Genomic DNA, 60,948 nt, shown 5'->3' on the forward strand with positions numbered 1-60,948 from the left:
TAAGCTCTCGTTTTCTCTTTGCACAAACAAACTAGAGATGGGCATTCCATTCGCGAACGGTTCAAATGAGTGAGCAATAGTTCTTTGTTGAAGAACGGTATTTTTCTAATAAAAGTGCGACATAACCTCATTCGTGTGACCTTTTTCTTTGTTTTTTTGCTCTCTGAACCTAAGCTTTCGTGTCGACTTTGCAGAAACATAAGGTTCTTTCAAAATGAACGGTTTTGCCCATCACTACATTAAACCTTATAATGGTCCTGTCATGTTTTGGCCTGTTTGGCAAGCTGTCTCTGCAGAGCAGAAGTGCTACAGTGGCTGAACGATTTTTTTTTTTCAAATGAACGGTTCTGCCCATAACTAAAACAAACCAACAATGAAAGGAACGAACGAACGGCTCTGGAGAACTAGTTCTTTCAATAGAACTCTGCATCACTGAACGGTTCTTTGAAGTGAACTGTTTTGCCCATCTCTAATTGGCTGTGCCGGAACGAAAACAGCACGGAAACGGAACGGAAGGGTTCCGATAAAAAAAAGAACACTGACGGCGCACTGAAAGCATTTTCACTGAACCGTCAAGGAACTGAATTGTGTGAATAGTCCTTATACGGGTATATCTCCGGAAATGGTTTATTTACACTTGATTCAAACCCTAGATTGGTCAAAGCGGTTGAGACATAATTGAAAAATTTGTCTTTGTCTTTGTCAAGAGAGAGAAATGCGTTTTTCGGCCACTTCACTAATACGATTATTTCTCCGGAATAGGATCAATTACCCAGTAGTAACTTTCGAGCGTATCTAAAGGGTGTAGCCGGGTTTTCATATAAAAACTGCCCCCAAACAAAAAAAATGATATACGCTGTTTAAAAGGGTTTATATTGGAGATGATTTTCCCAAAATTTTAACCATTTAACTACCATATTGGTGGAGTTAGAGTGGTTCTTCTGAATTTCATTTTATTTAAATTTTTCAAAAACCTCTTTAGCAAAAAAATTTTAAAAAATCAGGAATATTTTGGGAATTATGAGAAACCTTTCTGATTTTTTTCAGAATTTTGCAAAATGTATTTCATGTGAAAAAAAAAAGTTCAACATTTTAGATTTTTTTTAATCGCACTTACCATTTTGGTACCACTCTAGATTTTACATCAAAAATAAATTATTTATGAGTAAATTACGCTGTATTTTTGAGATACTAAATGTAAAATGACTTATCACTAAGTTACATTTAAACCGTATATTAAAACCTAAATATTTGTCAATTCATTAGTTCTGATTCATGTTCCTCTCACTGGTCCTTCCTAATGAAAATTCTTTCTCAAGTTGTAGGTGGAAACGCATGGTATTTAGTTCTAAAGGCATGTGATATATGATTTTAGAACTTAATACCATGCGTCTCCATCGTATGATGACAATTTGATGGGGACACATGGTTTTCCGAATGATTTAATATTATACCCGTCCACATTGTTAAAAAATCTGACAAAATTACAGCGTAATGTGTTCATAAATGATTTATTTTAAAAAAAAAATCTAGAGTGGTACCAACATAGTGTGTGCGATTGAAAAAAATCGAAAATTTTGAGCATTTTTTTTCAAATGAAAAAACCATTTAGAAAAATTCCGAAAAAAATCAGAATTGTTTCCCGCAATTCCCAAAATATTCCTTATTTTTCTCAATTTTTTTGGTAGAGATTTTTGAAAAATTGAAATAAAATGAAAATCAGAAGAACCACCCTAACTTCACCAATATGGCAGTTAAATGGTTAAAATTTTGTGATATGTTTAACCGGAAGTTTGCTACTTGCATAGCTTTTTTAAGTCATCGCATACACACATAGACATTTTCCAATCCTGTCGAGCTGAGTCAAATGGTATACCGAGGTCCCCAAGGCTCCGATAAAAAGTTGTCCTTCCAAAAAAGTAAGGCAAAAATCGATGATGGATCGCATACGTTCAATAAATTAAATTTAATTACACTAGTTAATTGCTTTTGTAAACTAGACAATCTGGAAACTCAATTAAAAGTTTGATTGTGAAGCAAAGCTTACGGAACTGCACTTGTTTCAAGAAGCATTGTCCTTTGTTCTGCGAGGGGTTTATTTCCGCAATTCTGTGGTAAATGTAGGAAAAATATGAATATTTATACGCTGCACGTGTGGCAGCCAAAGAAAAAGTCGCGTATTTCAGCGCTTTCCGACACTATGCACTTGCGATGTAACTGTAGTTAGCCGCACCAGTAATTTATGGTTGTGATAATTTGCTTATGACCATCGTTGAAAGTCAAATGAAATATAGTTTCTCTTAGGTCAGTGATTCTCAACTGAAGAAAACGATTGTGTACTGCCACGGAGATGAATTGACCGAAAAAGTATATTTCAGGAAGCACTTTTTGAACTTAACTTGTACGTCTGTTGTCTGTGCTTATACCTACGGATTTTTTTTGGGGGAGTCTTCCATAGTTACATGTGCATTCAAAAACTCATGTTTCTTCATTCCAGCTCAAGTGGTAATTTTTCTCTATCTTGTCTTAACAAGTCATATTTTCTTCTGCACGTAGCGTACGTTCACTTCGTATCGTTTCCGCCGATCTTTATGCATATACTTTCGGGAGAAAACTATAAATCTGCCTTCTCGCAAGGTGTTTGTGTACGTGTGAAAGTGTGTTTCCGAATGTGCAGTACGTCTGAAATAGGGAAACAACTAGCGAATTTATGGTTGACTGGCAACGGCAAATAGGGCCATAAATTATTACTCTATTCACCGTGTGTCTGCTTTTCTCGTCCAATCTATGCTCGGTTGCTGTCAAACTTATTGGTTTCGTTCCGCGAGCATTTCATATCTGCTGTTTGTGAATTTATGTTTCCAATGATACTCGGAAAAGTGTCATGTCTCCTTTGTCGAATTCTCGCTCCCACAGAAGTTAATGTGGCTCAATCTCGTTAAATTGTGTCGTAGAAAATCACCAAACATTATGTTCGGTTTACGCGTAAATTGTCTTGTCATGACGTCATCAGAAGTGGAGAAAACAAAACTGATCCGTTTCTATAGTTCTTACTAGGATCATTGTGTCCAACCCAGTGCACCATTTTACACCTGCCTCGCGGTAGATAAATGTAATCAAACCTACCGGTCAGAAAATCCAATTTAACCACTTGACACATTCGAAACCTTCTCATAGCTGTTGATTCTCTGCAATAGAGTGAACGTTAATTAAAATAAATACCGTATCTCTTCATCAAACAGCCCCCATTTTCAGCAGACTCATTACGGCAAATTTTGTCACGTCAACCAGCAATTCACAATTGCCCACAGTCACCAATCAGACAACGCATTTCGGACGGCTAGGACACTCTCGAAACAACAGTCCGAGATACAAGCGGGCCGCCACTATGCCGGCTGGTTGGTTGGTTGGTTGGCTGTCTGACGCGTGACGCCATTGTCCGGAACAGTGACGCGTTTGGCGTGGTCGACTTTTCAAAATTGAATAATGACACTTCCCGAAGGCAGCTCCCCGTTTCGAATTTTGCCGCACTACATAACTGCTCGCTCCGATAGACGGTCGATTACCGGACTGTGCCTCGAAGCCAGAGCAAGGCCGTCGTTCGATTCGAACTGGGGCTAACAGATGACAATGCCACAGTCACAAGTTATCCTGGTTTTGGGGCTATCCTAGTAGCACATTATATCAACTACCGACCGGCAAAATACACACAACGGAAAATCGTTGCAATTTGTGAGCGCCATTTTGTTCTCCGCCACTCGATTATCGTGAATTGCGGTTTTCGACCAGCACCGAGTGTATGTGGATTTCCGTGTGTGAGGTGTATTACCCACTAAGTGGATTATATCGTCATGTTTGACGAGAGCTGCAACTGATCCGCAGTCATCGACATGACTTCCGGTTGAACATTTCCGGAATTGAGGTTAGTTGGCTGTTGCCGGACTCGTTATGAAGCGACTCAGCTCAGTGCTTTGTGTAGACAAAAAAAATTGGGATCGACGAGTAATACTCGAATGGATTAATTTATTTCGATTTCTGTTCCAAGGATAGTTTTTCTGTACATTATTTATAATAACTAGTAAATCCTTTGTTATTCCTTTTATAGATTAAACATTACTTCAATTTCTAGTATAGAAGTTTTTTTTTTTTTTTATTCAATAATATAATTATTTTTAAGGCACACTGCTTTAGCTCTAAGGTGCCAAGGACTTTTTCTAATTTTATTAACGACTAATTTAAAACTAGGATAGTATGATTGGATAATGTTGTATTGGGGTCGCAGTGGTCGACTTTGGCAGATCCAACCTTCAGCTGGCGATCGGCACCGGCCGGTGGATGGAATATATCATGAGTCTTCCAGATGACGTTGGCCGCATCCCTCGGTCCGTGTGGGTCCGCGGGAAACACCCCCAGGCTACGAATACCCGGCGGGTGGCCCGCATGACTAGAGCGACCTTCCGTGGGCGATGATGGTGATGTAAATATAACGAAAAATATAGAGAAGTAAATATTGCGGAAAACGAAGTAAAATGGGGATATGGGAACGAAATGACTAAGAACGACAGAGATCTAATTAGTTGACATCGAGATGGAGAAGAGACGGGGAGGGGGGAAGCGAGAAGGTTAGTGACAGCAAAAAGATCTTGTTAGTTCCGATGAAGATGGTGGACAGAAGAGGACTCGGGGTAATCGGCGGAAGTTAGTGTCGAACCTGCAGGTGAAAATAATTCTTAGCCACAGTTGAAATAACGTCGATAAATAGGAGGAACTTTCTAAGCAAGATGTAACAGATTACACTTGTATATTAATGTGTTTGAGGAACTGGTATATCAGAAGCATATATGAACTATCCCGACTCGCCAACACATCCCGAACCGGAACCTCAGTCGGTCTACCTCGGGCCCTGAGGGATTCCAATAGCTCCGATCTGGCGTCGCGATACTCTACGCACGACCACACGACATGCTCGATGTCCTGATAACCGTCGCCACAGGTGCAGAGCCCGTTCTCCACGATCCCGATACGCCGGAGATGTACGTTAAATGTATAGTGATTTGACATGAGTCGTGACATAACGCGAATGAAATCACGACTCATGTTCATCCCCTTGAACCAAGGTTTCGTCGATACCTTAGGGATAATGGAGTGTAGCCATCGTCCCAGTTCGTCATTCGTCCATGAAGTTTGCCAACTTTCGAGAGTTTTCTGACGAGAAATACTGAAAAATTCATTGAAGCAGATTGGTCTTTCATAAATGTCACCTTGTAATGCGCCCACCTTAGCCAATGAGTCTGCCTTTTCATTGCCCGGAATGGAACAATGTGAAGGGACCCAGACTAACGATATTAAATAAGACCGTTCAGATAAAGTTCGCAAGTGTTCCCGTATTTTCCCCAGGAAATATGGGGGATACTTTCCTGGCTTCACTGCGCGGAGAGCTTCTATTGAACTTAGACTGTCCGTGACAATGAAGTAATGGTCTTTGGGCAAGGTTTCAATGATCTCGAGGGTGTACTGAATAGCAGCTAATTCTGCGACGTAAACTGAAGCCGGATCACTGAGTTTGTAAGAAGCGGTGATGTTTTGATTGAAGATGCCGAAGCCTGTGGACCTGTCGATGTTTGATCCATCAGTGTAAAACACCTTTTCACAGTTGACTGTTCTAAATTTATTATAAAATATATTAGGGGCCACTCGAGGGCGTACGTGTTCCGGAATTCCACGAATCTCTTCTCTCATGGATGTGTCGAAAAACACAGTAGAATCAGAAGTATCCAAGAAATGAGCACGGTTGGAAGCAAACGAAGAAGGATTAATATTCTGAGCCATGTAATCAAAATACAAGGACATAAAACGGGTTTGAGAATTAAGCTCAACTAACCTTTCGAAGTTTTCAATCACCAGAGGATTCAAAATGTCGCATCGAATGAGCAAGCGATATGAGAGATCCCAGAACCGGTTTTTCAACGGTAAGACGCCCGCCAACACTTCAAGACTCATCGTATGAGTTGATTGCATGCAACCCAAGGCAATACGCAAACAACGATACTGAATTCTTTCCAGCTTAATGAAATGGGTGTTCGCGGCGGATCGGAAGCAGAAGCATCCATATTCCATAACGGACAATATCGTTGTTTGGTACAGCCTGATCAGGTCTCCTGGGTGGGCACCCCACCAAGTTCCGGTTATTGTACGAAGAAAATTGATTCTCTGCTGGCATTTTTGTTTCAGATACCTAATGTGACATCCCCAGGTGCCTTTGGAGTCGAACCAGACCCCGAGATATTTGAATGTGAAGACCTGAGCTATGTTTTCACCCCCTAGTTGAAGCTGTAGTTGTGCTGGTTCTCGCTTCCTTGAAAATACAACCAGCTCAGTTTTCTCCGTAGAGAACTCGATACCCATTTGAAGAGCCCATGTGGATAAGCTGGCAAGAGTATCTTGTAACGGCCCTTGCAGATCGCCAGCTTTGGGTCCTATAATGGACACAACGCTGTCGTCGGCAAGTTGTCTCAGCGTGCAAGATGTGTTGATACATTTATCGATGTCGTTTACGTAAAAATTGTATAAAAGGGGGCTTAAGCATGAGCCCTGAGGAAGACCCATGTAACTGAATCGTATTGTCGACAAATCACCATGCGCGAAATACATGTATTTCTCTGACAATAGATTGTACAAAAAGTTATTCAAAATTGGTGAAAGACCATGCTGATGCAACTTCTCAGATAGGATATTTATAGAAACTGAGTCAAAAGCCCCCTTGATGTCTAGGAAAACTGACGCCATTTGTTCCTTACGAGCAAATGCCATTTGAATTTCGGTTGAGAGCAACGCAAGACAATCGTTCGTTCCTTTGCCCCTGCGGAAACCAAATTGTGTATCTGAAAGTAAGCCATTAGTCTCGACCCAATTGTCTAGACGAAACAGAATCATTTTTTCGAACAATTTCCGGATACAGGAAAGCATAGCAATCGGCCGATACGAATTGTGATCGGAGGCTGGTTTTCCTGGTTTTTGAATGGATATCACTTTCACTTGTCTCCAGTCATGTGGAACAATGTTGTCCTCAAGGAACTTATTGAATAAACTCAGCAAGCGCCTTTTGGCGGGGTCAGGCAGATTTTTCAACAAGTTGAATTTTATTCTGTCTAATCCCGGGGCTTTATTGTTACATGACAAGAGCGCAAGTGAGAGCTCTACCATCGAAAACGGTGTTTCGATTGTATTTGGTGTCGCGGCGCGGGTGATCTTCTGTTCCGGAACAGAGTCTGGACATACTTTTTTAGCGAAATCGAATATCCAGCGGTTAGAATATTCTTCGCTTTCATTCGTTGTGTTATGATTGCGCATTCGTCGGGCTGTGTTCCAAAGAGTGCTCATAGATGTTTCTTTTGTTAGGCCGTCTACGAACCGACGCCAGTAACCGCGTTTCTTAGCTCTAATCAAGTTCTTAGTTTTAACGTCTAACGCCGCGTAATTCCGGTAATTATCAGGTGTTCCATTTTTTCTAAATACTTTATACGCGGAGGCTCTCTCCGCGTTTAAATTTGTGCACTCTTTGTCCCACCACGGGTTGGGAGGACGGATGTTAGTTTTCGCGCCGGGTACACGTTTCGTCTGAGCTTGAGTCGCGGTGTCGAGAATCAAGCCAGCCAAAAACGTGTACTCTTCCTCCGGAGGAAGTTGTTGAGTTCTTTCAAGTTTCTCAGATATCACGGTCGCATAGTTATTCCAATCAATATTTCGTGTGAGGTCATACGAAACATTGATTGTCTTCGATGGTTTTGAGCCGCTGGTGATTGATATTACGATCGGTAGATGGTCGCTACCGTGGGGATCAGGAATTACCTCCCACGTGCAATCCAACCGTAGCGATGTCGAGCAAAGGGATAAATCCAGCGCACTTGGTCTTGCTGGTGGTGCAGGAATCCGTGTCATTTCTCCCGTATTCAAGATTGTCATATTGAAGTTGTCGCAAATATCATGGATCATAGCTGATCTGTTATCGTCGTGAAGACAACCCCATCCCGTACCGTGTGAGTTAAAGTCTCCTAAAACCAACGTCGGTGCGGGAAGGAGCTCTATGATATTACTGAGCCGCCGATGCCCAACCAAGGCTCTAGGGGGAATGTAGATGGAAGCAATACAAAGGTCCTTACCTTTGATTGTAACATGACATGCGACAACTTCAATACCTGGTATCGAGGGGAGGTTAATTCGATAAAAAGAATAGCACTTTTTGATCCCTAAAAGTACTCCTCCATAGGGATCATCTCGATCCAGGCGAATAATGTTAAAATCGTGGAAGTTTAAGGATATTTCAGAAGTTAGCCAAGTTTCGCACAATGCAAATGCGTCACATTTCAGATTATTTACTAGAAATTTAAAAGAATCTATTTTTGGGATGATACTTCTGCAATTCCACTGTAAAACAGTGATTAGATCCGTGACCTCGGTGGATGATTTAGCCATCGAAGGATACAATCGCTGAGAGAAGGGGCCAATTTGCAGTCAACTGCTTCAAATATGTTTTTACTGTTGGCATGAAAGCAATTAAAATGCTTCTAAGAGGGTCTGAAATATTGAAAGTTGTAAATATCCAGTCCACAACATCAGAGAACTTGATAAGTCCAGCACCTAGTTGGTTCTCTGGTAGATTTTCAGGGACGCTTGGGGATTTTATAGTCCCGGGAAGTCGTGGGAATTCCATCTCGGAATTGAGTTTTCCGAGACCAGGAGCTTTTTGCTTCGGTGTTGTGTCCCGATTCCCGTTAGCTGTAACTTTTCGAAGCCCTTCGGAAGACACCTTCGAACCCTTACTAGGTAGCTTATGAGAGGATTTATTTATTCTTTTCCTACAGCTATGAGGGACCGCCGATGATGGACCTTCCAAAGGGTCGTCAGAATCGCTCTCGTCAGTTGACAAGCAGGCATATGGGTTCGTTGTCAGTTTAGGAGGGGTGGCACTCTTAAGCATCTCGGCAAAGGAACGCTTGGAGTGTTCCTTCAGGGAACGCTTCATCCGATCTCCTCGCAGCTTATACGCAGGACATGCCATTAGGTCATGCGGACCCTCCTTGCAGTAGAGACACTTTTCAGCATTCTTACCGCAAGAGCCATCCGCATGAGCCTCCCCACAGTTAGCACACCGGGGCTTATTGCAGCAATGAGAAGCTGTATGCCCCAATTGTTTGCAATTAGTACAGTTCATTACTCGGGGTACGAATAGGCGAACAGGCAAACGAACCCGGTCCAAGAGGATGTAGTTGGGCAAAGCAGAACCGGCGAAGGTCACTCGATAAGAGTCTGATTGGGGATAGGACTTTGTTCCATCCCCGGCGATCGATACTGAATGCAATCGCTTGCAATCCAGTATCTTGACATTCTTAAGTGAGGGGTCTTTAAAACAACCCGCCCCGTACTTAAGAACGTCCTCGCAAGTCAAACTCGAATCGGTGACCACACCGTCGATTTCTACTTCGCGAGCTGGCACGTAGACGCGGTACTCCCGCGTAAAATGATCATTTTGAACGAGCTCATTAGCCTGCTTTGAGCTGGTGAGCAGAACCCTGAGCTTATCTGGGCGTATTTTATCAATACTTTTTATAGTATTGTATCGCGAGGACAGATCCCGCGATATTTTCAAAACATTCAATTTTTTTTCTTTAGCTTTGGTCCGGAAATAAACCGAGTAAGGCCCGGCCGAGAGTGCAAGCCCATCGGGATAACTCTTTATGCGAGACTTACTGCTGCCAACAGAAGTCTCCATCTGATCATCGAGAACGGAGGGGTCGGGATTCGAATTTGACATGTCGCGGAGCTACCTCCGCGCAGAAATAAATGATTCGGGGGGGGGGGGGGGAATGAACGGTCGAATGAAGAAGAAAAAAAAATATACAAAATAATAGTACTTAACTTTTAATCCAACGGGGGCCACCAAGGCCAAGCCCTCGTCGATCGGCGTATTGCCGCTTCGAGGGTGTGCAAAAAACCTCCGAGAGGAAAAAGCACACTCACTTATAATCCGCACAGTATAATCACAATGGCCACTGAAATCTGGCCTTGATCGATCAAACAATCACCGGCTAACGGTACTGTTTCGATCGTCCGCTCACAACAATGCACTGCTTCAGTGTATAATGTACAAAAAACCTCTCACAGAAAAAAGCACTATTGTCTATTACACAATAGCGATATAATCTAGTTTTGATCGTCCGGTCACGTTATCACACACGGCACTGGTTTTTTCGCAGTAAACACAAAGCACGTCCGTTCGCTCGGAAGGTTGAAACGGCAAATGAGTAGTATAGAAGTTGTTGCTTGTCAAATAAACATTAAAGAAAAGGACATTTGCATTGCTTCGGTATATATTCCTCCAAGAGCTCAAGTTGGACAACGACAGCTCAATGAAATGGTCGAAGCTCTCCCTGCCCCACGATTGATTCTGGGAGATTTATGTGGGGCTCCGTTTACAGTGATAGCAGATCATCCTTAATGGTATATAATATTTGCGACAATTTCAACATGACAGTATTGAATATGGGTAGCATGACTCGGATTTCACGACCTGCTGCACGTCCCAGTGCATTAGATTTATCTCTTTGCTCGACTTCAATTCGACTAGATTGCACCTGGAAAGTATTTCCTGATTTACACGGTAGCGATCATTTACCAATCATCATCTCAATTAGCAGTAACAAAGGCATTGCTAATTCAGTTAATATTCCATATGATTTGACAAAAAATATTGACTGGATTAAATTCCAAAGTAATATGTCAAGTATCTTAAATTCAATGAAAGAGCTCCCCCCGATTTGAAGAATATGACTTCCTCGTTTGTCCAATTCTGGAGGCCGCAGAACAAGCCCAAACCAAACGATTTCTTGGTCCATCGTCTAACAGAAGGCCTCCAAACCCTTTGTGGGACAAGGAGTGCTCAGATGCTTAACAAACGAAACAAAATGCTTTCAAGACGTTTTTAAAACGAGGAGGTAAAACTCCTCAGAATTTGGAAAAAATCTTGACTTTAGAAACCAAGTACAAGAGCATACTTCGGGCCAAGAAATGTTACTATTGGAGACATTTTGTCGAAGGTTTGTCAAGAGAAACCTCAATGAGCACTCTTTGGAATACGGCCAGACGAATGAGGAATCGTAACGTAGGAACTGAGAGTGAGGAATACTCGAACCGATGGATATTTGATTTTGCGAGAAAAGTTTGTCCAGATTCTGTTCCTACGCAGAGCATTATTTGGGAGTCTTCACAAAATAATGGTTCCATTGATAGCCCCTTTTCAATGATGGAATTTTCCATAGCACTCATGTCTTGTAACAACAACGCTCATGGGTTGGACAGAATTAAATTCAACGTGGTGAAGAATCTGCCCGACCTCGCAAAAAGACGTTTGATTGGAAGCTGGTTTCCCCTGGCTTTTGATTGGCGATAACTTTCATTTGCCTCGAGTCAGGTGGAACAATATTTTACTCAAGAAACTTATTGAACAATTCCATTCAATAAGTTTCTTGAGTAAAATATTGTTCCACCTGACTCGAGGCAAATGAAAGTTATCGCCAATCAAAAGCCAGGGGAAACCAGCTTCCAATCACAACTCATATAGACCCATTGCAATGTTGTCCTGCATCAGAAAATTGTTCGAAAAATATATTCTTCGACATCTCGACACTTGGGTTTGTTGTCAGATACTCAGTTTGGTTTCCGTAGAAATAAAGGGACGAATGATTGCCTTGAACTACTTTCGTCTGACATCCAAATTGCCTTCGCTCAAAAACAACAAATGGCATCAGTATTTCTAGACATTAAAAGAGCATTTGATTCAGTTTCCATTGATGTTCTTTCAGACAAGCACCACCAACATGGACTTCCAGCGGTTATAAATAATTATTTGCACAACCTTTTGTCAGAGAAATGCATGTATTTTTCACATGGCGATTCGGCAACATTCAAAATTAGCTACATGGGTCTCTCGCAAGGCTCATGCCTCAGTCCGCTCCTGTATAATTTTTACGTGAATGACATTGACAGCTGTCTAGTAACCTCATGTACCCATGGCGTGCTTTCAGTTACTGGACCCAAAGCTATTGATCTGCAAAAACCATTGCAAGATACCATAGATAACTTGTTCGTTAGGGCTGATCATCTGGGTATCGAATTTTCTGCGGAGAAAACATAGCTGATCGTCTTTTCAAGAAAGCATGATCCCGCGCAGCTTCAGCTTCATATGATGTGAAGAATGATCCAACAGGTTTTGACTTTCAAATACCTCGGGGTGTGGTTTGATTTTAAATGCATGTGTCCTCCCACTAGGTATCTGATAACAAAATACCAACAATGTCGAACTCAAATTGAATGTCGAACTCAAATTGAAGACCTCAGCATTTCAAATGCTGTTTACTTCTTATGGGTACCCGGCCATTCTGGTATTACTGGAAATGAATGGGCTGATGAGTTGGCTAGAGCTGGTGCAACGAATGATTTCGTTGGTCCTGAACCAGCTTTACCACTTTCAACTAGTTGGATAAAGCACAAGATTCGTTCTTGGGCTGCATCCAAACATGCCAGCTACTGGCGCAGCTTGCAAACTTGCGCTCAGACAAAAGCATTTCTACCAGATTTAAATCTGAAAATATCAAAGTGTCTACTGCATTTCTTCAAGCAACATTGCAGTATTCTGGTCAGAGCTCTGACTGGACATTGCAAACTCAATTATCACATGGCTACTATTCAACGTGCTGAGTATTATTCGTGTGATTTGTGTGAATGCGATTATGGTACTTCATATCATCTGATATGTAACTGTCCCGCATTGACGCAGCTACGTATCCGGGTTTTTGGTTCTCCATACATGGTTGAGTCTGTGTATGCGGAGCTAAAATTGAAGGATATTCTCTCGTTTCTCACCCAATGTGGTAAGGAGCTATAGTCAGAAGGGTTCATCGTTCTTCCTGGAGTGAATGAATCCCTTCTGTATTCACCTTAAATAGGGTTTAGCAGATTGTTTGACATCCCTTAGGGGGTGCCGAATTTACTTCTGCTCGTACATACTGCGAATCGTTCTGCATTCTTCCGGGAGTTCAGAATGGTGTCGCTTTTGTAAGATCTCTAAATCCTCTCGGGGGTTGGAGGTTTTATTAACAGCAGACTGTTCGGGACCTCGTAGAGGTTCAGAATTTACTTCTGCTTCCACTAAATGTGATCCTCAGCAGATTGTTCGGCATCCCTTAGGGGTGCAGAATTTACTTCTGCTTTTATGTGTTTTTGTGTCGTCAATTTTTCCCATCCTCCTAGTCCAACCCTTACCATTTCCTTTCAATCCTTCCCTCTTATATATCGGGAAAATGATGCTAAACACAAATTGATGGCAAGGCACAAATCTCCAAATATCAAGGGGAACGTGCCATTTGAGCCAATTTGTTCTGATTCCTGATTCCTGATTCCTCCCACTAGGTATCTGATAACAAAATACCAACAAAGAGTAAATTTTCTTCGAACAATAACAGGATCTTGGTGGGGTGCTCATCCGGAAGATCTAATAAAATTGTATCAGACAACGATACTTTCAGTGTTGGAATATGGATGCGTTTGCTTTCGTTCCGCTGGAAACTCTCATATTATCAAACATGAGCGAATTCAGTATCGTTGTTTGCGAATTGCTTTAGGCTGCATGCATTCGACACAAACAATGAGCCTTGAAGTTCTGGCAGGAGTTCTCCCATTGAAAGGTCGTTTTTGAGAGCTTTCATCGCGACTGCTAATAAGATGTGAGGTACTGAATTCCCTTGGTTATTAACAACTTCGAAAGGCTAGTTGAGCTTCAATCTCAAACAAGATTCATGACAGTATATTTTAACCATATGTCACAGGAAATCGACCCTTCAAGATATATTCCTATCCGTGTCAGCCTCCTAAATGTCTCTGACTCAACTTTATTTTTCGAGACACATCCATGCAGCGCGAAGTGCGTGGAATCCCGGAACACCTACGCTCGATGGAAATCCCAAAAATATTTACAAGTAAGCTCAGGCAAATTGACTCTGAGAAAATATTTTTCACGGACGGATCACGAATTGAAGAGACTACTGGCTTCATTTAGGCTTCAAGAACCTGCATCTGTTTATATAGCAGAGTTAGCAGCAGTTCATTATAGTTTGAGTGTAATCGTCACATTATCTCCAAACCATTATTTTCTCTTCACAGATAGTCTGAGTGCAATTGAAGCCATTCGCTTAAACGCTGTTGGCAAAAAATGAACCGTTTTTCTTGGGTCCCGGCTCATTGCTCCATTCCAGGCAATGAAAGAGCCGATATTTTAGCCAAATGTGGTGCTATTGCGGGTAAACTTTATGACAGACCGATTACTTTCATCGAATTCTATAGCGCGTCTCGCCAAAGAACACTTGCCAGCTGGCAAGCTTCTTGGTATAAAGATGATCTGGGTCGGTGGATGCACTCAATTATTCCTAAAATATCGACAAAGGCATGGTGCAGGGGACTGGATGTGAGTAGGGACTTCATTCGTATGATGTCCAGACTCATGTCCAATCACTACACGTTAGATTCACATCTCCTTCGAATTGGACTTTTCGAGACTTATCATTGTGCTTGTGGCGAAGGTTATCGCGATATTGATCATGTCGTTTGGACATTCGTGGAATATCGTGATGTCAGATCTCAACTAATAAATTCTTTTCGTACTCAGGGTAGACTATCCAATGCCCCAGTTCGCGACATTCTTGCTTGTCGTGACCTTACATACATGAAACTTCTTTATCATTTCATTAAATCATTGGAGTTCCAATTTAAATTTTATTTTATGTTAGACTGTTTTCTCTTCCATGAGTCCAACCAATAGCCAACTATATGATATTGAATAAAAGTGATGAACTGATACAAACAAACCTGAAACAGTTATAAGATCATCTACAAATTAAATGTATTTTATTCAATGTTATTTAAGATAGCAACTGGCTTGATAAAAACAGTGTTTAGATTAACTAATGAATACCAACAACACAGTAATATGACACTCGAAATGTATTAGGTTTAAAGTACTATGTATTGTGGATGCCACGGCGAAGAAAGTATTTATGAAAAAAACTAGTAAATCTCTGGAATGATAAAGAAGAGAACTATAAATAAGGAACAAAAATCATTATAAGCATTCGTTTACATTTATAACAAAATAGAAGTCACCTGTGGGATTATAAGACCTTTCAATTGAATCTAAGCTTGTAAAAATCGGTTCAACCATCTCCGAGAAATATGAGTGTACAAAAGTTTCGTATTACATACAAGTATTTTGCGATTTCGTCGAACTGATTCGTCGATTTCCACAGTAATTGCAAGGCCTTTACAATTGAGAAAAACAAAATGTGAACGATTCGAACCCGGCTGTTATAGTCTGTGTATGAAGAATTCATACATAGTAATCAAAAAGTGAGATAACGAAGCATTTTGTTTTAATAAATCTATGGTTAACTGGACAGTCTCGACTAAAGACTATACCCGAAAAAATGCATTATAAAGCATTCATTTTGAGTGGCACATTTTTGAAACGCTCAGGGTGTTAATAGACATATAACACATGGACTGAAAAGTCCCGGGCCTAACAAAGAGAAAACGATGTAGAACGATTGATCCTTTGCCTCTTTCTTACCGGTGAGCATTTTTTTCAGGTCTGCGAACAGCCAGTAATCGCTGGGAGCCAAATCTGTCGAATAAGGTGGATGTGGGAGCAATAGTTCAATTTATGTAGTTTCGCCATTATTTTGTTTGACTCGTGACACGGAGCGTTGTCTTGATGAAATAACATTTTTTTCTTTGTCATATGCGGTAGTTTTTGTGCAATTTCAGCCTTCAAATGCTCCGATAACGCTTTATAAAGACTGTCCCAGAAAGCATGGACGCAACCAAAAACCGCTGCCATTTCGCAAAGGTTTAGAATCCGTCAGTTTAGAATGATGATTTCAGCTGTACGTATGATAGGTGGATTTCCAAGCAGCTGTTGAAATCCGTGGTGTATAGGCCATTGATTAACGATTAAAGTAGTGACGTATAACTTTTCTTGTATCCTTATTCGCGGTCATAAATGAATGAATACACGAATTAATCAACCAACACGATTTCGTCGCCTCGCGCTATTATTCGAGTAGGTAGATGTTATATTTTAAAACCTTTTCCTCTCATACATTTACTGTCAGTCCGATCCCAGTTTGATTATTCCGTCTTTATGTGCTTAAGCCGTTTGACTTTAGCTGTCTTGTTGAGCAATTTCAGGCAACTTGGCTATTCATACCATGTGATACAGAGCGTCAACGAACAGTTTACCCTAAAACTGATAGGTTTTTAGATTTCGCTTGGTTTCGAATTTTTCTTGATTTTGCGCTTGGTATCTGGGAATACTGTTTTCTGCAAAAGAACTATAATTTAATTGTCTTTTAGAATTTTTACTAAATATAGCAAAAATGTGAGATTAAGATTGACTACAGTGTATTTGTTGATTTATTTGATTTGCATGCAATAAATGTTAAATAACTTATCAGTTCATAAATAAAAACCTTAAACCGTATATTAAAACCTAAATATTTTTCAATTCATTAGTTCTGATTCATGTTTCTCTCACTGGTCCTTCCTTATGAAATACAACCGTCCGCTGACAACATGTTCACCAATGCATTCAAACGAACAGTTTTCCTACATCATTACTAGCTAAATCGAGACAGACGTACGGGCGTGTGTAGATTATTTTAGGAATGAAATAACATTTTGAAATAAATCAGAAAGATTTCCCGTAAATCCTGAAATATTTCTGAATTTTTCAATTTTTTTGCTGAAGAGATTTTTGAAAAATTTAAATAAAATGAAAATCAGAACTCCACTAATATGGCATTAAAATGGGGTTAAAATTTTGGAAATATCATCTCCAATATAAACCTTTTCAAACAGCGTATATCAATTTTTTCTGTTTGGGGACAGTTTTTATATGCAAACCCGGCTACACCCTTTAAACAACAATTAAATTGAAATATAAATTAAACAAATTCAGTACAGCATATGCTCATATGCCATTTGAATAAGTCTCATAAAACCGACCAAATTCGATCAAAATGGTGAACTCTGTATCTTGGACTAGGTTACACGTAACCGATAAGTGCTATAATGCAAAAAGTTTACAGAACAAGAAGAGAAGCTGAATCCACCGAGCATCATATCCTGCCGTGGTGAGCCAGCGGTGAAAATGAAAATTTCAAGCTCATTCCAATTAAAAGCAGCCCGTTACCATTCGTCAGCATGAAACTTTTCCACTTGAACTTTTAACTATTTACACTCCGGCGATGGCGAGCGAACCTCAGATGTAACACCCTGCCGCAAACGCCAAAGCGAGATTGAGTGAGTTGATGGCTTTTGGCGTTTGCCCCCCATACTTTGTTCAACGTTTACCTGACTCCCCCCGCTTTCGTGCACCAAGACAGGACTATATCTGTCTGCCGAAAGGGAAATGCTCATCAAGCAAGCTGTCTTCTGGAAACGTGCCCCTACCTGGCGAAGTGGCGAAGAAGTTTTGCTAGCCAAGTCAGCAAAATTTTCTTGTTGCACACACCTGCTTGATGTGAGCACAGGTACGGAAGTTGAGTGGCAGCACGAGACTGCACCCATTCGCTACCCCCATCAATCGAGATTTATAACTATCATTAGTGCCAGCAGTCAGCACTTTGACGGGTTCGTGATAAATTGTTTCATGCATGCTCCCTCCACTCCGACTGAATCGTTGCATGGAAAATAGATCGAATTCACTTGAATTACACCAGCAACAATTGGATAGTGAATAGTTATCCCAGTGCGCAGGTAAAATACTATCATTATTTAGCAGTTTCCTGTACCAGACTCCCGTACTCAACTGCTGAGTTTACAGAACATATATTATTGCTTTCTATTGTTACAATATTTAAATTCCGGCGCAACAAATACACGGCCATGTTGGCAGTAGAAAAAAAAAAACGCGACCACAATATGTAATGGTAATCCATTTTAAAACAATTGTGCTTGGGGTAAAATCTACCATAATCATACGGATACGGATTTTTATTATGTCATCTATGCCATTGATTTCCATGCGTCGTCCCGGTGATGCTCCCGCACTTTCCCATCTTCCTTCCGTTCCGTATCGATCAGGATTAAAATTTGAATCTTAACAACAACACTGTCCTTTACTGTCGGCACCTAACGATCAACATAGACATAGGCAGAGAAAGAAACATATTCCGAATTTCATTTTATGCAATCGAGAGCACTGTGTGCCAAACAGGGAAGCTAAAGTTAACAAAATATTTTTGTATATGTTCTATCATTAACCTTCATGAATGCTGTTTCTTGCTGTTTCTATGTGACAGACAGACGTCAAATAGCTGGAGGTTTTAGACGTCAGTCTCACGGAAGGTTGAAAATAAGTTATTTCGAGATTTGGCACCCCATTGTATTCGTTCCAAAATTTTGTGTGAAGCTTTATAATCTTTATAGGTTCCAAAAATATTGGATTTTGGTCTGCGCGACTTGAGCTGAGCTGAAGTAGATCGCCCGTAGTTGCACTTCGTGATTGACCGAATGAGTGGAAATGTACAATGAACCAAGAAAATTAAGTTTGGGAGACGCAAATCAATAACACTGTACATACCCGCTCACTCCTAACGCCTGCTACGACCAAAGGCTGTGCTACTGAGGAAAAGGAAGGAATGTTAGTCCGATACTTGTTGTTTCTAGAGACCGCGGCTACTACTGTATCTTCAAGACCATCACGGGATAGAAGATGTGTTAGAAGGAAGGGAAAGAGATCCGGATATGTTTTGGTAAACAATATGATCTCAACAAAACCTGTTTATCGATACTCAGGAGAAATAAAATAAGGCATTACAAGTAGGAAAAGTATAAAATAAGTATAAAGTATACCGGCTGCTCGGCCATCCATGGAAGTTGACCATCAATGTTAACTTCCCTCTCTGAGCAGCCTAGATAGCCGTGTAGTGTCGGTAGCGGTTTCCCAACTGGCTAAGAATAACGCTACGGTCCACCTGTACCGGTGGTATAAGTCCACCAAACAGGTAAGCCGTGTGGCATCCGGCGGAATTATTTTTTACCAAGAATTGATCCACTGGTTTCCTGTTCCATGTCGTAAAAGGCCACAAAAATAGGAACTCCTAAGTCAAGGTGTATTTCCGTGCCGATGGCTGAATGACTGCAGGAGGTTAAACATTGCAGTCGTGAACGGAATATCTTAGGTTCATCCTCAAGGTGGTGTACTATCCCCACTTTTATGGAACCTAGTCGCTGATGGTTTGTTAAGGAAACTTAATAACCTTGGATTTCCGACTTATGGTTTTGCCGACGATTATCATATATTGATGACCGGTATAAGCATTAACACTCTCTTTGATTTAATGCAGCAAGCCCTGCGATCTGTTGAACAATGGTGTTGTCAGGTTGGGTTATCTGTAAATCCGGGCAAAACATCAATGGTGCTTTTCACTCCTCGTAGGATAATTACAGGAGCTCGTCCGTTGCAGTTCTTTGGTTCAGAGGTCACTGTGGTCGATCAAGTTAAATACGTCGGGGTTATTCTTGACTCAAAACTGAATTGGTCTGCTCACATTGACTTCAGGATTGAAAGAGCTTGCATGGCTTTCGGCCAATGCAGACGAGCTTTTGGAAAATCATGGGGACTCAAACCCAGATATATTCATTGGATCTACACAACTATTGTTAGACCAATTTTAGCATATGGATGTCTTGTATGGTGGCAGAAAGGAGAAGTCGCGACAGTTCAGTCAAAGCTAAATCATCTCCAAAGGATGGTCCTAATGGCGATGACAGGAGCATTCACGACAACTCCTAATGCTGCTCTAGAGGCGCTACTGTGTATTAAACCACTACATGTGTTCCTAAAACAAGAAGCATTATCTTGTGCATACCGTCTTAGGGTTACAGGGCTTTGGAACAGTAACCCATTAGATTATGCTACCAGCCACACTCGCTTGTGGTCTCAAATGGTTACGTGGGATGAGTATTTACTCGCTCCTAGTGACCTAACTCTCACATGCAGTTTTCCTTTTAAAACATTCAATGTGAGCTATCCTCTTCGTTAGGAATGGTTGTCTGGTTGTCTGGAACGACAACTTGATGAACACATAGTTTGTTTTACGGACGGTTCTCTGTTGAATGGTCGTGCTGGTGCTGGTGTCTACTGTCGTGAAAGGAGGCTGAAGCAGTCTCATTCACTTGGTAGATACTGTACTGTGTTCCAAGCAGAAATCTACGCAGTTCTGTGTGGAGTACAATCGGCACTTCAGCAGAGGATCTGTGGTAAACGTATTTATTTTTGTTCCGACAGTCAGGCAGCCTTAAAAGCACTCAGTTCGAATGACTCACGGTCGAATCTAGTGATCGCATGTCGAACTCAAATTGAATACCTCAGCATTTCAAATGCTGTTTACTTCTTATGGGTACCCGGCCATTCTGGTATTACTGGAAATGAATGGGCTGATGAGTTGGCTAGAGCTGGTGCAACGAATGATTTCGTTGGTCCTGAACCAGCTTTACCACTTTCAACTAGTTGGATAAAGCACAAGATACGTTCTTGGGCTGCATCCAAACATGCCAGCTACTGGCGCAGCTTGCAAACTTGCACTCAGACAAAAGCATTTCTACCAGATTTAAATCTGAAAATGTCAAAGTGTCTACTGCATTTCTCCAAGTATCATTGAAGTATTCTGGTCAGAGCTCTGACTGGACATTGCAAACTCAATTATCACATGGCTACTATTCAACGTGCTGAATATTATTCGTGTGATTTGTGTAAATGCGATTATGGTACTTCATATCATCTGATATGTAACTGTCCCGCATTGACGCAGCTACGTATCCGGGTTTTTGGTTCTCCATACATGGTTGAGTCTGTGTATGCGGAGCTAAAATTGAAGGATATTCTCTCGTTTCTCACCCAATGTGGTAAGGAGCTATAGTCAGAAGGGTTCATCGTTCTTCCTGGAGTGAATGAATCCCTTCTGTATTCACCTTAAATAGGGTTTAGCAGATTGTTTGGCATCCTTTGGGGGGTACCGAATTTACTTCTGCTCGTACATACTGCGAGTCGTTCTGCATTCTTCCGGGAGTGCAGAATGGTGTCGCTTTTGTAAGATCTCTAAATCCTCTCGGGGGTTGGAGGTTTTATTAACAGCAGACTGTTCGGGACCTCGTAGAGGTTCAGAATTTCCTTCTGCTTCCACTAAATGTGATCCTCAGCAGATTGTTCAGCATCCCTTAGGGGTGCAGAATTTACTTCTGCTTTTATGTGTTTTTGTGTCGTCAATTTTTCCCATCCTCCTAGTCCAACCCTTACCATTTCCTTTCAATCCTTCCCTCTTATATATCGGGAAAATGATGCTAAAAACAAATTGATGGCAAGGCACAAATCTCCAAATATCAAGGGGAACGTGCCATTCGAGCCAATTTGTTCTGATTTCTGATAGTCCGATACTCGTTGTTTCTAGAGACCGCGGCTACTACTGTATCTCCAAGAGCATCACGGGATAGAAGATGTGTTAGAAGGAAGGGAAAGAGATCCGGATATGTTTTGGTAAACAATATGATCTCAACAAAACTACGGAAAGAATAAAATAAAACAAACTCTCGCGAATGGGTTTGCTGCAGGCCAATTTTAGATTTTCAGCTTGAATGACATGATTGACTTGTAAATTTTAACACATTCCATAGAAATCTAAGAACACCGACAATGGTTTGAAGACAGCGCTTTCATCGGTTAATATCGTTGAATTTTGGGACGGTAAATTCGACCGTCTCACGACAAAAGGGCTTAACTGCAAATGAGAGCCTCTCTTTGGTTAATTACTCTTTCGATTATTACGAAACAGTTATTAAGAAACTTGCATTTGCAGTTAGGCCCTTTGATCGTGGGACGGTCGAACTCTCAGATTCTGCCGCTTGAGCATTTTTAGTTTTGCGAATCAACATTGTTCAATAAATAGCACTCTCACACTTGCCACACCTACACTATCACTCAAAACAACTGTTTCAACTAAATTTTCAACTATACGTATCAAACAACACATTAACATTAGATTTTATTGAGAGCAACACCAAATACATTATATATCAATATGGATCACTTTAACGATTTCAAAACAAATCGAAAAAGACATCACAGTAACACCATCTCGTAACGGAAAAGGCTATTTGTTCAGTCATGTTTAATAGTTTGCGTTTAGCGTGCACCCAGATGGAAAATGTCAAAAATAATTGAGCATGATACATAGAGGTGTGAAAATTTTCATATTCAAATGTGTTTTTTCTGACGAAAGTAAATATCGCCTATAAATAAAGTAGAATTACGCTCTTTTAGACCTATCGTCTTCACTTTCAAGAGTTATGAAGTAGTACGAGGTCTGTTCAAAAAGTTCCCGGAATTTTTTAATTGCGCGCGTCTGGAGAGTCCGGTGGTCAAAATTTTTTTTATTGTGTTGGTACATATGTCCCTAATGTATGGTGAAATTTTCAGCTGTATTCATTGTTTACATTCTGTCTTGTAGCGGCTGGTGTAGACGTGTTTTTTTGAGCTCGGCGATTTTTGTTAGTTTAAACAATGGAAGAATTGAAGAGTCAAAGAATTTGTATTAAATTTTGCGTGAAAAATGAAATAAAGTGTAACCAAGTGTGCGAAATGTTACAGAGAGCCTACGGTGTGTCTGCTATGAAAAAAACAAGTGTTTACGAGTGGTATAAGCGTTTCCAAGATGGCCGCGAAGACGTTGAAGACGACGAACGCTCCGGTCGACCCAGCACGTCAATAATCGATGAAAATGTGGGAAAAGTGGAAAAAATGATTATGGATGATCGCCGAATCACTATTAGAGAAGTTGCTGATGAAGTTGGCATATCAGTTGGCTCATGCCATCATATCAGTTGGCTCATGCCATCATATTTCCCACATGAAACGAGTGGCAGCAAAATTCGTTCCAAAACTGTTGAATTTTGATAAAAAAAACGCATTACCATCGCTCAGGAGCTGTTAAACGACAATCCAAATTTACTTGAAAGGGTCATAACTGGTGATGAAACATGGGTGTACGGTTATGATGTCGAAACAAAAGCACAATCGTCCACGTGGAAGCACCCAACGTCACCAAGACAAAAATCGCCGAGCTCAAAAAAACACGTCTACACCAGCCGCTACAAGACAGAATGTAAACAATGAATACAGCTGAAAATTTCACCATACATTAGGGACATACGTACCAACACCAGACGCGCGCAATTAAAAAATTGCGGGAACTTTTTGAACAGACCTCGTATTTAACTTTGCTCATGAATGTTATAAATAGTGCTGAAAACACGAAACCTATAGGCTGTAAAGGCAATGTTTGGCAGATCACTTCTGATATATAGAACAAAATTAAAATGAAATGAACGGTGTGTTACAAGTTACTTTAATTGCGATAAGTCTTTCATTGCGTTCATGACATTGAATTGAAATTAGTTTCCCATTATCTTTTCTCTCAGTGAAAGTTGGAATGTAAAAAAAAATTTTCATTTTTCTAGATTGTCAATGAATTAAAAGTGCACACGGAACGACCGAAATTAGCTCTGCGCCTAATTCGTATTACTGTTTTTGAATTAGTTGATTTTAAAAACAAAATTTTCAAAATAACAATGAAATTGGTTAAAATTAAGAATTTACTTTGCCGAAAAAAACTCTTATTTTTAGAGAATGTGTTTAGTTGGCGAATATCCTGGACACAAACCAGCAATGTTTCAATCCAACACGAAATTCTCATTGACAACTAATTTTATTATTAAAATCAGAAAATTTGTTTCTATTTATCTATCACCATCATTGCTGAAGGACAGCACAAAGAAAACAAAAATGAAATTGGTTTTATTAACAAGATTATTAGTCAAAAACTTATGAGAAGTGTCAAAGCAAAACAATCCTATAACAAGCTAAAAAGGGCAGTCTTATTGAAACTGCTTGCAAATTGTTTTGATATTTTTCGCATGTGTTACGATATATCCCTATATAAATTTCTGAACCGATATGTAAAAATGTTGTAAACTCTTCGTAGGAAGTATATTTATTCAGAATTTGTGCGCATTTGAAGCGAATGTGCGTAATAATGTTTTTACGTGGAACAGGGAAGTGAGCTTCGAATGTTGCACTCTAATTGTATATGTCAAATGTCAAAGTTCGTTGTATCTTTCAACCTTCCGGGCTACGCCGTCCGGTGTACTACTTGTATTCGGTTTTTGTTTTCCGAGTGCTCAAAGTTTTTAGTGAAATAGTCGATTTCGCGAAGATTTCGCGACGTGGAATAAAGAAAACAGTGTATTTTTCGGTAGTAGTGTGCCATCTAGTGGCTATTAGTCATTACGGTGTTAACGTTTTTTCGGTGACAGTGCGCCATATAGCTGCAAATTGCTGAGGCCAATTCAACCATTTATGTTGGTTGAAAACAACGTTTTATTTCTCTAATTCAACTAAAAAATTAGTTGCTAAGAAATGACAGCACATTTAATTGGTGGATTCAACTAAAAAAATAGCCATTTCAACAAATATTTTATTATTATTAAGGGAATGAGAATTAAAAAATCTAAATTCCAATACATTGTCAAACATAATGAAAGTTTATCTCGAAGTTCTTCTTACGTTCGCTGTATTGCAATTGTTATACCACTTGATATTTTTATTTTCATTGCAAAATATACCCTAATAACCTTCCATACGTCAAACTAAATCTAACTACTCGACCGAAAATAACTGCTCGACTGTCAAATTATAACTAAAAGTTAAAATTAATCGCGAGATGGTCTACGGCCTTAGGTTGTGAATTCTCTCGCTAATTATTTTAATTTTGACAGTCGAGCAGTTATTTTGTTGTTGTCAAAAATAACCCTGCTCGGCAGCATGATTATTTTTGTAATTTTTTTTTAGTTGTCTCAAAAACTAACTAACTAAAATCAGAAAATCAACTAATTTTTTCGCCAAAATGCTTATTTCGGTCTTTCTGTGCATATACTAAGCGATCTGCTCCTTGTTGTGAACTTTTTTGCGAATAGTTTGAATTTAGAAAGTTTGTTTAGCACTGAAAAAATGTTAATAAATAGTATGATAAGTACAATACAGTAAACAAAAGAACAAGTTATATATATATTACTTTTAATTCATTTGATAGCTCTCGTTGAGGCGAATTACGGGTTATTCATATACAAAATAGTTTTGTTTTTGAAGCATTTGTTTATTTATTTCACAAGATGATATTGTATGTTTATATAACCGTAACCGTAATTTTTCAAATCAAGAGATTGTAGTACATAATCCGGAAATGTTGGTAAAATTCTGGAACTAACATTAAGAATAATTTGTTTAGTTCTGCGTGTACATTTCACACATATTTATATAAATAGGAATTTTTATAAAAACAAAATGTTCTCATCCGAGTTAGTATCAGATTACGATTCTAAACCGTAATAACAGCTTATTTTTTCGTGCAGTGCATAGGGGAAGATGGGGTAAAAAGCACCCCCGAGGCATAATGCGCATTTTGCTTTTCTCATAAGTTACCAATTTTTTCACTGAAATTTTAATGAAACTTTAAGTTCGCCATAACAACTATAAAATGTTGGTAGTTATGGTTCAATAATATGTGGAAAAATTATAAAAAAACAATTATGTCTCTGTTGTTAGTAATTTTTGATGTTTGTTCCATAGTAATTTTTTAGGGTGAGAAAGAAATCTAAGTTTGTCAAAATCGGTACAGACATCTCAGAGAAAACCTAGTGAGATTATATAACAAACACACACACACACACACACACACACACACACACACACACACACACACACACACACACACACACACACACACACACACACACACACACACACACACACACACACACACACACACACACACACACACGCACGCACATTTCTCAGCTCGATGAACTGAGTCGAATGGTATGAGATATTTTACTAGTCGGTTTTTCAAGTGATTGCATAACCTTTCTATATGAGAAAGGATAATAACTATCAAACTGTCAAAAATAATCATGCTGCCGAGCAGGGTTATTTTTGACAACAACAAAATAACTGCTCGACTGTCAAAATTAAAATAATTAGCGAGAGAATTCACAACCTAAGGCCGTAGACCATCTCGCGATTAATTTTAACTTTTAGTTATAATTTGACAGTCGAGCAGTTATTTTCGGTCGAGTAGTTAGATTTAGTTTGACGTATGGAAGGTTATTAGGGTATATTTTGCAATGAAAATAAAAATATCAAGTGGTATAACAATTGCAATACAGCGAACGTAAGAAGAACTTCGAGATAAACTTTCATTATGTTTGACAATGTATTGGAATTTTTTATTGTAGTACTTTCTAAAACTGAAAGTATAAGAAGAAATCATACAGGTGAAATTTTTACTAAAGGTCTGAAATTAGAATTAATTTGCAAGATTTTTCTCAGTGACGGAAAATAATTATCGAGTTGTCAAAAATACAATTATTTTTGTCATTGACAAAATAACTAGCCGACTGTTAAATTTTAACTAAAAGTTAAATAATTCACGAGATAGTCCACAGCCTAAATATTCTATTGATTATATCGAACCATTTCAAATCTCCAAACAAAGGTCAACAGACTTAACGCGCGTTTAAATTATTGCTAGTTACTACGTAAAAAAAGGTTAATTGCTTATATTAGTTGATATGGGCTGCCGATTACTGGGAAAAATTTAATTTATTTACTTTAAATTTGTAGTCGGTTATCAAGATTAGGTGATCAAACATTTATAGGTGATCAAACAAGCAAGTATTTTCCCAACTCTTCATTCAATGAATCGATATACGTTATCTCTGTTATCAACATGATAAGATTAACGGATCTTCGCTACAGAAAGACGAAAACAAAACAAAAAAAGTTTTTCTTAGAAGCTAGATACAAATAGACAAGAAATCATTTTTTCGTAAAATTATGAGAAAATACTTACGATTCAATATATTGTTTCTACGATTCTATAATTGAACTTATTGTACACGTGGTGTTTCAAACAATATGCAAAATGTACATTTGATGATTTTCCAAAAAAACATGTATGAGAAAATTTTATGATTTGAATTGTTACGATACTTAACAACCTATACATTCTATTGTTAAAAGCATATTCACAATTAATTGAATAGTGTGTAACAATATATTAAAATATTTTTCAATGGTCAAAGCAAAATTGTGGCAGGTTTTTTAACAGCAAATCGTATTGTTTCTCTACAATATTTTTTATTCGGGTAACCATTCGATATTTTGAAGCCGCCGATTTAAAACAAAAAACGATCATCACGCCGACGGATTTATTCGATGGAGCCAATAGAAAAAAAAAACTCTGTAAGCTTTATCCGTTATTTATTTATGGAAAGTCCCGGATTTCAGAGTATAAGGCGATTGTCTCGTAAACTAGTTATCACATGTTCGAGCCTCGACGTAGAAAGGTTTTTGTGTTAATAGGATCGTGTAGCACTAGTCATATATGCCGAAAATCGACTGCAAAGTCGGTTGAAAAAGAATTGTCCAATTTATGCCATTTTGTTTCTGCCTTTGGTGTAGGCCTTTTCAAGGAATATAAAAACAATCTTACATAGTCGAAAAGTTGATGTTGGATGCTTCGTTTTTTGGTAAATTTACATGTTCTTAAATTGAAAAGACAACGTAACTTCAGACATTCAGACATTTGAACTGTAAACGATAGACTTTGTTTTAATTGAAAAAGGTTTACTCTAAGGCTGTGAATCATTTCGCGGTTAATTTTAACTTTTGGTTGAAATCTGACACTTGAGCGGTTATTTTGTGTCGAGTAGTTAAATGTAACTCAAACTGCGGCCCATTTCGAAGTTTGACGGATGGAAAGTTATTTGGGTTTATATTGCACTGGAAATAATTTTGACGCGTAGGGTTATTTTTGACAACATCGAATTACCCGCTCGAGTGTCAATTTAAAAAAATAAAAGTTAAAATTAACCACGAAATGGTTCACAACCTAAGGATCGAAGCATAAATAACATTCTTTTATATCATAAAACTAACACAGCAATATTTTCTTGAAAAATTACAACAGTAAGTAATAATTATCTAAACCGAATGCGCCACCCAGGCCCGTACCCAGGGTTTCGTTTCGGGAGGGGCCCAGATCAAAAATAAATTCCCAATTTCAGGTTCCGGAAGTAGCTCTCGAACACTCCAAAATGAAACTCACATCGATTTCTGGATAGTTTGGAACAGCTAAGCGCAAGGCGATCGTGATAGTTCGAGGAAGCCAAATTGGGTGAATAATGTGGTTGGGGAAGCAATTGGAATCCTAAATCGTTGATGATGGCGTTGCTCTTATGTACAGGCACACTGTCTATTTTTTCGTTATTCAATCACTCCAATAATGCACGCATATTGATTCACTGTCGATGGTTATGACCCATTGAGTCTCCCTCATTTCGGCTTTATTTCATTGTCGGATAATCATTTCTTGGCGTGTAATAATGAATCCAAGTTTCGACAACAGTTACCAAAAAGTCCAACCTGATTTGCTGCAGCATAGTCTAACACGTTTCCAGAGTGCGCTCGCGTTCGTTTATTCAGTTCTGAGTATGTATCCGCGGCATCCAGAGGATATCTTTTTCATCTGCAGAATCTTACTCAATGGTAAGTGCGCTATGTACTAATACAGCACCATCTCGTGTAGTTTTGACATTGTCCTTTGTAAGCACATCGAAGTAACTGCCGCTACGGAATTCATTGGTAGTGGAGTCTCGATCACCACGAAACTCTCGAAAACACAATTTCACGGTGCACTCTAAACGAGCACTAGACTCATGATACCATATCATAACTTTTGTTTGGCTTCCTTCGACGTTTTGCCTCCCAAAGATTTTTTTTGAAACCAAATTCTTTAACCAAAAAGTTTTCTATGTATAAGAAATAAATGGGTGAATAGTATCTAAAAAGCAATCTATAATTTCCGATTTCGAGCTCCCCCTCTGGGTACGTGCCTGGCGCCACCACTAGTCCTTTATGGAAACGACGTCACGCCGATACGCAGCCGTCCCATGTAAAAAAGGGTTTAGCGCCACCGATTTTGTCGTGAATACGACTTACTTTACTATGGGGTGCCTTTTCAAAATTTACCCTCTGAGAGAGTGATAAGTTTTTGATCGTGAATATCTCTTGTTGTATCTAACGAATCAAGATAATTTTTGCTACATGCCATCGGGAATATGATCACAATTTTATGATAAAATTTTCATTTGTGTGACATAATCTCAAATAATTCAAAATTAAACTTTTCTGAAATGTTTGGTATAAACGAGTATCAAAGAGGATAATTCATAAGGCGCGTTTGCCTTTCTCGTATTTTTAAAGCTCATAGCTCAGTGATCTGTGAAGGGATTTCTATAAGCTAACTACCAATAGAATCGAAATTTTTCAACTTAAACGTGTATAGCAAAAGCATTGAAGTATTTCAATAGTACACTATTGAAAAACCTATCTCATTTGACCCATGTCAACACCAGCCAATCAGAACGCGTTCTCAGGAAGAGAACAAAATATCTGCTGCTGTACAACAAATCGTTCGAGGAAAATGTTCCGAAAAGTGGTGAATATCGTCGTGAGTTCCTCAATTTGGTCCTTCTGAATGCTAGAAACGAATATCAACAGCATATAGATATTTTCATTCAATAAATTATGCGAATCCGAAATGAAATAATCGAAATTAAAATTCTGTATGCGGCTATTTTTCTAGCTGTTAGGGCCGCCCATTAGTGAAAAAGCTACAAACGAAATCACGTAAAAAGAAGTCTCCTAGCAAAAATTGAATCAGTTTGGATTCTATCGCCACTGCGAGCAGATATATTTTGTGTCGTTTGCAAAGCTAGTTTCGCTACCGACAAGAGCGATTACGTCACAGCTGCCTGTCATTTTCATTAGTGAAAAAACAACGGTGGAGAGCATCACACAAAATCAGCCGTTCTAATGGCTCTAAAAGTTTTTTAAAGAACTATTAGGAATTATTTTTCTCAAGTCTAAGGTAAATATCCTCAGTTTAGTGCAAATCTTAAACAGTTTGGTTAGATTTGTGCACTTTTCGCTGGGTGAAATTCACAGTAATCGAGATCAAGTGAAGCTTACTTTGTTTTTGCTAAAAATGTGAAAAAGGGGAATACTTGCATAATTCATACAATTGATCAACTAATTGATATTCGGAGGTGTTAAGGAACATGTCAGTTGTTTTCATATCCATGACATCCAGTTATGTCTCTGACATTACCCACCCGCCTTTTTGTGTTGAATGTTCAGGCAGCAGATTTTTTATGTTCCAACTTTTAATTGTATCTATCTCAAATACTGTTTTGAAAATAAAATGCTTGAGCCATTAAAACTATTTTCACTTTTTTTTTGCACAGCATAATTTGAGCCTATTATTAACTCCCTAAACTTCAATTTCCGAGCACGTGTTACGGGTGGATACCAGTCCTGCTTTCAACGACCGTGTACTGAATAAAACATGTTTATAGAATCAAATAAACGGACATTTACACACGTGTGGCCCCATCCAACCATTTTTTAGGGGAAAATTCACAGAACAATCACGAACCAAACGGTTTCATTGTTACCTCAGGGCAGCTCACCCCTCCAGGCCTCAGTTTCGTCATTGTACCGCTAGGTTTTGCCCGGCAACGTTAAGCGCGAATGCATTTTCCAGTGATTTTAGCATCCATTCCAGCCCGGCTTTTGGTGATGTTTTTGTAACTTTTATTTAATTAATCGCTCGGGGACAGACCGGACACGGTGCGTGACGAGGTACCACTCCAACCGAGAATGGGAAAATCTCGGAACAATGGACACTTCCCGAGTGCACCGGTAAACCCCTTCAGCTCATCCTCGTTTTGGGCGTTAACTGAGCACGGACCGGCACATTGCCGACATTAAAATGTGCTTGAAATTTTAATCCTCAAAAGTGTGGTTTGCCGAGTGGCTTACTTCAACCGGTGCTAGCGTTCTACCGCACGAACCAACAGACCAAGGTGGTAGGCTGAATAAGCTAGCTACCTTAATCATCATCATAATTACCGTCGAGCGCGAAACGAAGTACGTCGGAAGTACGAACCTAAATGAATGGAGCAGGATGCATTAGGAAGCACTTACATTGTCAAATGAATGTCAGCCATGCATTTTAAATAGAGTAGAATTTCTTTTGCTGAAATAAACTACAGTCAACTACGTGAAAGAATTTATTTTATGTTCTTGACGAAGTGTCACACTCGCACAAACCCCGGCACCGGTCAGTACTTCATCTCATCGGCCATGGACTTACACTTGATACCGGATATGCTTTTGTAGGCTGCCATCTGCGAGGCTGCAGCCGTGACTTCCTTTATGGCAATTGCCACCTTCTTCGGTTCGGTCAAAAACCACACCCACAGGTTCTGCTTGTAGCGCCAGTATTTGTCATTATTCTGGAAAAGGAAACAAAATGTTTGCTTCTTAGTATTTCATTTTCTGTGCACTAACTTATAGACAATAATTTGTAGAACGTATGTGACATAGTTATGAAATTGAAGAATAATATTGGAATACGGATTGTGGTTTAATAAAACGAAAACAAAATCTGTAATGCACCCATCCTAATTAACAATATTGATTATTTGACAGGAAAAACATACACGTCGCACTCTCTGCTTTGTCGTCAGACGCTGATTTGAGATTTTGTTTTTGTCTGTTTTGCTGTCTAGACAAAAAGAAATAATGAAACTTTATGTTTAATTGTCTGCTCCAAATATGTGCATGAAAATAGATGAAAATTCACAAAATATCGCATTAATGACAATTGTGAACTCGAACACAACAACATTAAGGATAATTTAAACCTCCATTGACTTTCATAGTCAGCAAAAGAAACAAAATCAAACTCTCAAATCAGTGTCTGACGGCAAATCAGAAAGTGAAGATAGACTTGCAGTGTGCGACGTGTATGTGTTTTCTGTCGGATGGGTTTCCATAGAGATAGGACTATAATTAAATGCTGTGGGGCACTGAGTAAAGCGAAGCATGCTCGGTTCTTCTAACATTTTCGCGGTTTTCATTCGCATGTCATTTTTCCAATCTGATACCCTAGTTAGATACTAATCAAATTGGAAAAAATATTGAAAATCATGCAACCAAATTTTTATTTGCAAAACCCTTTGTTTATGAATTAGCTCTACCAATTAGGAACAACACCTGAAAATTTAGAATGAACCGATTCATTAGTTTTTTGAGATATCGTGCTCACCGCAAAATAAAAGCGTTTTACGGCAGGGCTCATACAATCTACAATCTTTCACATATAACGATAATTTTTTTTTCAAAAACATAAAACATGTACTATTCGATACTTTTTAATTCATTAAAATAAAATCCCTTTCACACTTCCTAGAATAATCAAAAGTCTAGTTTTTTTTTCTCGAGCCGGAAGTCATGTAAACCTCTTAACTAAAAAGATGAGTAGGTAATGTCAGAGGCATAACTGGATGACGTGAATAAGAAAAAACTGATGCTTGTTCCACACTTCTGAATATCGATATTCGCACGCACTAGTTGATTAATTGTGTGAATTTTGCAATCTTTTAATGCTTCACTTACAGAATTGTAACGGTGCAAATATAAGGTGGAACACACGAAAGCAAAACATTACTGGGTTGTTTAGGGGAAAAGACCGTTTACGGTGATATTAAAAAATGCATTGTTAAAATTCATTTATAAATTTTAAAAATCAACAACATAATCATTCGAGATTTCTGAATTTTAGTTAGGAATCAATATGACATTAATTTCAAGACCCAAGTAACAATCCGCAACTAGTTCTGATACGACAAAGTCCAAACTATGTTGCAACAAGAGCACGAATATGTTTTTTTTGTTATACTGATTAAAACATGGTCACAGCAATGTTTCATCATAACATAACTAGTTACGAAATAGTTATTTAGGTTTCCAATAATAACATCTTCGTGTCATATTGAATTAAATATAATTTATAAGCTATCGTTACTTAATCCAAACATATCTTCAATCACAACAATGCTTCTAGCTACTAGTTGAAAACAGGTTTATTTTACTTCAATAGTAGCAACCCGTAACTAGTTCTGATACCACTTAGCCCAACTGTGTTGCAACAAGAGCACGAACATGTTTTTTATGTTATACTGGTTAAAACAAGGTGACAGCAGTGTTTGTTTATAACGTAAACATTGAACTAACTATCATTTGTAAGTTATCGTTACTTGATTCTAACATATCTTTAACCACAGTTATGTGTTTAGCTACTAGTTGAAAAAAGGTTTAGTTTCAGTTTCGAAACCATTATAAATACGTTAACGTTTATGTGAATTGTTACTGTGAATTGATATAACAATAACTTAGATATTATAAGATTATAACACATAATTTCTTCATTGATTCAGATAGTTATCGGTAGATTTTCCCAACGTTATGATAACGAAAATGCAAACATAACAACCTTTGTTGGCTTGAATATGGCGAACACAATATGGAATCTCAAGAAGTGTATGAAACATAAATAAAACCAGGATATTACTTGTTTCAAAACTACTTTTTGCCGAAAATACTGAATGGCAGAATAGTCATTTTTGTTCTATGCACTGTCACAAACACGAAGAAAATAATATAGGGAATGAACATCGATTGTGATAATATTATAATTCTCATGATATATGAATTTAAAATGATGAGAAATCACTCTACTTGGAATAATTTTGAGCATTCTGAACATAGTGTTATTTTGCTGTTTATTTTTATATCTTTATAAACAGATTTTGATTGAAGGCGCATAAAAAACAGTTAAGTAAAATTTAATTCCGCTCGACAGTTTCGAAATCGTTGTGAAATTTGTACCTTGTATCAAGTTTGTGATTTAAAGTACTCCTCTGCTTTTTTATTGATGATAGAAAAGTGTTCTGGATTCATTCAATGTTTATAATGTCGATGGTGACTAAGTTTCAACTAGTTTACTTGAAAACAAGTTATTTTCAAGTTATGAAAAGATAAGTTCTTCCAGTATGACATTACAACATAACGACAACTTATTTTTAGCCGACCTAACAACTAGTAGAAACTGCGCTTTTTGAGTCATGCAAGTGGTTAGATGTTAGTAACAATCACTCAAATATCTGGTTGCAAACTAGTCACAAACAAGCTAGCGTAACAAAAATTGTTACTTGGGGAACTTACTTGCCAAACCTGTCTCGAAAATAAAAATTATATAGCATTTTGAAAAAATATCCAATAACCAAAACTCGCGTTTTTTTAGTTTTAAGAACTCAAAAACTATAAATTATTGATATCGACTCGCCAAACAAACGCGTGTATGTTAAAAGTATCTATAATCTGTTCAAAAATTTTTAAGAAGTGGAAAATATTATTCACTTTCAACCAAAAGTGAACCATTCACTTTCAACCGAAATAAGTGAACCAAACGAACAAAAGCTACCGCTGACACGAAATAATACAATTGTTGTTGACTTCAGGCAGTGCAAAATTCGACCTTCGATACGAGAACTTGAAGGTTTGCTTATAGAGCAAATGCATCTTGACATCAAACGTGTGCATTTACTTCAATGCAATAAGACGAATAATGTTGTTTACATCCAGTTTTATAAAGAGTTGGATGCAATTCAATTCGCAAAAGACAATAACAATGTGCACTATGTGGAGCACGAGAACATTAAGTACAATATTCCAGTATATATGGAAGATAGTGCTATAGAAGTGCGTGTGCATGATCTTCACTCAAGCGTCACCGATTCATATATTCGCAAAATTATGTCCCAATACGGAGAGATTATCTCTATTGAAAAAGAAAAGTGGAAGAATTTTTTCCCCGGTATTCTAAATGGCGTATGTTTATTACGCATACACTTGAAGAGGCCTATACCTTCTTATGTGATTTTCGGTCAAGATACAAGAGTTCCGTGCAAATCACTTGTTACCTATGACAATCAGATGGCCACATGTCAATATTGCCAAAAAGCTGTTCACTACGGTAAGCCATGTGATAAACTGAACAAGGAGACAACTATACCAAAGGACAACGGTGCTTCCTTCACACAAACCCCAAGCAACCCCAGTACACCTATGACAGCCACCAACAACAATGAAGCATCCCCTTCAACGAATCCATCATCATTCTTTATAGAACAAAGTACACCAGCTACAGTTAACAACTTACCCTCCAACCAACCAGCATTTGCAACCAATGTACAACAAGGCGCATCTACAGCAACTAGCATCGGAAAGAAGACGGAAATCGACAACAATACCATCGATGCGGCAATGGATGACGAGACGAACCACGAACGAAGTGCCCCTCAATCCTCGCAGAAGGGAAAGGGAAGCTCCTCTCCCCCTTAAAAAGGGTGACAACGAGATCTATTTCAAAAAAAAAATTCATTTAAAAAATCGGTTCAATCGGGCACGTAAAGCTTGTACGCAAATAGGCCTGAATAAAAAAAAACTTTTAAATAAAAATGTTCCGTATTTCTATGTGTCGGTTTTGCACAATACGCTTTGGGCGATGATTAATTCAATTTATGCGGTTGAAGTTTTACGCGCCTTTTTTAAGCACTGAATTTCACCTTAATGCTCGTTCATACCAAACATTTGAGGAAACTTCAATTTTGCGTTATTTGTGATTATCTCATACTGCTGAAAATTTTATCATAAACTGATATGGACAAAGAATTTTGTTGTTGTGTTATATACAACAAGCGATATTGGCGATTAAGTTCTACCCAATTCTTGTACAGGATAAATTTTGCAAAGGCGCCCCATAGTAAAGTGAGTCGTATTCACGAAAAAAACTTGTTCTAACCCAAAACCCCAAACATTGGGTGCTTATTCTAGTCAATGCTTGCAAATCAAGTTCATTGTGACAAATCCATCAACAAATCACCGAGATCCGAGCGCTTCGAATTAGGTCCGATAAATCTTAATCAGTACTTAATTAGCCTGATAGTTACCGGAAAATTTGAAATCAACATATTCAATATACTCAAGTGAACACGATGTGCAGCAGACGTGAAATGGCAATTCAAAATTATGACACAAAATGGTTGGCGTTCAAAATTATGACACAAAATGGTTAGGCTGCTAGTTTTGTATTTTTTAATTGACACTCGGCCCCGTATCGTGTTAAAGTAAGGCATTTTCAAAGCCAAAACAAGAGCACAGCGAGCAAGGTGTATCGATAAAGTGGAGGGGGTTTTACGAGTTACCCGGGCCTTGGATAACTGGCAAAGAGCGGCCATGGATCTAGTTGTATGGAGACGTTTGCTATATACAGCAAATAACACCACAAAACTAGACTTATAGATAAGTAACCTTTATCATGCATACAAACTACTAGGTGTGCAACCGGTGGTTTGCTGTTTATGTTGTGGTCCACTTGATTCGTGGTTTTTCAAAGCCCCTCTATATCTGTGGTAGAGAAGAAGTGCGTTTCATAAGATTTCAAATTATGAATCTTCTTTTTGAAAGATATTGACTAGTTCGAGACGAATGTAAAATTTGTCACAACCATATCAAACCAATTCCACGAATAAGACGGCTAGCTTGGTGGTTTCAAACCTAATACCGAATCCATTTCAAGCACCTTCAATCAAACCCAATAAGCGCTCGATCCGAAATGCATTGAATTGAGTCGAACTCTGGTCCGGCTTCTAACCGGAGATTAATCCAACGATCATAGTACTAGCCATGCAATGATTCTGAACGCTAAGAATCGGCTGCGAGGTCTGTTGAAACAGAAAGGTAAAATTACACAATAGGAATGTAATGCCAAGACTTAGATCATTTGAAAGGAAAAAAAAACACCAAATTTTGCGCCCAAAACTTCACATTTTTTTTATTTTTGAATACGACTTACCTTACAAAACTTACCTTTCAGAATTGGTAGAATTTAATCTTGAATATGTATTGTTGTACTTAATTCAACAACATAATTTTTGCTTCGTGTTATCGAAAATATGATCAGCAGTTTATAATAAAATTTTCAGTAGTAGGAAACAACCACATGTCGTGAGCTGTTCTCTTCCATACCAAACATTTTAGAATACTATAAGTTTGAGCTGCTAAACTTATAGTATTCTAAAATGTTTGGTATGGAAGAGAACAGCTCACGACTTTTGTTTACCTTTCTCGTTCTTAGACTACGGTTTCGATGCAAGGAGCGGTAAGAATAAAATGTAAAAAATGACATGTTTCTTTAATTCTATTTGATTTTTAAGTATCAGTTGATTTATCATTAAAGAACTTTTCGATATTTTCTTTCATTGAAATTATTGTTATTCGTACCGTGTGTACTTCATCAGGCGAACAATTTGTTACTTTATTTTGCCCTCTCTCATTAATTTGTGTGTTAGAAAAAGCGTCGTACTTTGGTATAGATGCACCGTTACAATTCTGGAAGTAAAGAAATTAAACTTTGCACAACTTAAACAATTGTAGGTATGCATAAGTGTGAAGAAACGTGTTAGTTTTTTTCGTATTCACGTCCTCCAGTTATGTTTCTGACATTACCCACCAACATTTTTTCGGGAAAAAGAATGAACAACGAAACGTTGATGCTGCAAAGGAAGAAAAAGAGACAAATATATTTGGCATTTTCATTCATCCTGTTGCCATAAACATATCGCCATTAGCAATTTGCATGTGTTCATGATCGCTACATGTTACCACCGTTCTCTCTAACGGTTTCTACTGCGGACAATCTAAGTTCGATGTGTCAAGACATAAAATTTAATTTTTTTTTATGCCAATAAAATACAGCACATTTTAATAGGAGAACACAGCACAAAAGGTCTACGATCAGCTAGTAGTCGCTGGAAGCCAAATCTGGCGCATACGGTGGATGTGGGAGGAATTCGAAGTTCAATTCATGTAGTTTTGCCATTGTCTTGATTGTAACACGGGTGTTGTCTTGATGAAACAAAATGTTTTTTCTTGCCATATGCGGTTGTTTTGAACATGAATAATATTTTACCTGAACCAAACTGTGAAATGTTTTAAAATGATTATAAATACTATTGTCACACTTTCCCATTGAAAGAAATAGTTTTAAATTCTTCGGTGATCGTTTTTTCATTTAAAATAAACTCACTTTTCAATTTAGGACACATTTTTGCCTCAAGATTTACAGTTCGTCATGTTTCTGAATATCTATTAATCGATTCGTCTCAAAACATGGTAACTATTTCGCAAAATTACACTACCATTGAATGCTGGATGGCTTCATAATTAGTAATGTTCACTTGCCACTTGTTTAATTAACGATTTAAAACTTGAAAAATTACCCGACAAACAATAAAAGTCTTTAAAAATATGAGATGAAAGTTTTTCACTTAGTTCACTTGATTGCGCTTTGTTTTCATCTCATTTGGTTTCGCAAAGTTGCCAAGTTATCTCATATTGTTACAAAAAATAAATTGTTTTTCTTCTTCAAATTATTATCAAAAAGTATGTTTTTGGTATCCGTGACATTAGTTTAATTATATTATTGATATTAATATTTCAATAAAACTGTTTTGGCTTCGAATATTACCAGAAAGAGCGTATTAAATACTAATGAGATAACCATTGTGGCAAATCTAGTAGCACTGGTTTCATTCCGCTATACGTCAACATAACGCTGTGAAGTGTGTGTGTGTTTCATCGACTGTGCACAGAGATGTCAGATATTTTCATAGAAAATATGTATTACTTTGCATAGAAAGTCTATATCTGCTCTATCTGTTTTCACTAATAAAATGATGTTAATCATAATCAAGTATCTGCATAAAAGATTTCCACTTTAACATGTGATTTGTCCGTTGATTAATAAACTTTTAAAGAATCACTGTAATCAAATACTAATAGATACTCGGAGAGAAAAGTCTAATTTTTTACTTTCACTTTCTATGAATCTGTACAAATCTGCATTAAATTAAGGAAATCTGTATAAAATCTGTACTTTGATTTAAATCAGTATGCGAACGCAAAAATCTATACAATACAGATAAATCTGTATAAATGGCATCTCTAGCTCTACACTTTGTTTTAAGAAGGGCTAATGAATAAATAGTAACAATTCTATTTTAGTTTTTATTTAAAGTTATCCAAATTAACTTTACAGTAAAATTTTAAATTTAAAGCGAAAGGTAACGGAAACGACCGAAAAAATTTTAAACGTTGAAATGATTTCAAACTGGTTCTAAAAATATCGTATGTTGTCTCATAGTTGGCATAAGGCCGTTTTTAAGAAGAATTCTGACATTTTGAACCTGAGAGTGTAATAGTGGAATATTTTGTTTTGATTGCTGTCGCCATTGCTAATTTATAGAATGAATAAAGGATCAACGATAGGATGGATAAAAATCCATTGAGATGGAATTAGGAGCAGAGTAGTGAACACATCATACACTTATTTTAGCTGTTTTATGAATTATTGTTAAATTTTCAAGAAATGTGAATCAATTCTCAATGTGGAGCAAGGCGAAGCAGTAATATGAAACAGTTATAGTGATTTTAGTGGCTACATCGGAGTTTGAAGGCGACGTTCTTACAAATGAGATGAAATAGGGAGCCCTTACCCTATAATAGCGTTATGTCAAACGACCATCACAGCATTGAACCTTATATGAATTTTATGCCATTAGACCATTATGCCAAATATCCATCATGCCAAATGGCATTATAGCAAACAGGGTAAACCCTCAGTATGGTATGATTTAAATTCACTTTTTAGCATTATAAAAAAGTACATTAATTCTCAACCTATACGCCAACCGGAGGGGCATGAAAAGTCCCGGTCCTAACAAAGCGAACATTTTTGGTTCAAAATTAGCTTTATTCATCAACGTAATCTCCATCAAGAGCAACGCAATCATTCCAGTGCCGGTCTAACATTTCAATACAACTTTTGTAGAACGATTTATCTTTTTCCTCAAAATAGGCCTCAGTTACAGCGATAACCTCTTCATTCTTGCAAAAAAAAATATTACCGGCAAGCATTTTTTTCAGGTCTACGATCAGCCAGTAATCGCTGGGAGCCAAATCTGGCGAATACGGTGGATGTGAAAGGTATTCGAAGTTCAATTCATGTAGTTTTGCCATTGTCTTGATTGTAAGACGGCCGTTGTCTTTGTGAAACAAAATGTTTTTCTTTGCCATATGCGGTAGTTTCTTTGCAATTTCAGCCTTCAAACGCTCCAATAACACCACGCACATCCCAAAATACCGAGGCCATAACCTTTCCAGCCGATTGTTGTGCTTTCGGGCGCTTTGGACGAGGTTCACCAGTTGCTGTCCATTCCGATGACGATCGTTTTGATCTCGGAGTGAAGTGATGAATCCATGTTTCATCCATTGTCACATATTGACGCAAAATTTCCGGTTTGTTACGTTTAAACATGGCCAAACACTGCTCAGAATCATCAACACGTTCTCTTTTTTTGGTCAACAGTGAACAAACGCGACACCCACTTTGAACAGAGCTTTCTCATAGTCATATGCTCATGCAATATAAAGCCAGCACGTTCTTTTGATATCTTTGCGATGTCAGCTAACTCACGCAACTTCACTTTTCGATCATTCAAACCGGTTTTGTGGATTTTTTAATGTTTTCTGGTATTACCGCTTCATTTGGACTGCGTTCTGCATCATCGGTGTCTCTACGACCACGTTTAAAGTCAGCAAACCAACGTTTTGTCGTGAATACGACTTACTTTACTTTGGGGCGCCATTTCAAAATTAGCCATATGGAAGAATGGGCAGAAGTTAATCGTGAATATCTCGACTTGTATTAATGGCAGCAACATAATTCTTTCACTATTTCATCAACACTATGATCAGGAATTTAGAATAATATTTTGAACAGTGTGAGATAACCACAAACAACTCAAAATAAGAGTTTTCTCAAAATTTGAAAACAACGCGGAAAACTCTTTACTTTCGCTTGGGTTTTTCGCGCAAAGGCGACGATTTTGAGGTAGTCAGGCACATATCTTCAATTGAACGTTATAAAAGGAAAACCGTGGTCGAAAATCGATCATTTCTTCTTGTGCGTTGGATGGAAGCAGACGTCGGGGCGAGAAGACGCATTCAAACAGCGGCATCAGAGAGCGCACCTTCTGCGTGGTTAAAAACCTCAAACGCTCAGGTCGTAGTTCTCATTTGCCATTCCGGTCGTCAAGGCGAGAAGACGCATTAAACCAGTTCCGCATCATTTAACACTGCGAGTGGATGAGTAGCGGTTTGTACGCAAAGCTAGTTTCAACTCAAACAAGAGCGATTGCATCATGCAACAGAGCTTCTGGTCGTTTGCATTGGAGAGAAAAAAAAACGAAAAGTGGACAACATTATATAAAATCAGCCGATCTAATGACTCCAAATGTTATCTAAAGAACTATTAAGATTACTTCTTTGCAAATCGAAGGTAAAAATCATCAGTTTAGTGAAAATCCAAAATAATTTGATTTGCTTTGTGCACTTTTCGCTGTGCGAAAATCGTTCGAGAAAAATGTTCCGAACTGTTCTAAATATCGTAGAGAATTCCACAATTTGGTCCTATTAAAAGAAATGAATCCTGTACAGCATCTCAGCATCTTGATAGTTTCTTCCAATGAAATATGCAAATCCGAAATGAAATAATCGACGTCAAAAATCGTTTAAAATTCTAGTAGTGAAGGTTGGGGAAAGTTTCACAATTCACACAATCGATCAACTATCAATTCGAAGTTAAAAGTATAAAGAAATCGTGTCAGGTTTATTCGTATTCACGACCAGAGCTTAAATTGTCACGCATTCTCAATTAAAGAAACCATTCCAATAGTCTCATTTTCAATGTTTTACTGTCTCTTTCGTAAATGACCGACACCAGAACAAACGAAGAGAGACGAAGCATTTTCGTTTCTCATAGAAAAAATTAGAGAGTATAATTGCCAACGTCACTCTTTCCTCTATGACAAGACGAAACCAAACTAACGTCTTCAGGGAGCATCAGCAGAATGTCAATTCTCATTCTGTCATCGTCGTATTGAAAATCTGTGACGCTTGGTTATATAAAGAGACTAAAATATGGCAAAACGAAGTAATTATATCCCAGAACTTCTTTGGAAACCAAAACTACTACAAATTCGAACACCAACAGGTAAACGTTATTGTGAAACCTTTTTCGGTCATTTTCAATTCTCACAGCTTCGGTTGAATATCGACACTGCATACTATGGGATTTTCAATGAAAACTGCAAATGACTGAAAGGGCAAATGAAAGAAAAAACACAATTTTGAAACTACTGTCCCGCTTAGGTCATTGACTGAACGTGGAATTCGTTCTCATAGTTTGCAAGCGAAGATGAGAGTGACAGTAATTTCTTGCCATTTTCGTCTATTTTTCAGCCAATGAAAATGACTTTTATTAGCTCTGTTGACGACATCCAGTTATGTCTCTGACATTACACACCCGTACTTTTATTGTTGTTTCTGATGGAGCGGAGTCTCCATAACACTTTTCAAGCCATTGCATTGCTTGAACGATATTTTTTCCCATCAAGAAAAAGTGTAAAATTAAAACACGAAATTGTTTTTGATCCATTGTTCCGAATTTAACAAAAGTAGCGTCATTCTTAGAATGATAACTCACAAACTAAAGAATAGAATGTTATGAAATTTTATCAACTGTCTTTTAAAGGTTAGTTTTAACTGAAAAACGATGATTGCAATAAAACTAGCGCCATCTATGTGTTAGGCTCGGGACGCAAACTCGCAAACCCTCTGGACACAAACAATGCAAACTCATTGACCACCTGAAAGACAGATTGTGAGTATTCAATTTATTTATTTAATGTATATTCCTCAGAGATGCTCACGATGACGATTCTCCATCTTCTTTTGAAATCAACGGTGCAATTTGCTTTCTTAGTTTCGAAGAGATTCCGCTTAGCTTTGGTCAAAGTTTGGTGGATTGGCTGTTTTAGACACGTATTTGACCTCTTGTACCTTATACCATTCCAGGACGAATTTCGAATAGTGACGAGAGGCCAAACCATGCCAAAACAGAGCTGGAAAGAAATGGCTTTTAATAAATGGACGCAACTGCTTTCGTACATAATTTTTCTCGTGCACATCCTTAATGACAGGGTCAGTAGAAACGAAACTTTTAGATTTTTGATCACAACTACATATGACCCGTCAAATCAAACACTTCTTTGGCAATTTGGACGCCATCTTTGGTTGAATTGCTCAGCAACGGCGTTCTTTTGGATTGCGGTAAAAAAAACACCGGACCCGAAAGCTGTTTAAAGTTTATTTTACCGATTTATTCATTTTAGTTGGTTTGACGTAAGGTCGCCATAACTAAGTTCGGTTTTTGCAATGACTGAGTGGAAACAAATATTGGAGAAGTCAAATGATTGAGAAACTCACAGATATTTATTTTTTTTGAAATGATACGCTCAGAGACAGGACTCGAATCGATTGTTTAATGTTTTGGAGCACGTATGTGTCATCATGCATTATGGTACGAGGATATTTTGGCAAAACATTGGTGTTGCGCTCCTTAGCACGACTTTTTGTAGTGAAATTCCGCTTGTCATCACGATTGGCACCCGTTTTTCACAACTTTAGTCCTTGCCTCTGTTTCACTTTTGGTACGTATGATTTTGACTTCCCAACTTTGCGGAGCAACATTTTGCCCGAAAATATTGGAATTTTTCTCAATAATTGCTATCACTAATCAATAATTGCTATCATGTTATGGACAAGTTTAATGGACAAATCGGGAGCATACTTGTAGATTTGTTCCACTTCCAGCCTTCTGTTCCACAGTCAAGCGTTGCAAAAAATATTTGCAAACATAAAACATGGTACTTTTCGGTAGTTTCAGTTCAAATTCGCATTTGGCTAACGTTGGTATAAAATGTGTTTGCGCACTTCCACTTGATTCAACGTCATTTTACTAAATGTAACAAAAATATTCTACCACGAAATAAAGCGGAGAATCGTGAAAGTGAAACATTTCAACGATTCGCGAATAATTCACTGAAAGAAAAGTTTCCGAAATTCAACGTGGCCTTATGACCCATCAAAAAAAAACTCTGTAGCGATTCCACGATTGCGATAAGGTTATAGTTTGTATACTGCTTTCTACACTTCAATTGCTCCACTGCCTCGGAAGACGATAGCACCAAGTTAATACTATTCTAAGTGTTCATACTAACGGCATGAGATAAGAACATGGGAACACTAAGTTTTGGAACTCTCTAAGTATTCATTATGGTAAAATTGGTTGACATCTTTTCAAATGAATATTGTTTCCACAAACGTCCGCCTTCTGATTTCTGGATACAACTCTTTTTCCGTATAGACCCAAAAGTACAAACCAAGAAACAATAAATAGTATACATGGAAATAAAAAGACGCCAAAAAGGAGAAAATATGCGAAAACACTCTGCCTAACAAAGCTTGAATCAATATAATAATGATTTCCAACATTAACGTTTTACTTGATTTGTGCCTTCGGCTCATCAGTGCTTAAAGCAGATCAAATTGAACTGCTATCTCCACCAAGTTTACGCCTGAGACGTCAGAAAGGATATTGCACGTCGGTGCATAGTGTAAACTTTGCGTTTGTTTAACGGTTTAGATTGAATTAAATTTGAACTGCTTCAAGCACTGATGAGCCGAAGGCGAAACGGGAAGAAATCGTAATGATTTCGTGTCAACAACAATAGAAAATCTACCTTCGGTTCGTTGATGTTCTGCTGATAATCATTTTTCAACACCTTTAGCTCCTTCTCGATTTGATTGATTTCAAAATTCAATCGTTGTATTCTTTCCTGGTACTCCTGGTCGAAAAACTGTGGCCCATTAACCGGCCCATCGTATACATATCTTCTAAGCAATTTCTCATGTTGATTCCTGCAAGTAAGACATAAATAGGTTATTTTATACTCTGGTCTTTTCATGCATAAGAAGAACATACAATTCGGAAATAGTTTCCTCCATTGTCTTGTAGTACTTTCCATTGACGACCGAATGAACGTTTTTAAAGACCCGATTCTGATAGTCTGCAAAGTCTTGGATACAATTTTTCAAGCTAATCGAACGATCTCTTGCCGAATGATTCAAATTGATCGATCCTAATAGCGATGAAAACTGTCCCACAAACTCATCGTAGGCTTCTTCCTGAGCGTTGTTGCGGTCGACTGCTTTGAAGGTTTCTATTCGCTTCAAACAACGCTGAGTCTCCGCGTTCAGATCATCGCTGTTGTCAAATTTATTTTTGATTTTTTCCAAATCAAGCTGCATAAAAATCCACAGCATTTCTGCATTCATAAGAGCGCTTGAAATAATGGCTGCCAATTTCCTGATGTACTCCAATCGACTAACGGCACGATCCATTTTCAGTTTACTGTTTTCATATAGAATGCCTTCAATTCGTAGCTCGTTCAACTGTCGAATGTACATTTCTAACTCTTGTTTTAATACATCAATGCGTAACCGGTCCTGTTCGTTTGTGCTAGTCAATTCAGCACAAAGTTTCCTGTAACGAAGATTCAAAGCTTACCCCGCTAAACGAAAATAAATTTTATTCGATTGTATACCTCATGGAAGAAATTTTCATCGGCTGCCAGCAGAGATCGTGGATACGTTCCATCATTTTCTTTAACCCGTGGTACTCCTTCTTCACCTCGAGTAGTTCCATTTCACCTAAATCAAGTCGAGACTTTATGCTTTCCAACTGCACAATAATATCCCGATGGTCCTGATCAGAGTCGTGCTCAAAATCGTTCGACTTACGAACAGAAAAGTGCTTCCTAATATACATTTCCAGATACTTGAGAAACTGATCACATTTCATGTTGAACTGTTCAATCGGTAGCTGATAGATGAACAAAGGTGGATTTTGCTGAAAGAATAATATATTCTGATATCACGATTTCCTTAAAAGCATAAGCTTATAAATCCTACGGTTTGAATGTAGCACTGATGCATCTCGAAAATTTGTTGCTGTGTGTCGGTCTGAATATCTTGTAGAAATATAGCCTTCTCGTTGCATTCAGCAGCAACCTTTCCGTAATTGAAATCAGTATCGATTATTTTCAATTCCAGTTCGGAAAGTTCCCTAGTTAGAGCGTTTTCACTTTTCTTGGCATCGGCTAGCAGTTTTTCGTACTGCTCCTCGATTGCCACCAATTGCTCCAATTGTTCTTCGTAATCTTCCACGTCGCTATTTTTATACTCTAAAATATTGGGATAATCCTGCTCCAGAATCTCCAATTCCGTCAATATTTCCTCGTCCGTAAGAACACAACCAGTTTTCTCCAAATTAGTATATCTATATTAGATATAAATCACAGTTCTGTTTTGTTGGAAATGAATCCAGAATACTCACTCTCTTAAAAGGCTGTCTGTTATTAAATTGTCTTCATCGACGGATTGGCCAAACCAATTGAAGAAATCCTTGAAAGATTCATCATGGAGTAGCCACAGACGGCTAACTTCTACGCCACTAACCCGTTTTAAAATGTCGAGATTCTGTACGTAGAAGGAAGTAGTTATTGTAATTTATAGATAAAAAAGAACACATTAACTGGCACCTTTACTGATTCCTCCATTTCATAATAAAGACAAAAGTGTATAAAACTATAGGTTCAAATACTGCAACCGAATTAATAAAACAAGCAATACTTTCAACAGCACAACTGAATGAGAGCCTGTAACTGTCAGTACAAACTGTTTAGCTGCCCTTACACGAGACAATATTATTGTCAATACAAGGAGTATTGACAATACTTTTGATCGTGTAATGGAAACTTCATTGGATTGACGAAAATATTGTCAAAAAAATCAAAACTGCTCATCAATCCAACAATACTTTCTCTCCAGAGAGAAACTGTTAAATATGTGCAATAATCTCTTATCTCTATATTTTAATATTCATTTGCAATATTTGAAGCTCCAAACGCTTGATTTTCTCGAAAAATGCGGACTCCAGTTACCAAGTCAATTGGATTGACGGTATTGACAATACTTTGGATTGACAATAATATTGTCACGTGTAAGGGCTGCTTTTCGATTCGAATACATCGAAAGCGCCTTGCAACGTTGGGTGTCACAACTAGAAATACAGCCTCAGCGACCGAACGACCCGTCTAACTCCGACCAGAGATGCCATTTATACAGATTTTTACATTCATATACAGATTTCACACAGAATACAAAATTTAAACAGATGGGGACGGGTGTAGCGTGATGGGATAGTCGATGCCTTTCACGCAGCCCGCCTGAGTTCGATTCCCAACCCCGCACATAGGGTCAGAAAGATTTTCTGGTCCGAAGAGGCGAATGACCTAAGATGTTAAAGCCTCTATAATTGAAATAAAAAAAAAAAATTTTAAACAGATTTCATAAATACAATACAGATTTATACAAATTTCATAAAAAAGAAAAAATATGTTAAACTTTTTCGTATGAGAGCTGGAAGCAATGACGAGAAACAAGTTTCATAATCGATGGGCAAATCATTACGAAAATATGTTGATATTTGTAAATCGGACAAATTTCAACTGATGATTCATGATAGTCACCACATTTCAAGACATTGTCAGACTGAGAGTTGAATGACCTGACTTAGGCCGCAGATAGAGCGAAAAGCTAAAGGCTAATCACAAACAGAAACTTAGTTTAATGATTCATGCAAATTGAAATATAAAAAGTAAGATCGAAATAGAATTCATCTAGGAGATTTACTTCGCTATAACAGATGCATCGAAATCATTTCACACTAATTTTGCTGAGACATTGCTTCTTTGTACCTAAACGACACTATTCAATTGTATCGCAAAACAATGATTTTAAGTTCAATGATTACAAAAATACTATGGCGATACTAACGAGATGATTACCCACTACAGACTCTCATGATAACGGTCCGGCGAATACTTATTTGGGAGACAAACGAGCAGTTAAATTCGTATGTTGTAGCATGAAAATTTGACTGCTCGTTTGGCTCCCTATGAAGTATTCGTCAGTATGTTACTATGAGAATCTGTACTACCCACTATATTGAAATGTTGGATTAATCATAACAAATAGTAAATTCGTACCAAATCCTTTTAAGTTGAAAACCATATTAGAAAAGATATTTTAAATGGGGTCAGTCAGGCCCGTACCCAGGATTTCGTTTCGGGCGGGGCCCAAAGATAAAAAGAATAATGTTTCTGAAGATTTGCGGATGCTCCTAATTCTCGATGTGCCTTTTACGGGTGTTTTTAACAGTCACTAAACTTTTCCACTGGAACTGTTATTGTATCACATTTCTTCACGTGTACTGTCTTGTTATTTCTGTAACACATGTCGGAGACCTAAATAATTATATATCTGTTTTTAATTTCGTGAGCTGCCAGAGCCCCTCGAGCTCTCCCTCTGGATACGTGACTGTAATCAGTGTTGGTAATTGCCGATAATTAGGCAGAAAGCGATTCAATATTTCTCTACAATGTATACAATATTTTCAATCTGGTAGAAGATGCTATAAGAATACACTGCCTCTCAATGCATGAACCGTGAGAGATTTTTACATTTTTTCGTTTCACTTCATCCTCCGCAGATGAGGTGTGGATCTATGAATATGACGTCGAAACCGCACAACAATCGACCTAATGGCGCTTCGAAGGCGAGCCATTGTTCTAAATTTTCATCCATTATAAAAATCGCCACACGAAAATTTTTCAACTTCTTTGTATAGACGCCAAACAAAAACTAATCGTACGATATGCGTCAAAATTTGACAGAATGTATATAAAAGTGTTACCAACGTTGAGAGAATAAAAGTTTACCGATTGGACAAGCGCGGGAATTTTAAAATGAAAATTCCGGTTCTTTTTTGATCATAAGGTATGATTGGTGCTGTGTTTAATTTACCAAAAAAGAATTGCAAGTTGTCAATTATCGCAGAGAATCGAATCGATAATTCAACTTGATGATTCTCATTCTAGGTTACAATATTTCAAAACCCTGGTGTGGAACATTCGCAGACATTTTCGTAATCACAACGTATACAAAGGTTATATGCACATAGTTAGAATAAGCGGCAATAGTAAAATGATTCTATCGCAATTATCAACTGCCCATTTAGAATCTTTATTGCTTGTACAAATATGTCTATTAACGCTGCATCCGTGTGCGTCACAGAGTCGTAATAATTCTAAATTGCATTTCGTTCTAGTGCACTCCGAAAAATATTATGGCAACAGTTACCATACGAAGGGCCAACTTGACCATGCAAGTGTAGCGATTTTCAACCGACTATTAAATCAGATTATTTCAACAATAGTCAGGTTCATGTTTACTGTAAATGGTATCGGTTCTAGAATAGTAATATTGAACAGTGTATTGTCTGAATAACTAATACGATTGAGATGGTTGGCCTAACCATGATCGAATCTTTATTTACATTGTAGTTTTTGCTATAACCAGCCATGATATTTTTGACATCTCATTTCTAGTTATTTCGAAACTAGAAGCAGTGGTTAATTCAACAAAGCTGAAGATCAGCAAAACATGAGTTAATGTTGAATTTTATGACTTTAAATTCTACAACAAGAACAACAAAATAGTTTCATTGAATTCATTTTTATTTTTGCTTCAAATCAAATGATAATATACCTGGTGAAATATTGATTAGCAACGTAAACACTGAGAATAGCAGCAGTTGATCCAAGGCTCTGTCCGGTGGAGTTTTTCCTGAAGCAGGAATTGGCAGCATGAAAGAAATTAATAGCGAAGTCCAGATGCAAACCTCGATACCCACCTGCGATATATTGTTATTTTTCCCGTCGGATTCGAGCGATTTGAATCCGGATATCGGATAATATTCGTCGTTTTCATCAATCGATTGACGTTGTTTTTACAGCGACCGATTATGAATAAACCGTATAAGAGATGTCGTTTTCATTGGAAAACATAACCGTTTCCGGCAAAATTGTTGAAAATTGAATTTCAACGACGAAAATTAGTAAGGCTACAAACTTCACCCACCTGCAAGACCTACCATTTTACTCAAAGTCACAATATAATATTTTTTTTTTCAAATAAATCACTGATGTGTTACTCACGTACGAAATTTCTGATATATTGTAACTGTATGTGACAATAACATAATACACGCGTTTATTAACAATATGTATAGTCAGCACAAATGAAAAACATAGTCGGTTGAAAAATATTATACAATAATGTGCCTACTAAATAAATTCTGTTGATATGGACTGAATGAGTCGTGTTTTCAAACATCATAATCGTCTTTTAAACCTTGTATCTATTTATGGTAACATTACTATATACTGTGAACATATTTACATGCTAGCAATAACTATTTCGCTTCTCATATATATCAAGGCTCGAGAGCAATTTTACCTTACTAGAAATTGTGATTTTAACTATTTGTTCTTATACTTGAGATGACTACCATTGTCAGGATGACCATGCCAGAAAAATCATAAATTCAAATAGTTTAGTCAAGTTGTAGTCTTTGTTGTCTAGTAAATTATACAATACAGATGGTGAATAGTCATATATCATGATTGTTGCTACTATTTAAGCGTATAATTGAAATAACAATGAAAAACTGGTTACGGTGGTTTTTTTCTTAGTGTGGCATCCAGTTCGTGACTTTTATACATTCCATTTTGCTGTCAGAGGCCCAGAGATGCCAGATATTTTCATAGAAAATCTGTATTACCCTGTATAAAAAATCTGTATTTATCTGTATTCACTAATAAAATGAAATTTCTACAATGGAATGATATTGAACGCTATCTCAACAGATTATGGTTAAAAAATGAGAGTTTCAATGAGCATTTATTTTTCATATCTTCGTAGTTCACAAAAATATGTAAAGACGAAATTTAATATGAATGGTTTTTCAACCACAATTAAATCTCATTTCCATATACTTTTCTAGATTTAAAATTTGACTTAATATGCAAGCTGAACAGAGCTGGTAAATGACATAAGCAGACCAAAAGAGGGGCATGCTTCCCTCTTTTGGTCTGCTAATGTCAGCAAGCTAAAGGGGCCCTGTTAGAGTGCAAGCGATAAATCTGCTCAGCTTTTCCTCTGACAATGTCCTTTTAATTTATTGTAAGCGCATTACTTGCTTTGGTCAGTACTAAGTTTGGCTCTGGTTTCTCGTGCTCACTCTGTCTAAATGCACACAAATTTTAACTTTGATTTGTGATTTGTCCGTTGATAAATAAACTTTCATCTCGTCACTGCAATCAAATACTAAAAGATAGCTCAGAAGAAAACAGTTTAATTTTTCTTCATAACATCTTGTATAATCTGTATAAATCTGTATTTTATTTAGGGAATTTGCATAAAATCTGTATTCTGTATTAGATCTGTATGATGTTGTAAAAATCTGTATAATACAGATAAATCTGTATAAATGGCATCTCTGGTCAGAGCTTCGATCGGTGACGTTTGGACACTGAGGCTTGCAGACCACTGACACACGATGTAAAATACCCTGGGGATGACGTTTTTCTATGTGTTAGTGCGGTTGTCATTTTATTTTGGAATAACAGAGAGACGTGAAGAAGAAAAAAACATAAACAAATGACGTTCCGGGAGTTGCTTTTATGAAAATATTTAGAGTTGGTTCTGTTTGCGAAAATATTGACAGTGAAATGCGGTGTTTTGTTCCGGGATGTTTCAATCGTTTTCATCACCTGCATTTGAAACGCCACCCACAGCACAATCACTCCATTATCCATAATAAATGTAATAGATACCACAGTGCGATCCGCTCAATCCTTCCTCCAACGAAATGAACAGAATCGGATGTGTGTAAAATTTTCTATATTTCGACGTTACCTTGCAAGCCCTTAAGTAAAAAATGTCCAGATTTTCAATTAGTACCAAAGATTCGCCAGGCTGCGCGACAACTGAAGTAACTTAGAAGTGAAATCCCAATCTGAAACGGTCGTTTGTTTATGTTTACATGCTTGAATCCCGGCGCGCCATAAGTAATTTTGTGAGAAAATTACCAACACAACCAAAACTGTCTTATCACGCCACCAGTGTATTTTACGTCGTGCCACTGACAGCACTGTTAAGAATATTGATACGATTTGACAGATGCTGTTTTCTTCTTCGTTATTTTCCTGATATTCGTCTTCATTTATTGATGATTGTATAGAAAAAATTCAAAACAATCGCCAGACGGAAAAAACTGCTCAAAATGGCAGAATCATTGAAAGGTAAACAAAATTTTTCGATTTTATGGTTCCAGGATATTCTTGTTCAGACTAGATTCTCCACATAATATCGTGAAACCATATTCCAAGTTGCACTATATTTTCAAAACAATGTTTTCTTTCTCTGCTAATCAATGATTTCTATTTCATTGTCCTTCGATTTCTAATTATGGTTATACGAACTAGTGTAAGTATGATTTCTTTGCTGTTTCAGAAAATAAGTATATTTTCTAGCTTTTGTTTACAGAATTGTTATGCTGGCTATGCTTGGCTCTATTGGAATGACAATGATCATCTTGGCCTGTGCGCTTCCATCTTACAAGTAAGCATATTTCGATAATCAAATTATCTAGTTCCCAATGACTCATCTATCTGTAATCTCCTTCTCAGAGTCTGGTGGCCCTTCTTTGTAGTATTGTTTTATCTCATCTGTCCTATCCCAACGCTTGTTGCCAAACGTAACCAGTCGGATGATGACGAATCCCGGATCACAAATTCGATGTTTGCTACAATCGGAATTGTCATTAGCAGTTTCGCTCTACCAATAGTACTAGCCCGGGCGATGGTGGTAGGTTTCTCTGTGAAAACAAATACGATTGATGAGCGCCTCTAAGAAATGTTTTGTTGTAGATTCACTGGGGAGCTTGCTATCTCACATTGGCCGGGAACGTTATTGCCTACATCACAGTGCTCGGTTACTTCTTTGGGTATGATTCTGGTGATTCCTGGTAATGGTAAAATCGAAAATTGCTGAAACCATCAATAAAACTACTCCAAAATTATGTACCGCGTAAATAATCCAAGTAATTATTTTTTTTTTAAATATTTATAATTTGATTTTATAGAGCCAACTAGTATGAAATCATCTCATTCGATAGGTTCACAATTACAAGGAATTGTGTCTGATAAGCCAAGACTTTCATTTTTTTATCACAGCTTAATGCTGGCTTGTGGTAGAATATGAATAAAGTGTTATTATTTTTCATTCGTGAAAAAGATTTGTTTTGCTCATATTTGGATGGACAGTCAGATAAATTGTATTACTAATGTACGGACACAGTGATCCGAAACTCCCCGAAAATTCTAACGTACAAAAATAGTGAATGATGGAGAGTTATGTCCTTCCGAGAGCAGAATATTGTCTTTCCGGCCTTAACGCACATTGATGACAAACACTTTCGTAGATTTAACGAGAAAAAACGAACCACTGGAAATTAATAGTTGCACGAAACAGTACAAAAACTTTCTTGCTGTGGATCGGGATTGAACATAGTTCAGAGAGAAACTCCTTTAATTGTAGGATAACATGGTACGTCATAGAAAGATACAAACTGATTCGAAAGTAAATTTACAACCTCTCATTTGGAGCAGTGTTTAAGAAAAGATCTACCAGCGTCTAAGACTTTCAAAAAGATGCAGATTTTGTCTAATTTATCTACTTTTTTCTCCACTTACTCATTCAAAAATTTTTATTTTTTGTTTTTCTCTATGTTGCCCATACTCGCATATCAGTCCCATATCGATTTTCGCCAATTTTGAGTTAGCTTGAGGAATGAAATCTATCCTCAATATACTCTTCGATGTTACAATAAAAGTTGAGGATTTGTTCAGTAAATGGTGAAAAAAATATCAACTCATGTCTGTCCCATATACAAAGTACCCGCATGTCAGTCCCATTCAGTGCAAATTTCAATAATTTCATTGGTTGCAATATTGGAATAGCAAAGGTGTATTACCGATATTTCACGAAGTAATACCATGATTTAGCATTAGGTAGCACAATAAATCAAAAAAGAAAATTTTGATCGTCTTTTTCTCGACATGCCGATTTTCCATATGAGACTGATATGCAAATATATGCGGTAGTATAGAAAGGATACAGAGTTGGAGGCTTTTGATCGGAGACTACCATTCGCATTCCACTCAACTCTAGAAGTTCGCAAAATTTCTTGGTGTGCACGTTTCTATCAGCTTTTTTCTCAGAGATGGCTCAAGCTAGAGATGGGCAATTCGCTCCTGAGCTGTTCCAATGAATCGAATCATAAAAGTGAGCTGACAGCTCACAGCTCTTTTTAAAAAAATCGCAGCTTACCAGCTCACTCATTTGCTACCCAGTTCGCCGCATTATGAAGCGAGGAATAAGATGCGAGCTGAGCGGATCTTCGAGAAGAAATGTTTGCACCAAGTTTCGTTATTTCTTCCATACCTGTATCTATCCTTCTTCAACGGATTAAATGAGACATTATCAGCAAGAACTCTTACTTCTCACGGTACAAGAAAAACAGGTCACAAAATTAACCATCAGTTCAATCTAAATGAGCTGATGAACTGATACATCGAATCGGTTCATTTTGGTGAGCTGATCGGTTCGGAGCTGCTCACCTCTGTGAGCTCTTTCGCACATCTCTAGGCTCAACCGATTTCAAGAATTTGGGCTTAGTTTCGAAGAATAATTGACACAAGATTGACAGATACTTTTGGTTCCAAAGATACAGGATGTCCCACGAAAAAGTTCGAAATTAAAAATGCAATAATAAAATAAAAACCGTTTTAATAGATTTCAATGATTATACATTAGTTTGAAAGGTTGATTCATGAAATTTATGTATGAAAAATAATTTCGTTCGAATGACCCCCACGGCTGGCTTGACAGTAAAAAATTTTTGAGCGCATTTTCAATTGTTTCTGGCCTTATGTCATCAATAGTCACTTGAATTTCGTGCTTGAGGCCTTCAATTGTTTCTGAATGGTTTGCATAACATTTATCTTTAACCGCTCCCCAAAGAAAATAATCCAGTGGCGTCAAATCTCGTCCTGTTGGAACCAAACATTTTTCAGAAATAAATTTCATTAATCAACCTATTAAATTTTTTATAATCATTGACATCTATCAAACTCGTCATATTGAAATGCCAAATTTACTTGACAATACGAAATTGTTCAGTAATCCTCATTCTCTTTTCCGAAATTTACTCAAGTAATTTTCTGATATCTCGGTAAAGCTACATTCGTACCTGATTGGTCGTAGTAGGGTAACAAAGGTATTTTGACCCACTTTAGGATTATTTTATTTTGGTCCACTTTGTAAAAATATCCACCAAATGTTGTAATATCTTTGAAAAACCCTTCCGCAAGTAGGTAATTTAATGTGATTAGCTTCAAATTGATGCAACATGGGTCACTTAACATTAGTTAAATCCAGTTAATACCTCTGTTACCCTATGATAGCTAAAATTGGAGACTGCACAGCTCCATCTTTTCGAACTAACTCGGAGGTACCTCAGGACAGTCATCTTGGATTCTTTCGATTCTTACTTAATCTGAATCATTTGAACAATTCGATACAATGCTTGAAATTATTTTTCGTCCACAATTTTAAATTGTTCCATCTTATTAAAGATCACGAAGATGCCAGATTCCTGCAAACACAGTTGGATATTTTCTCCAACTGGTGCGACCTCAATAGAATGGTGTTAAACCCGTCAAAATGTTTCGTTATTTCCTTTACTCGCAAACGCACAACCGTAGTATTTAACTACGCCATTTCCCAAACTGTCCTCAAGCGAGAGTCGACCGTGAAGGACCTAAGAGACCTGTTGGATTCAGAACTCAATTTCAAGGATCAGGTCGAATATATTATCTTTAAGGCTTCCAAGGCACTTGGTTTAATTTATCGAAAAGAAAGAACTCTAAAAGCATATATTGCCTAAAAGCACTGGTAGGTTATATTCTGGCACACACTTCTGTCGTCCGGTCCCCCTGTTATCAACTCGACATCAAACTCATCGAAGCTATTCAGCACAATTTCAGCAAGTAGTCTTCCTTGGAGATATCCTAACAACCTTCCAAGCCATCAGGAACGCTGTAAACTGATCGATCTAGACCTGAAATCCGTTCGTCAAGAGCTCTCCAGGGGTAATTTTCGTACCAGATCTATTGCAATCTCAAAATGATGGCCCTGATTTGTTAGGCAAATTAATTTTTTTTAAATACTATTTATTGGAATATGAGTTAAAATTAAATTATTAAGATTTAAATTGGGTGTTCAGGCACAAGTGGTGACTTTTCAGCCTTATTATATACATTATTTGGTTATTACCATGAAGATATCATTTGCTTCCGCAATTCTGAGATTTTTGTGTAGGGAAAATTCTAAACCTACTTGTATTGTGTAATGGGGAAAAGGAACTTATATACTAACTTACTAACCAATATAGAGAGCGAATCGATTCAATTGAGGATTGCATCGATTTTTGTTTTTGCTTATAATATTATGTGACATTACATCTAATAGTTCTATATTTGTGAGTCTGTGTAACTCATTTGTACTAAACCAGGGAGGACGCTTCAAAACCATTTTCAGAATTTTATTCTGAATCCTTTGAAGCGTTTTCTTCCTGGTGGAACAACAACTTGACCAAATTGGTACTGCATAAAGCATGGCTGGTCTGAAAATTTGTTTATAAATTAACAATTTGTTTTTTAGACAAAGCTTAGAATTTCTGTTTATAAGAGGATATAAACATTTAATATATTTATTATACTTTGTGATTCTTGAAATGTCAATTCCAAGCCATTCAATTTGAGAATGTGATTATTGTTTGGTTTAAGAAAAAAAGCTCTTGGCTTATGAGGAAAGATAATTAATTGCGTGTTTGCTGCATTTGGTTTAATTTTCCATTTTGACAGATAATCATTGAAAATATTTAAGCTTCTTTGTAGGCGACTGCAGATCACTCTTAGATTTCTACCTGTGGCTAACAGACTTGTGTCGTCACAGAATAGCGATTTCTGACAACCACCGGGTAGATTTGGAAGATCGGAAGTGAAAATATAAATTAAATTTAGATATCCATTCTCGAGATCTTCGACCTCACCGATTTATGAGAATTCAATCCGCTCGCAATAATTATGGCTATAATTAACCTTTCTCCAGTATGTGTCGTGTATTCAATTGATGTTCTCGTGTATTTGATTTTATCCTGTCTCGCAACACCATAAAAAGTTTATTTTTAAACACAACTTCAAACAGTTTTTTCCAACTCCAATATTTAAATGCTAGGTTTAGCTTTAATGTGAAATTTAGTACCTGTTAGAAGTACTTAAAACCTTTTATAAGTACAGGGTGATTTTTTAAGAGCTTGAGAACTTTTTTAAACAATAAAACGCATAAAATTTGCAAAATCTCATCGGTTCTTTATTTTAAACGTTAGATTGGTACATGACATTTACTTTTTGAAGATAATTTCATTTAAATGTTGACCGCGGCTGCGTCTTAGGTGGTCCATTCGGAAAGTCCAATTTTGGGCAACTTTTTCGAGCATTTCGGCCGGAATAGCCCGAATTTCTTCGGAAATGTTGTCTTCCAAAGCTGGAATAGTTACTGGCTTATTTCTGTAGACTTTAGACTTGACGTAGCCCCACAAAAAATAGTCTAAAGGCGTCAAATCGCATGATCTTGGTGGCCAACTTACCGGTCCATTTCTTGAGATGAATTGTTCTCCGAAGTTTTCCCTCAAAATGGCCATAGAATCGCGAGCTGTGTGGCATGTAGCGCCATCTTGTTGAAACCACATGTCAACCAAGTTCAGTTCTTCCATTTTTGGCAACAAAAAGTTTGTTAACATCGAACGATAGCGATCGCCATTCACTGTAACGTTGCGTCCAACAGCATCTTTGAAAAAATACGGTCCAATGATTCCACCAGCGTACAAACCACACCAAACAGTGCATTTTTCGGGATGCATGGGCAGTTCTTGAACGGCTTCTGGTTGCTCTTCACTCCAAATGCGGCAATTTTGCTTATTTACGTAGCCATTCAACCAGAAATGAGCCTCATCGCTGAACAAAATTTGTCGATAAAAAAGCGGATTTTCTGCCAACTTTTCTAGGGCCCATTCACTGATTTGCAAGCGTTGCTCGTTAGTAAGTCTATTCATGATGAAATGTCAGAGCATACTGAGCAAATAATAATGCATGAAAATCATAACCTCAAAAAATCTGAGCAAATACTAATGCATGAAAATCCTAACCTCAAAAAAATCACCTTTTACTTTAAGTGCTTTCTTAGAAAGTCTGCTCACATTCTCCGTTGATCCTTAAACCAATACTAAGAATAATATTCACCCTTAGTTTTGTCTATAACAGCCGCTCGGCCCTTTCAATCCCCCCGCTGCCCAACATCTTCTTTGGATATAACTAGATCTTTATGACGTTACTAATTTTTTTACTCTCCCCTTTCTCCATTTCTTCACCATCTTTGAAGTCAATTTACATTATCTTTTACCGCTTTTAAGTTCTTCCATCCTCCCTGCTTCGAACCCCTTCTCAATTCCATTTACAATCACAACATTCACTTCTCATGTTTTCTCTCCATTTTTTTCTGCATAGCTTTCAATCACGACACGTAGCAACGTCATCTGACTTAGTTCCAACCCACCAGCCACTTTAGACCATCGCCTGGAGGTATAATATTACTTACTATTATGTCCATAGTATTAACAAACAGTTATATCTGTTGGGTTTTTATAATCCGTTGATATAAAAAGATGCGGAGGTTTTATGCCTGCTGAAGAGAGAGGCAGTAAATTTCAGATCCAGCGACTTTTCCCTACTTCCAAATAAATAAAGCGCAATTATTTGCGGAAGTTTGGCATGATATATTGGTGAACTTATCAGTAAACAACAATGCTGCAGATCCGTTAACCAAGATTTCGAACAATGTGTTGGCTTTTACTGGAATTCGGCGAGAAATATATAAATTGGGTGAGAGGAAAAGCTTTAGACATTTCGTGAAAAGGTTAGTGAAATCAAACACTATCTACTTTTCATATATACCTTTAAATATCTTTTACTATATTTATATTTTTCTTTTTTGATTTAAAACTGGAGATTAATAAAACACCAATTTTCTCCTGCCTCAGCTTTGGAGATTATTATTACATACCCCAATAAAGTAAAATCTTTTCTTTTATGATTCATGGTTCAATTCTGAACGCTTTCGCCGAGCTAACAGCAGACGAGTTGGCCATTAGTTGACACTTACCAAATTTAGCATTCCCGTAATTAATCAGATTGTCGAGACGATGACCGAGTGGTCGGCGATGCAAAGCTCGGTAATTTTTTTTACCGAGATTCAGGCTTGTGAGAATCGGTTCAGCCGACGACACGACCAGGCACTCCAAAGAAAAATCTGGAAAAAATGTGTTCGTGAGTGATTTACCGCCAGTTACCACAAATATAGCGACCCCTTGAAAATGATCAAAAAAATCTTCTTGCGCAACACTGTTTAAGTTGCTACGAACTAGTTACCAAGGAGTCCCATAGTAAATAAATAAACTACAATGTCGAAAAAAAATCAGAACGATTTTCTCTAGCCAAACTTTTTCTGAGTTAGAACTAGTTATTTCTGAGTTTAAATTAGTTATTGCTGGAATACTTTGCGTGAAATATTTGTGAAAAGGTATTGGATCAGATTCAGTCAAGGTTCAAAAGTCTTACACCGTTTTCGTTTATTGATCAGAGCAGCCCGAAAGCTGACCCAGAGTCGCCCAAACAACGTTTGATATGTTTGTTTTAGCAACCTGTGGTCGCTCTAGATCGGACTCCAATCGCGTAGTTTCGCTCTGAAAATTTTCTCGGGTCGCACCACGCATCCAGCCGAGTTTGTTTATTTTTTCTTTTTTTTCATGAGTTGTTTAGGGCGCGTACCACGTGTTCGTTTTACTCGGAGTCAGAGTAGCCCGCGTCTAGGTTTAAAAACGAAAACGGTATTAATGTTGCATTATGACGAATCATTTTAGGACATCATTTATGACACCTGGTCAGGATAATAAGTGTCATGACGTAATGCAAATTACAAACGCAGGAAGCTCAATGGATCCTCAAGATCTCGTAAGACAATTCACGAGAACCATACCCTCGAATCTTCTACCCGGGAAAACATGTCGGGAAGCAATATGGCTCATTGAGGACTGCAATTGATCGAGAAAGTGATGAAGAATTGGCTACAAATGCGATACGGTTCGAACAATTGCAATAATTGCAAATTGCTCGGACTTATTTATTTAGAAATGATGGTTTGATCTATCGTTTTCAGAAGATTTTAGAGTTTCATCACACTGTAAGTAGTTTGAAAGTAACCTTTTTCGATCGTATTGAACTTTTTTTATTCCGAATTACAGAATGATCCTTCCAAGTCGGGGCACCAGATCCAAGTTCAACAAATGAATATGTAGATTAACGGAGATATTTTGGCAACTAATAAAGCTCTGTGTTATAAAATTGAAGTACATCGATTCCCGGAAAGACTTCTTCATTCATAAACATATTGGCCCTTATTACCGTTCTCACTTTTACTTTCACATCACTTTACTTGATTTTCCTTATTACCAGTATCACGCATAGTGAAGTGATCATTGTAATGGAAAAAACTTATTTTTTTAACAAAATGTTGGTGGCGTGATGTTCATAATGACATCAAGTGCATCCAAGTAATTACTTTTGTCTCTGAAGCGACTTCCGTAATAA

At 37.6% G+C, this 60,948-nt stretch overlaps 2 protein-coding genes and 1 long non-coding RNA gene across 4 annotated transcripts; 2 read left to right on the forward strand and 1 right to left on the reverse strand.

The window, feature by feature from the left end:
• Positions 1-31,343: 31,343 nt before the first annotated feature.
• Positions 31,344-47,231, reverse strand: LOC131428056 (augmin complex subunit dgt3). Its single transcript, XM_058591697.1, has 7 exons — positions 46,756-47,231; positions 46,551-46,693; positions 46,127-46,493; positions 45,760-46,064; positions 45,138-45,698; positions 44,896-45,073; positions 31,344-31,581 (listed from the first exon to the last, which is right to left on the reverse strand). The coding sequence occupies exons 1-7, from the start codon at positions 46,771-46,773 to the stop codon at positions 31,408-31,410; spliced, it is 1,746 nt and encodes a 581-aa protein (XP_058447680.1). The 5' UTR covers positions 46,774-47,231; the 3' UTR covers positions 31,344-31,407.
• Positions 47,232-52,583: 5,352 nt separating this feature from the next.
• LOC131428057 (leptin receptor gene-related protein) lies at positions 52,584-53,454 on the forward strand. Of its 2 annotated transcripts, XR_009229335.1 has the most exons (4): positions 52,584-52,741; positions 52,810-52,987; positions 53,050-53,209; positions 53,265-53,454. XR_009229335.1 is itself a non-coding variant. In XM_058591698.1 (3 exons), the coding sequence occupies exons 1-3, from the start codon at positions 52,674-52,676 to the stop codon at positions 53,149-53,151; spliced, it is 348 nt and encodes a 115-aa protein (XP_058447681.1). In that variant the 5' UTR covers positions 52,584-52,673; the 3' UTR covers positions 53,152-53,454. The 2 variants fall into 2 exon arrangements, 1 of the variants encoding a protein (XP_058447681.1); XM_058591698.1 differs by having other exon boundaries at positions 53,050-53,454.
• Positions 53,455-59,754: 6,300 nt separating this feature from the next.
• LOC131432809 (uncharacterized) lies at positions 59,755-60,692 on the forward strand. Its single transcript, XR_009229970.1, has 3 exons — positions 59,755-59,881; positions 60,222-60,541; positions 60,603-60,692. It is a non-coding gene; the product is annotated as an uncharacterized LOC131432809 (long non-coding RNA).
• Positions 60,693-60,948: the final 256 nt, after the last annotated feature.

The sequence above is a fragment of the Malaya genurostris genome, chromosome 2 (genome assembly GCF_030247185.1).
Source record: "Malaya genurostris strain Urasoe2022 chromosome 2, Malgen_1.1, whole genome shotgun sequence".
NCBI lineage: Eukaryota > Metazoa > Arthropoda > Insecta > Diptera > Culicidae > Malaya > Malaya genurostris.

What these genes read in the sequence shown, in the direction of transcription:
- LOC131428056 (XM_058591697.1), bottom strand. An exon ending in ACAGACAGCCTTTTAAGAGA is followed by an intron (nt 46,494 to 46,550) that starts GTGAGTATTCTG and finishes TATCTAATATAG; the next exon opens with ATATACTAATTTGGAGAAAA. An exon ending in ATCAGTGCTACATTCAAACC is followed by an intron (nt 46,065 to 46,126) that starts GTAGGATTTATA and finishes TTATTCTTTCAG; the next exon opens with CAAAATCCACCTTTGTTCAT.
- LOC131428057 (XM_058591698.1), top strand. Translation starts at nt 52,674, where the DNA reads ATGCTGGCTATGCTTGGCTCTATTGGAATGACAATGATCATCTTGGCC. An exon ending in TGTGCGCTTCCATCTTACAA is followed by an intron (nt 52,742 to 52,809) that starts GTAAGCATATTT and finishes TCTCCTTCTCAG; the next exon opens with AGTCTGGTGGCCCTTCTTTG. An exon ending in TACTAGCCCGGGCGATGGTG is followed by an intron (nt 52,988 to 53,049) that starts GTAGGTTTCTCT and finishes GTTTTGTTGTAG; the next exon opens with ATTCACTGGGGAGCTTGCTA.